Source organism: Leiobunum rupestre, chromosome 1 (genome assembly GCF_980474605.1).
Source record: "Leiobunum rupestre chromosome 1, qqLeiRupe1.1.hap1, whole genome shotgun sequence".
Lineage (NCBI taxonomy): Eukaryota > Metazoa > Arthropoda > Arachnida > Opiliones > Sclerosomatidae > Leiobunum > Leiobunum rupestre.
The window spans coordinates 6,233,003-6,305,091 of NC_143384.1; the positions used below are offsets into that span (position 1 = coordinate 6,233,003).

A 72,089-nucleotide genomic window follows, 5' to 3' on the forward strand; every position below is an offset into this window, starting at 1 on the left:
GATATAATAAGCAAATACAAAAGGTATTACCGTTTAATCAGATTGGCGTGATTGACACTCAAACCGATGTTCCAATTTATATTGGAGAACACGTGAAAGGAAATATTTATACGTCATCCAGTCGTATTAACCCCTTAGAATCGGCCATAATGGTTAAATATTTCGCTATGAATCACGTCGTTTTTATTACAAAATATCTGTATACACTCATTGAGCCCTTTTTTAAAGACACGCGTAGCTGGTTCAATATGAAACATATAGGGGTTTTACAAACTACCGATAATGAATTAAAACTTGGAAAGGAGATATTGAACATTCCGAATCTATCAATATTCAGCGACGAGGTTTTGATAGTTTGACAATATAATAATAAAAATATATATGGTATATAAGGTACATTGTATTAAATACAACATTTTAAACTATATATTTTTTTTTTTTGGTTTCTACCGAATATGGATAATCTATCGGTTTAAAATAATCTATATTTCCCGAGTGTAATTCTTTCGTTCTTGATGTAAACCAAAACAGAGACGGTACAGCCGCTTGGTAGCGCACATTAGGCGCGGCTACCGCGTCGTTCCTCGTCACGAAACTTTGCACCGATGAATTCACCTCTGGCAAAATATTAGGGTGTAGCGTCGATATAATTTTTGGATTTTGCGGTTGCTGGATCGGCGGCTCTGGCGACGTAGTGGATTGGTTCGGTAAAGAACTATCATTCGGCTGTTGACTAGTATTAGTAGTAGAATATAGAAATGGATTAATATTCGAACTACTGTTGAGTGGTATAAACGATATAGGCGGGAGTTGCGTTTGTGGTAATTGTTGTTGAATTCTAACTGTAAATTCGGGATGTAACTCGTAATAAATTAACATACTATCACATTCGCAATTTTTAACGTATTTAGTTATCCCGTTTAAAACCACCCCCTTATCAAAAAACCACCACTCGCCCGAACAGACCAATTCAAAACCGACAAAATTTGGCGTCACTCGAGAATAAGAAATTCGATCAAAGGACGCTACCCACGAACCAACGCAAGATCTATAGCGCTCGGCTGCTTCTGGCGTTGGAGTTATTACGTCAAACAATAAAATAGCGTCATTATCTCTATGTAATAACGTAGTTTCTGCGCGCGCGACAATTACCGTCTTATGGTTACGATATAGAGTAAAATGATTTCTATATTTTTCCGTTCGGTTTGGTAGCTCGTTAGGTTGTTGCGATACTAAAAACATGCAAGATTTATAACTGGAACTAATAAGAACCCTAGGTCTTTTTTCAAAATTTCTATTGCTAAAGCCGTACTCTGCAAATATGTTCATTTCCGTAGCGGATATCGGTAATAATGCGCTCATTTCTTTTACTTTTTTTTTAAACCACCCCGTAACAGCTAAAAAAAACAATTGAAAATGACTAAACTAAATATTTAATCTTCTTTAATTAGTTTTTTTCTCCTTCAAACACGAACCCACACTATTTACTCTAAATTGAAAACCAAAATCAATAAATACAATGTTAGAGGAATAAAGGTTTTATTTTAGAATTATATAAGGTGGGTAAAACTTTTACGAATTTTTAAGACCATTTAGGGTATTGCCACAGAGAACGTATTCTGCTCTTTAAATTCAGTACTTCTGTGTAATATTTATTTTTTTACACTTTTTATCCATTTTACTTCATAAACAGTAAGAATTGAAGACCTTTTAAATTCTAGGCGCTTATTTATTTCTATGTTTACTAGTCTCGAATGTTTTTTTTTTAGTTAATGGGTGGGTGGGGGTGAATTGGTATCCAAAAGGACTAAATGTTAGAATTTAACTTTATTTTTATACTGTTACTGGAAAAAGTCTTAGGGTTATTTCTCTTTCAATACCTCCCCCTCTACGCAAAAAACTGTATCGTATGAAACATTAAAGAGTATAAGAATTTGGTCTGTAATATTATTATTATATTATTTTTATTTACCCCTAATTGGTTCGAAATAAATAAAAAGTTCAATTTTAGTCGTTTTGTAAACCTTTATTTTTCAACATCGTACACTATATTCGATTATTCAATTTTAGCCTGTTTTGCTTTTGGCATTTCATCATCGTGATTTTCAGCTGGACATTTCTCATTTTCCGACGATTTTACGGTTGTTAGTTTTAATTCGTTAAGCTGATCATCGGTGAATAAATCCTTACAGTACACGTACAACAAATATTTAAACGCGGTATACATGTTTGCGCTATAAGCGTTGGTGTAAACTGGTTTGCAATAAAACATGCCTCTATCATCGTGCTGAAGTTTTTCAATTAGATCTTTATCCGTTTCTGAAACGCTACCATGGTAATCGCACAACTTTAGAAGCGTATGAATGTTTAAGCCTGTATTTTTAGATATAGCTATACAAGTTTTAGCACCAACGCTAAGACCATGCAAACCACCAATAATTTGACGAATGCTTTTAGCAACTTCCTTGTAGTTTTCGCAATTAATGAACGCGCCATTAACAATTTTAACGTTGGTGGATTTAGCATCTCCTTGGTCACTAAACAAGGTTAGTTTGGACTCTACAAACACCAAGCAATGGGTGTTCTTGTGGTATTCCGATCCTTTGGCGATTTTGGGAGCTACCGTATTTTTCGGATCCGAAGTATAAACCCCACTAAGAGTCAACAAATTCTGATCGAACCATTCTCGTTTGCGACTCGTAAATATCGTTGTGAGTTTGTTGATCTTAACTTTCTGCTTTTCAAAGGTCGTTATCGGCTTGGTTGTCGAATTAAATGTGGAAAGTAACAAGTTTCCGTCCGTATCCACGCTGAAGGCATCGAAATGGATCTTAATTTTGGTGTTTTTAACAAATCTACCGCTCCGCGAATCCTTGGGCTTAAACACGTCGGCCGTTCCTTGTTCGGAATTGATCAGCGACACGGCATTAAGCGGTCGCTTCACTTTATACGCCTTAAACACGACACGTATTTTGCCAACTTTTCCGGAAACGGTGGTGAAATTTACAGTAAATAGTCCGGTATCTTCTGGATCTCTTGTGTAAATTGCGGGAACAAAATCTTTTCCATCGGCCATCACTCGCGATATAATCACGAAATCGGGTTGCTTCGATGGTGCAGTTGTTTCAACGACGTTATTCTTCACATTTCGACCTTTAGTTACCGTGGGAATTTTTATTATGTACCCAGTGTTAATACGGACACCAGAATTTGGCGACACATCACCGACGTCGATGATCATTCTTGGTGGAAACAGCTTCGCTGAACCTCCGGTGTTTTTCATTTCGGCGGGATAGTAAATTACTTTGGGATTATCTACGACTTTGATTACTTCCATAATCGCTAGCTCTCGACCCTTTGGTACGTTGTCTAAGGCCTTGTCAAACGCGGCTACGTGTTCGCTGGAGATTGAAACTAAATCTACGGTACCGTATTTTGGTTTAGTTTCGATAAACGGCTGGTTCTTCATGGCATTTTGCAAATCCTCAAACGTAACGCTTTTTCCGTACAACGAAATTTCAGCTTTTTGATTAACCACGTTCTCTACTGACTTGTAGAGTTCGCCTAAACGAGAACGCGTAAATTCGGAAAACTCTTTCTTACTCGCCATTGCAATTTCCGATCGTTATACTTCTCGTTTAATACGATACTGACGGTACGATATTGCGAATCGGTATGCCATAGTATGGCGACTCATCACCCCCCTTTATATATACGCCTCTTGAAACGATCGCGCAAACCAAAATAACGATGTATTTAAAAATAAAAAAAAAATTGAAAAAAATTAATCAAGTTTTAATATAAAGGTAACTACGCGGTTAACGGTATCTTGAGCTGCCGGCAAATTCAGTAATAAAGGAAACGTATGCTTTAACTCGTTATGTATTTTATATTCGCACGGCTCCAACGTTATGTATTTGGAAGTTTGAGCGTGAAAAAACTCGGCTGACGAACCAATAACTAATTTGGGTAAGTTCAGACCGTAACAGCTATATTTGATTGGATTTTTCGTGCCACGCATTATGTAAAAGTTAAAGAGAGCCGACAACAGTTTATTATCAAATTTGGGCTCGTACAACCCGCAAATCCCAGTAAACGATTTAAAATTTAAACCGATTTGCGGGACTTTTATAAGATCAGACGTCGTTTTCGATGATTCTTTCTGAATAAAAGTCCCCGCTAGTAACGTTCCAGCTGAAATCCCGATGGCGTGATACGTTTGATACGTCAAGAATTTGGACAAAGTCTTATTTGCCGAAAATACCGCATCTTGAACGGTATATTTAAATCGAACTGGATAGTCAAATACTAGTATATCGTAGTGTGGTAATTTTTCATTCAACGCGTTCAAAAGGCCGTACGTGCTGGAGCGAGAGCTATGAAGAAAAACACTTCCGTGAAACAAAACAATTAATTTGGTATTTGTACCGTTAGAATATAAAGTATAGTTTTCGTTTTCGATTCCGTTTTTATTTAAGTCGTAGCCAGTCGTAGTCATAATCTTCGCGACTGGGATTTTTAACGGCGCGGGCGCGATAAGAAATAGCGCCAATAGAATAATAACGATAAGCGACAAAAGCGCCTTCAACAACGACCACATATCCATTTGAACACCCCCCCCCCTACAGTGCTATATATTTGAAAGAATTACCCAAAAAATATTATATTCTAAAAGAAATAAATTACTCGTAATAATAAGAAAATCAGGAAAAAACAATTTTTTTTACGGAATGTTTTTAATGAAATTAAATGATTTTTATTTATTACAATAATAATAGGAACTACGAATAAAGTAATTAAACGTTTATTTTTTTGGAGTTGTTGAGGAAGGCCCATTAAGAGAAAGAAAGGCCATATTAATAAATAAAATAATCGACCCCTAAAAGTACGGAATAGTGGCGTGGAATAGTCCTATAATATTAAGTTACACCGCAATTCAATTCTCTAGGTTTTTTTTTCTGCTTAATTTTACAATAACCAGATATTATATATTTTATTTCAATTTTCTAGTAAATGAATCGATTGCGTAAATAATTCGTATTCCTTTAATGAACTGGCAGCAATTCTATCGTTTCTTTCTCGTAGTATATCGAAGTTTGGCGAAATCTCGTATATACAATCCGTGACTCCCGGATCTGGCAACTTTAAAATTTTATCCGCGACCTTGTAAGTGTAAGGAGCGACACACTTAACGTCGATAGTAGGCATTTTCCATTTAATAATCATATCATTTTGCGCAATAATAAACCCATCGTATAGTGATTTATCATAAGTGTCGGGCAATGGCGCTTTGTTGAATGTTTGTACTATTAGTAACTTCCCGCCAATTGTGGTATTTTTTAGCATCTTACGAAGATGTTTTAGAAATGAAATGTTAGTTATTGGTTCCGTAGTATACGTTTTATTATAAAATGAAGCGGCGATAACTTCAATAATAATTACGCGATCTTCCATGATTTCAACTAACAAGCATAAGTTGGCGATACACGACAAGTCTCCAACGTAACGTTCGGTTTTTAGACCGCCGGCATCGGGCCATATATACACCAAGTTGTCAGTATTGAGAGCCATTAATTTAGCTTTAATTCCGTTCCATTTGAACGCCCATTTATATTCGACTCTCGGATCGAAGCAATGCCACATTTGAACTTTCGACATAACGCACGAAAATATATCTTCCAACGCCATAGTATCGGTAGTGATGACGTGATTGTCCCTAATAGCGATTCGCATCAACTTCTTTTCCCATTTTAATATCTCACCGTACGCCGTATCTTTAGGATATTCAATTTCGTATTGAACACTGTACTTGACGCCGTTTTCGCATTCCTCTTTATTATAAGAGACGCGAACACCGTCCTCGCTTTGGTAAGTGATTAATCGATGAATAGCTTTTTCAATTTCTACGTGATCAATTGTGTCCACTGCAGTTTCGTTCGCCGTAGTTCTTGAAATTGGAAAGCGCATTCCATCGCAAAAGCTCAAGATACTTCTTTTTGTCAATGTAGTTTTTTTCTGCATGGTGCGCTGACTCAGTCGTTGTCCGTTTTTAAACAAAAATATTACATCGTCTAATCCCGTGACGCTTTTATACTGGTGTTTGCTTATACATACGCGTATTGTGCTTTCACACTCGTTAGAATCTAAATTGTCGGGGATAGACATGTTTTCGCTGTTTTGGAAGCGATTGTAAATTCCCACACCGAACCTAATACGGCTAGGGAGCCGATCACGACCGCACTAATTGTAAATCCGCCGATCACTTTCTTTTTCTGATACTCCAACGCCTTTGTTTCATCCACAGTGGCTCCGTCTGTCTTTTTCAAATAGTTATAGACTATTGCAGATAATAATAAAACCACCGCGATTGTAATCAAAACCATCGTAATCAACGAAGACCTTTTGATCGATCGTGATAATTGATCACATTCCGGTGTTATCGCGGATCGCGCACGTCCAAGTGCGGAAGACATTTTTTAATAATGAAGTATAATCGAAGGGTAGGTTTACGAAGTATACTATATTATACTCTAATATTGAAATAACTACGCGATCTATTTCGTTTTGCGACGATGCTATATTTGAAAATCGAGTACAATCTACGAGACGTTCTGGCGTTATTGGCACAATCCAGGTAGTAAACTGGTTGGCGTTACTATATTTACGAATATTTTTAATACGCGTGTTCTGGTTACTCGGCGTTGTGAATTTTATTTCTTCCGTACTATGCATAAACATAAGCGGATAAGTAGGCTCGTTAAATAGAAACGCCGACGATTTAAATTTTTCTAGTATAACGCAAACATGAATACCGAATCCCACGAAGTCCCTAGCTGGTCCTGCCACGTCCATTCCTCGTCTAGTTGTCGTATGTCTTATCGTAACAACGTACAATATCATATAGTCCCGGTTAAGGAAACGACAATCTTCGCGCAAATGAAATATAATGCTCGGACGGAAAGTGGCGAATTTTGGGAAGAACTTAAAGGGGGTTGTTATATGAGTCCAATAACCTACTGTAGTTTGCGTAATGATCGCAAAGTATTCGAGTTAATATTAAATGTTTTTCGAGACCTGGATAACGAATCTTTAGTTTTCCACCAACAGCGAACCGCTGTCGATATGGTTAAGAGACATATATTGACAGATTGCAAAGAAAACATAGTGCTTTGCAATAAGCATCTATTAAAGCGAGTCAACCGAAAACAATCGAACCAAATCAAGTATACGTCTCTCGGGTGGATCAAACAAATTATAAAAGCTCTATTTCCTAACGCTACATCCCGTAAAAATACACCTACTAGTACTCCAGCTTGGGCCTTAAAAATATTAAATTATCCAGCCACGCGCCATAAAAATGAACAACACGGCGTATTATAGATGCGCGCAACTGGCAAATCTTTATCCCCAAGTAAATTAAATTTTACATTCTCAAATAAAATATTTATTACTTTTATTTTCGTTTTTTTTTTATGTTTTAGCTTTGGTCTTATATACGTCAAAATGATCCGGCCGTTATATATTTTTCTTTAAACAAAAATGACGCGCTTAGAGCACCACCAGATGTACCGCAGATTTACAATATGGATGCTTTGAGTTACATTTCGGGTCCAGCTTTGTTGTATAATAGACGCGTTATAATAGCGACTCATAATTATATAAATATACCAAATAGTGATTTTCTTATTGTCCGAAGATTGAAATAAGAAATAAATTAATATGAAATTTTATACATTATCCTCGTAGTCTACTTATTATCTATTTATTTATTTAAATAAATGGAACTCGGAGTTCTATTATCCGAATTAGACGGTCACGCTACAATTATGGATAAACGTAATTATAACGTGAACATCTTTGTTGGCGATAATATTCAAAGCTTTAGGAATAGGTTTTCCGAACGCCGAAGCGCTCCAATCTCCAATCGGCGATTGGATCCGGTATATGGCTTAATGATCGAGCCAATTTTAGCTAAACCCGAAGATTATATTTATTTATCATCACCGCCAAAACGCACCAAATTAGAAGAGTCCGGGGTCATAGAATCGCCAATACAAGATACAGTCATAGATTCGTTGCAAAGACCGCGCCATATTTTATTGAACGACCGATACGGGTTCTTAACAACTGGCGACACTAGAAAAGCCGATATCGAAAATGACGTCCTAATTAAAACACCAACGGTCAGTTTGCAAGACTCGTACGCTGCCCGTCGAAAAAATAACATATTCGATCCTTATAACCCGAAACCGGTAAACGGCAGTTTCAATAACGATAACAACGATAATAATATCAATCAAGCGATTTTTAAATCTCCGATCACAACTGCAACGTGTGATCCACCGAAATTTAATTCCTTACCATTATCGACTCGAATGGACAATATTAATACTCCCTTAAGTGTCAAAACAAACACATCGCCTGTGGTTAATTTTAACGGCCAATTGTTACCACTATCGTCTCAATCGACGTCGCCAGCACTGCCCATATTGACCAGTATAGACGATAATAATAATAATAATAATAATAATAATAGTCCTAGATTATCCCCGCCGCCGTCGTTGATATTATCACCACCACAATCAACAAATATCAATAAGAAAACCAATAACGCCTCTATTCCAGTATTTTCACCGATTCCATCTGTAATCCAAGAACCAGCCACTAATGATTCAACTCCTAAGCCCCCTCCTCCACCACCACCACCACCTCCCCCTCCTCCTCTTTCGCCACTAATTCTACCAAATCTATCATCTACAACGCCAGATCCAAAAGATGAAATTGTTACAGATAATAATAATTTTAAAGCTTCAAACTTAAAAAAAACAGTATTACGAGAAACGCCGCAGAGTCGTGAAAGCTTGATGAATGAAATATCGAACTCACTTAAGAATTTTAACCGTTCGAAATTAAGAAAAGTACGACCGTCGGAAATTGACTCTGATTCGGCTAAAAATCTGAACGGTCCGAGCGACTTGAATAATGAATTGGCCCAAAAATTAGCCGTTAGGAATAAAGCTATACATGGGACGTCAAAAAGAAAAGGTGGAGTTGTTCAAGCCGTTTTCGATCGTATAAATAGTAAAAACGAAAATATAGAGGCCGACAACGGCGATTCATCCTCGGATAACTTTGACGACGGTGACTGGAGCAGCTAGCGGTTTTTTTTTAAAGAAAATAGTGGTAAACAAAATGGACAATAAAAACCGAAGCAATATCGACAATCAAACGCGGCGAGCGGCGCAAAACGGGTCAGAGCCCCAAGAGCAACCACAATCACCACCGGTCATGTCGTCCCTAGAAACCGAGCAATTAAATCAAAATGCGCCTACGAATTTGAACACGCTCGTAAATTCGTTTATTCTGACCAAGTTCGAATTCCGGTTCGCGGATGCGCTAAAATATGCTACTATGGTTGTGGGAGCGTTAATAATGGCGTTATATTTATTTCATAGATATATAACGTTGATATTGCTTTTGATCTTGTTTATTATTTGTGTTATAGTATATATAGCTATACAACGGTCATCTGGCTTACATAAAAGCGACAAACCTATTAACCAAGAAAAATTGAATCGCCTGCGCCAAAATGTCAATCGAATTAGGAGAACTTATTGAAATGGCGCTGAACATTCCGCAGACTAGACAATTACTCGCGCTTTATAATATTAATATTAATAAAAATAAACTTATCCATTTAATACACCAAGTACCGGAATCAAAACGACGAATAATTAATTTTCAAGATTTTATTGATAATTACGATTTAATTCTACTAGAAATATCACCCAATCTAACAAACCGAGAGCGAACAGCGTTAAATAAATATAAATCAATCGCTCAATCTTTAGTTTGGAATATATTTCAAGTCATTATATGATTTTTTTTAAATTCATATAACGCAAAAGATTTATAAATAACTGCATTTTGCAGGAAAAATACACCTTTAGAAACCGGTGTTCAGTTTCATTCTTATATTAAAAGTTTGTGATGGCAAAAATATACGTGTGAAACGAATTAATAAAAAGAATTTGAAATGTTCTGGCAGCGCATCAGCAGGATACCCAAAACTTTCCGTAAAATTTTTATAGGTAAGACTACTCGGTAGTTTCATTTGAAACGTACCGTAAAATAAATAGTTACACTACTGCCTAGAACGGTGTTCATGGTCAAAGACTATATCATAAGCTATCGCTACATAGCCTGGAGACTTCAGTGCTTTAGAAAGGTTGACTTTTTTACACTTAGCGCCACATAGTATCGGTGGGTGGAACTAAAATAACTGCACGGCTCTGCCAGGCGCGGTTCTAAAAAATTATTCATAGGTAGACCCATACTTCAGGCAATAGTGGGGGGGGGGAGGGGGGGAGGAATCCGAGGAAATCGAATGGAAGTTTACATAAATCATAAAATTTTGGGTGCACACGGGCTCGCTGGGCCACCCCCTAAAACCGCGCCTGGGCTCTGCCATCTACGATTTTTCTTAGCACCAAAAAAAATGGCGGTAAATTTTAATTTATTTTTGTTGGAAACGCGGTATATCATTTTTTGATATTCGACCGAGTTGTACAAAAAAAAGGCGTTCAACCGATTAATTGGTAGGCTCAAAACTATATTATTTTGCAGTATTATTATGATTATTTATAGGCTTCTTTTAAAGATGTTTACCTAAATGGCCAAAATTTATAACTATAAGCTATTAAATTTTAGCTTTCTTAACAATTCCGCTTTATTGTAAAATTGATAATACGACTATTTCTTTTATCACTTAACTCGAATACGGAAGAAGCCTATTAAGACAAATGCATTTATTTCAGAGTTCCAGTCATAACAAAATTGATAATACAGTTATTTATCTTATCACTGGTACCAGGATATGAAAAATTGATTTTTATGGCCTGAATGTTATGCATCAAGCAAAACTGCAAAAAACATATTTAATAATAAAATATTTTCAACGACAGATACTTCATGGTATTATTTTAAAAATAACACCATGAAGTATCTGTCGTTGAAAATATTTTATTATTAAATTAGTTATTAAAACCATGGTAAAAAAATTAAACATATTCGACAGCGTCCCTTAACTTTTACTCCAGGTTAGTTGGGCGATTTATTCATTTAAGTATGTATTTAAAAAATGAAGAACTTGGTTGCAAAAAAAATAAAGAAAATCTATTATAATAGATACTGTCAAATTCGATAATAATAAGTTCGCTCGGGCTTTTTTTTTTAAACTTTATTATTGGAAATCGTAATATCGTTACGTACGGGTTCATTATATAGGTTGTGTGATAATACATTTTGCCGTGCGGTTTTCGCTTTCAGTGTCTCCTCCGCTGCTCTACAGCACCTATTTATTACTGCAGCGCATTTTTGCCATTCTTTTTTATTCGAATCGCTCGCCACTCCGAACGCTGTTGGAAAATGAAGGAACGCTAGTTTTTTAACGGTATTTAATTTCTCAACGTTTAACTTTTTTTTAGGATTGTCAATGCTTTTTGAAATTCCCGAACAATTTCTTCCAACCATTTCCTCTGGTTTAAAAAAATGTTTAAAAACTTCTCGGCTAAAGTTTACACGATTTTTTTGGTGTAAATGCGCCATACTTTTTGCATTTTTATGAGCTCCGGAGAATGAATCCAAATAATCCTTTAATTCTGAATTTATGTTGGGATAACTTTCATTCTCCGAAATAAAATTATTTAATAAATTTCCAACAACGTTCGTAGCGTTTTCAAAGCGCGGCTCGATTCTTCTTACGGGGGTGCTACTACACGTTTCTAGGTTTCTCCGAGGCATTGTATTTGGAGAACGATGTGGTGTAGCGCCTACGTCAGAACGGTAAGCGCACGGGCAGGTGGTATGTGGGATTTCTTGCCTTGGCTGCTGTAGTACTTCGTTTATTTTTCTCAATTCGTGGATTATAATTTCCGAATCATTATTTTTCTGGTTAAGTTCCGCTAAAATGTCTTTAAAAATTGATATTTTTTCATTATCACGGCCGTCGTTTCGGTTTGTTTGTCTATCCACTTGGTTTAACACCTCAAAAGAAGGTTCTTTCATCGCGTCGCTCATACACGGAACCATGTCTTTAGCTTTAGTGCTGTGTAACGGGGTTTCCAGATTTAAATCTAAGTTAATAGACTTGTTATAGTTTAAGGGTTTATGTATTATGCCTTCTGGTTGGGTATCTTTGGCTAACGGTCTCATTTTTCTGGGTTTTTTAATTAAGCTGGGTGCGTGCACATAATCTTTGCTTTCAGATGGTAATTTGCGGCGAACCGCCACTCTTTTTCCTCTGTTTTGGATGTAGTTTTTAATTTTGAAGTTTTCCGGGGATTTGTTTTTGGGGTTAAGATTGGCCTTAGGTTTTGATTTTGCTACTGTGGTCGAGCCCTCTTTAGTATTAGCTAATTCTTTTTTCTTCACATCTTCATAGGCAACCTCGAAGTCTGGTTTCCCTTCAAGTTTCAGCACCCCTTTCGCGTAATCATTAAAGACAACCGTGCCTTCTAGGTTTACTTCGTCACATCCGTAACAAATTTTATCTCCTCTTTTTAAAGGTTTTAAGTCGCTCCTCTTTAAGGAAGAATTTCTCGGAATTACTCGCTCTTTTTCTATAAAACGACAGTCATCTGTAAATAACAATGAATTTGTTAAAAAAAAAATTAATATAAAAAAAATTATAGAGTTGGAGTTAAGATCTCTTAACCTAACAAGGAATATCACATTCCCGCGTCCAGGTTTAACGGAAGCTAAAGGGACCAATCATATATGTTACCATGAAAAATTTGAAGGGTGTGTCTGTTTATGTGCTTTAGGCATAATTTGACATTGAAACGACAGTTGGTTTTTCTGATAAAGCCAAATCTTTATACTCCGGCAATTTGCGGCTCGCGTGGAATCACCCTCCTACGCTATTTCACCCAATCACCTGAGTTAAAGGCAGTTAAAGTCGCTAAATGACTTGGGGCCTGAGGTGATGCCTATTTGGGTATACATGTAGTTTATAAAAAAACGAATTAAACAGTGTCGAACAAAAACAAGCAATTTATCTAAATAAATATACTAAATAACTATTAAATTTTATAGGCAAACTGATAAGAAAGTGAAACGTACCTTTATGGTAATTTCCATCCCTAGTCTCTGAGAGATTAATGAAACGCAATTTCAACTGCTCATCAAAAATTTCCAAAATTTGGGCTATGAAAAAGGTTCCCTCTTTCCGATCCAAATACTCGATGTAATCGTTAACTTGGAACATTTTAGTTAAAAACTTTAGAACAATCCTTTCGCTCGTGACCGTTTAAGAAATTCGAAAATGATCAAATGAAAAAGAACAGCGTCCCAGGTTAAATAATTAAGTAGGTTCTTGAATGACCACTATTCAGCGAATCTTTAATTCCTGCAGGCTTATCCGAACAATGCGAGTACATTCAAGTAAGAATCGATTAAGAGTATCAGGCAACTATAGAATGGTGCTGGGGTGAGCCCTAGTATACGAGTAGAAAGGTACGGAACTCCGTAAAAATTATAGTATAAAGAAACGTACGCTTGTTGGAGGAGATAAACGCATCTACTACCCTTACAATAAAGTTTTATCCCTTCGCTGAATGATTATCTACCGGCACACTCACAAATCAAAATTTTAAATGTCAGCTTAATTTCGAAGAGACGAAATGACCAAACTGATTATGATTATGACTGTAATATAAATCCATGGTATCCTGGATGTAAATTAGTTTCCTGGTTTTCGCGATTTTTCGTAAAACGCCACTGACAGGAATAGATCGACGACGTCATAAAGAGATGTGGGTATGTATAGTCTAAGAAATTCCTGGCTCCAGTTTGTGTGAGACAAAAATTTTAGTCACATTTGATACCAATCCGTTGGTTTACGTGGTCAGAGATCCCAGTAAGAACGAATACCACGCTGTTAAACCCTATACTAAGACGAAAAAAAGCTTTGTAGTTGCAATTTCGGAAACCGCCGCTGCTTTCACGTGTTGGCGGTAGAAATGAATCAAAATAAGAGCGCCATTTCCGCAAAGATTCCGGACGTACCGTCTCTCATGCCGACGATTACGAGAAAGAACGATTCCAGACCAAATAACTTGATGAATATCAGACTGGACCGAAAACCAATTAGGTTCGAGGAAATCGGTTCTTATATACCGTCACCCGATTCCATCGTTATCGCGCGAAGTCATCAGTCGACGCCTTTGAAAGATGACTTAGAATCTAACGACGGTAATGATGGTTTATTAGCGCCAATGTCCATTCCCGATACTCCTGACAAGAGAACGGTAGCTTTTAACACGCCAATTAAAAGAGAGTCGTCTAGTACGCGAATTAAAAAAGCAAAAATAGCTACCGGCCTAAGAACTGGCGGAACCGAAAAACGTAGAGTTCAGAAAAACAAGATCCCAGATGAGGAAAAATGTTTCCGCGAGGACGAAAGACCAGCAAGGAGAACGATCAGTAACGAGACTACTAACTCTAGCCTCGACATGGACGAGGCGGGAGAGTTAAACGTTTACGATAATTGGGTTTGTTCTCCGGAATGTCACCAAGATCTTGAAACTAAAGAATTTTCTACTCATAAACCCAGAGAGTACATTCACGATGTCATCCCGACTGAAAATATTCCATTTGTATCTGGACGAAGCGAGAAAACGGTCGAGCCCATTTATCAAAATAAACCAATCATTTTGGCTATTGAGAACGAGGAAAGGAAAAAAGTGGTTTTAAATATGATTATCGCTGTCGGACTAAATTTAGAACGCATAACGGAGATACGAAGTGCTAAATTTGACTTTTCGGACGCCGAAACAGTTATACATTTGGAATCGGATATTCGTGACATATTTTTGTCCAAGGGAAAGCATTATTTGCCTCAAGATTTATTGGATATCTTGGAAAACCGTAATCACAAAGATTTCTTGTGGGCCCAGGAACAATATAACCATTGGTATAAGACCGGAAGTCGATGGCCCTTGGTGTCTAGTCCAACGGGCAAAGAATTAATACAATTAAGCCCAGTCCAAACTGAGGATGAGAGATCGTTAAAAAATAATAAGCACGAGTTAGCGGGTACTTTCCATCTTCGTAAACATCAAATCGTGTTAAAAAACCGAATTAATGCCCACATTGAAAATGAGCAGAGAAAACATCCTCAAATTTCACGTACCGAAGCTTTTGCGTTATTAGATTTAACGCCAAACGAAATGCAGGAGCTTACTTTCTTCGATGTGAATGTCCAAGATTTGATTGAGAGCGGAAATGAGAAACTTGACCTATGAAATGTTAGACTCCCCAAAAAAATTATGTTATTCTTCAAATTAAATTTTATTCCAATTCTGTATTTTTTTTTACCCATTAAATTCATCAATAATCCATCTATAATTTCATTGTTTTTTTTCCTTTTATTAAATCGGACTCGAGATTAGATAAACTAGCAAGTATAATGCAGTTAATATATTATCAATATTATTTGCGAGTTTATTAAGGTTTCAGAATTCTACGTACAAAGTTTTTTAAGTTGGCGCTAAAGGTATATATGTAGAGAAATGTTTAACTTCACATTGAGTTCCGTCTTTATACAAGAATAGATTATCTTACCGAGTTCTACTCTACTTCGCTAAAACTTAAACTACCTAGAATTAATTCAAAAAAATTGGACCCACGACGATACCGTTACTTAGAAATCTCATAGGTAACTAGAATGCTGCCGTGTAACTGGAAAATGGACCAAACGCCGTGGCAGACGATAGCCAGATCTCAGCCAATCAGAGCTCAAAGAGTGGTTCTGCCAAGAATTTAATGTCACCAGAGAGAATGAAGTAACCTAGCTCCCGCTATAGTTACGTGGAACCAAGGAGGATTATTATCCTCCTTGGCGGAACCACTCTACGGCCTCTCATTGGCTGAAGGATCAAGGCGAACTGGCGTCAAGCTCGGCCGTAGGCGGCAGCATTCTAGTTACCCATGAGATTTCTATGTACTGTTACGTAGGTCCAATTTTAGTCAAAATAACATTTCAATGCGACAGGCGTTGTCGCATATTTAATCTGAGCATATTTTTTAACTTCGAGAATTTTTTTTATAAAAAAACTATTCTCCGGACACAGCCTATTTGTATGGTGACTATGACTGTGTATAGTGCGAAGTCGACGTCCATCGAACATAAAGGATTTCTGTGCTCGGTGGTTAATTTGATGGGAAATGCATTAATTTGGTCTTGCTATTTACGTGATAAACCAGGATACGCGAAGAAAGAAATCCTGATTGGACTATATAAATGATATGGTAAAAGCAATATGTGGTGATTTTAGTGGATGAAATGTAAGACGGATGGGATCTCTAAAGTTAAATCACTAACGAAACTACGAAAGAGCTTTTAAAATCACGAGGGCAATTTAGAGATGAATACGTAGTGTTTGATCTCGGGGGATACTGCAGGTTCCTTCTTGGTAGAATGTTTAAGCTTTTGTGTAACGACTTAGGCCATGGCGAGACAGTGGCCCGGCCTCGTATTTAGGAAATATGTTAAACAGTAATTTTGAAAAGCTTATGTCTAAGCATGTTTGTCGAACATCATTCTTCTGTCGACTGCTCGGTAATGATTTAATAACTATAATGTAACTCACTGGCATTTTATGTACTGGCGGGAAAGGATTATGTTTAACTTTTTAAATTTCAAATAAACAATAATAATGACTCGTGGTTTTAACTTTAATAATACGAAAATTATTAAACGGCGCAAAAAACTGAATCCATGCTGATCGCAATAACGACTTGTATGTTTCAGACTCCAAGGCGAAAATGATAATCCTGTAAATTGAACAAAAGCAGGATAATGAGCAAGTAGTTATAATTGCAAAGCCAAAGCCAGTCAAGCTTGAAATCCGGTTTAGAGCTTGGTAATTTCATAGACCATAAAACCATTTGGAGTTACATTTAACTAATTTTTTTTTTCCAGAATTTTGGAATGTTAATTGTTCAAACATCAATACATTATTCGCTCAAGAAAGTAATCACACTATCAAAATCAGCAATTTTTTTCTAGAACCTTAAATTTATAACTCTTAGATAACGAAAATAAGTTTCCAGATAATTCATTGAAGCTAGCATGACACGGAATATAAGGTTTCAAAAAAAAAGCAAAGCTTGTGCAATTCAATTTCATTAAATCCAAGTAAAATTAAGCCTCATAAAAAATTAAATAGATCATATTATTAAAAAAGCTAATGGTACCATGATTACAGTTTACTTTAATTTTTTTTAACCATTGTTTACCTAAAGTTTATCATATGGTTTTAAAATTTAATTCAAAACTATAATCTGACACAGGCTATTGTACCCAATTAAACGTCCCATTTGCACAGTTACTTTTGGTAAAGGTTTCACTTAAATTTTTATAATAATTATTATTAATTTGAGGAAAAATAGCCTACAAAAATTAAAGTCAGGCTCGAGCAGCTTCAGACTACGTGGTTTGATAAATTAATCAATTAAAAAACTAATAGCTCATGCACTGTTGCGATTCCACTCGTGAGCTTTCAAAATAGCTATTATTCGCTGATTTTACCCAGCTGACATGGTTTTATCCAAGATATTAACCGTTACATCCTGCATAAGTGAAAGTTAGGCCATTTTGAGTATTTTAGTCAAATAAAAGTTTAACAGTCAACACAGTGAAATTTATTGTTCACTTGTCAATTTTAACCAAAGAAATTGAATAAATAGTCGATTGATTTTAAGGTATGAGATCCTAATCAGGGTTAAACTTAATTATCATTGACATAACCTCAATAATCTCTTAAAGGTTTAGGAATGACTAATATAACTTTACAGATATGATTTACAGAATCATATTTGGAAAATATAGCATTTTCCGCTGTTAGCGATTGTCTTCAATTTCAAATTTTTACAGCTAAACTCAAGAGGTGAAAATTTCTATAAAATGAAATCAGTAAACTACAAACCTTGGGTTGCCCTTATGTTTTGTTTTAGCCACCAAAATAATCTAGCCAACTTTCCTCACATCATTTGCCTTCATAAATGCCAATTCAAATATAATCATCTATATTTGGATATAACCAAGATATTTCTAATAAAATTGCCGCAGATATTAGTTCTGTCCCTTGATGCTATTAGGACGAGAGAAAAAATGTCAATTACACGATCACCAACTAAACATGCTCAGATGTTTAGTCTAAATCACATTTGGTGGTGGTGAGGAATTCCTGTAGAGTTTTTTTTTTTTGGTCACTCCGCATGTTGTTGTTTTAGTAGTTAAATAGCCCAACTTCGAAAACGAAAATTCATCAGCCACTAACAATTGCAAGAGCTGATTGAGAAAATCAGAGTTTTCTGACACCCATGATGTTTAGAAAAGATGAGAAAGGTGGCGGCGGAGAATTTTCCAGACATGATCCCAAATTATCACGCCCTAGAAGAATTTTAAAGTTGTTAGTTTCATTCAAACTTACGCCTCTAGGAAAAAAAAACAAGACAATGGGAGGGGGTTTCATTTTTTTATGATTTTGCAGATAATGTATCCACCACCTTAGGTTTAAATTTAGAGAAAATATTTAGTTTTCAATAAGTGATGATTTAAAATCCCTCCTAATAAGCGACTCAACCTAAAATGATAAAATATAAACTCATACCATTTGATCCTTACTTCTGACTTTTGGAATTCTGAGAATAACAAAAAAAACACTAAATTAGCTGGTCTATTCTAGTACAATAAATTATCTTAAATTACTCTTTCGCTTAGGGAAAATTGAGTGAGCGAATGTTAATCATCTGTCCTGCCTTTTTTTTTTTTTCAAATTAAGGAACTGATCATGGGAACATATCTATTGAAAAATAAAGTAAAGATTGGAATAAATATTTTAAAACTCAAAATTAAAAACAATTCAAACTTACAACTGAAGTTTTTTTTTATGGAAAATGGAAATGCCTAATCTACATTTTATCGACTTCTAGATTATCTTTGCTTGTTGTAGCATGGAGAAAAGGCCTGTAGTCTGTCTGATCATTAGCCCTAGGTTAATGGAAATTACGGGTCATTCATATTCCTAGATTAGCCTAGTAACATTTGTTTTTTTTTTTTTCAACTTTGATGGGAGCTTATGACTCTTCGCACATAATCTGACTGAACCACCATGATTGTACATTTAGAACCACTCATATTTTTGGTATTTTAAATTTCAATACTAAATAATCAAACAATAACCAAGGCTTACGGGGCCGTGACCTAGCAGACGTGATTATAAATTTTGAGCCTCGGAAATAAGCAAAAAAACCGCACCATCTACGGTACTTGTATCATTTTGGTATGGGATTTTAAAATCCCATGTCAAAACGAACCAAAAATTGTAGATAGATTGTTGTGCTATGGGAATTTTACCCAAAATTCGAAATGGCAAAACATTTGTTTTTTTTTGGTTTTTAAACTTTTACTGGACATAGCTGTTTTACGAGCAATGGTTATGGGAAAACCAGTAATGGTTTATCGCGAATATCTACGTTAGTATTGTATGTACGGCTATAAACCCATGTATGAACATTAGGGTCCGGCTATTTCTTACAATAAATGTTCTATGAACATTTTTCATACGAGCAATCGTTGTGTCGTAATCGCGGTTTTAACGTTGTACCTGAAATGCGTCTTACAATTTTGCGCCTTCGTTGACTTAAAGGGGCTCCAAAGTTCGGTGGCAAAATGTGTGTAAAGTCAGTAAAGTGCGAAATTTACGGTGTCCGTGGTTGACTCTGCCATGGCCCAAGGTTCATAAATACGGCCGCTAATCAAAGATAATTTAAACTCGCACCCTAGATTCGAAATCACTCTCTCGCGCGTTGCCGATAGCGTTTACCCACTTCCCGCCGGAACTCAGAAAAACTTCGCTCCATGGTTTGCGCCTTACCGCAACCACAGCCAACTTCGATCACGCACTGCCGCGTTATATAGCTCGGCAGCGCGTGATCGAAGTTGGCCGTGCCACAACCGATGGAGCCCGATTTTTCTGAGGTCACGTGCCGGAAAAGGGTAAACGCTTCGTAACAAAACCGTCAATGGGAAAGCTCTCAGTATTCGAATCTAGGGTACGAGTTTAAATCATCTTTGCGCTAATAAAGGTTGCCTACATAGCGGGGTTTTCATTTTCCCGTCGTCTGCTCTTCGGTCTTCTACGCCAGCTATGACGTCAGTGGGAAGCCTAAAGACCTGATGCAACCTTTACTGTGTGTCGACATTGCTTTCTTAAATGTTTTTTAAAGCATCGTTTTCAATTAAAATTACCTTTACATATGCTAATAAATAAACTGAATAGTCTGTTATATGATTTGCACTATCTAAAGTACAAATGCTCTGAAGTTTTCATTATTTAAAGGTGGCTAAAAGAGGAAGGTCTATTTTGTTTTTGGGAAAAACTAGAGTATTAATAATTCAATTCAATGTAAAACGAGCAATATCTCATTTATCAAAGTATTTAATTATAATTGTTTATTAAACTTAAATAAAATATTTCAGTTTTAAGAATATAAAAGGAAAATTTATTCACAAAGTTATTAGAAATCACTGAATTATATAAATATTACAAATAACTATTGATCAAACTTCAATTTCAGTAGAGTTGTAACTACTGATTATATGTAGTTAAATATAAAGATTGAGATCAAAACAATAACTAAATACTTTTTTCTCAAGAGTCCAGGTGGGGGCTAGGGTCAGAAGACCGAAGAGCCCGATTGTTAAGATATAAATAGGAAACCACATGGGTGGTTAAATTAAATTACAAAAAGTGACATTTGACAATTTTTTCTTGAAGACATCCAGAGTGCCCGCGCACACAATGTCATCTGGGAAGTAGTTCCAGGGAATAATAACCCGATGAAAAAAGGATAATTTTAACGAGTCACATTTAGAGTACCGGAGTCATAGCTTACGACTGTTGCCTCTCGTTCTGAAGGTAGAGACCAAATATGAAAAATAAGATTGATTCGGATCATGGAGGAGCTTGTAGAGGGTAACCAGATCAAGAACTAATTAAGGGAAGTTCGTCTACCTGAACGAGAAAATTTTACCATTATTATCTTTATTATATCTGAAATAGAGATTCACAGTAATATTTTAACATGCTTTTGTTTTAAAAATCTTGATTAAATTTTCTAATCCGTTTACTGGCTTAATTTACTTTATTCAATTGAGTCAATGATTAACTATTCCTAATTTCTTCAGCTCCTCGAATCGTGAAATCTTCTATTATTAATCCAAGGTGAAATCGACACTGTTTTGGCCTAGGCTTACTACCGGCTAAGATCTTTAAACCAAATAAAAATATATATTGAATTTATTTAAATGAAATTTTTGGGTTACTTACTTTAGTTTACATAATTTAGTGATCATAAAATGGTCTTAATGGATACTAATTTCATTTAATTACTAAAATATGTCAAAGACTGGCATTTTATGTACTGGCGGGAAAGGATTATGTTTAACTTTTTAAATTTCAAATAAACAATAATAATGACTCGTGGTTTTAACTTTAATAATACGAAAATTATTAAACGGCGCAAAAAACTGAATCCATGCTGATCGCAATAACGACTTGTATGTTTCAGACTCCAAGGCGAAAATGATAATCCTGTAAATTGAACAAAAGCAGGATAATGAGCAAGTAGTTATAATTGCAAAGCCAAAGCCAGTCAAGCTTGAAATCCGGTTTAGAGCTTGGTAATTTCATAGACCATAAAACCATTTGGAGTTACATTTAACTAATTTTTTTTTTCCAGAATTTTGGAATGTTAATTGTTCAAACATCAATACATTATTCGCTCAAGAAAGTAATCACACTATCAAAATCAGCAATTTTTTTCTAGAACCTTAAATTTATAACTCTTAGATAACGAAAATAAGTTTCCAGATAATTCATTGAAGCTAGCATGACACGGAATATAAGGTTTCAAAAAAAAAGCAAAGCTTGTGCAATTCAATTTCATTAAATCCAAGTAAAATTAAGCCTCATAAAAAATTAAATAGATCATATTATTAAAAAAGCTAATGGTACCATGATTACAGTTTACTTTAATTTTTTTTAACCATTGTTTACCTAAAGTTTATCATATGGTTTTAAAATTTAATTCAAAACTATAATCTGACACAGGCTATTGTACCCAATTAAACGTCCCATTTGCACAGTTACTTTTGGTAAAGGTTTCACTTAAATTTTTATAATAATTATTATTAATTTGAGGAAAAATAGCCTACAAAAATTAAAGTCAGGCTCGAGCAGCTTCAGACTACGTGGTTTGATAAATTAATCAATTAAAAAACTAATAGCTCATGCACTGTTGCGATTCCACTCGTGAGCTTTCAAAATAGCTATTATTCGCTGATTTTACCCAGCTGACATGGTTTTATCCAAGATATTAACCGTTACATCCTGCATAAGTGAAAGTTAGGCCATTTTGAGTATTTTAGTCAAATAAAAGTTTAACAGTCAACACAGTGAAATTTATTGTTCACTTGTCAATTTTAACCAAAGAAATTGAATAAATAGTCGATTGATTTTAAGGTATGAGATCCTAATCAGGGTTAAACTTAATTATCATTGACATAACCTCAATAATCTCTTAAAGGTTTAGGAATGACTAATATAACTTTACAGATATGATTTACAGAATCATATTTGGAAAATATAGCATTTTCCGCTGTTAGCGATTGTCTTCAATTTCAAATTTTTACAGCTAAACTCAAGAGGTGAAAATTTCTATAAAATGAAATCAGTAAACTACAAACCTTGGGTTGCCCTTATGTTTTGTTTTAGCCACCAAAATAATCTAGCCAACTTTCCTCACATCATTTGCCTTCATAAATGCCAATTCAAATATAATCATCTATATTTGGATATAACCAAGATATTTCTAATAAAATTGCCGCAGATATTAGTTCTGTCCCTTGATGCTATTAGGACGAGAGAAAAAATGTCAATTACACGATCACCAACTAAACATGCTCAGATGTTTAGTCTAAATCACATTTGGTGGTGGTGAGGAATTCCTGTAGAGTTTTTTTTTTTTTGGTCACTCCGCATGTTGTTGTTTTAGTAGTTAAATAGCCCAACTTCGAAAACGAAAATTCATCAGCCACTAACAATTGCAAGAGCTGATTGAGAAAATCAGAGTTTTCTGACACCCATGATGTTTAGAAAAGATGAGAAAGGTGGCGGCGGAGAATTTTCCAGACATGATCCCAAATTATCACGCCCTAGAAGAATTTTAAAGTTGTTAGTTTCATTCAAACTTACGCCTCTAGGAAAAAAAAACAAGACAATGGGAGGGGGTTTCATTTTTTTATGATTTTGCAGATAATGTATCCACCACCTTAGGTTTAAATTTAGAGAAAATATTTAGTTTTCAATAAGTGATGATTTAAAATCCCTCCTAATAAGCGACTCAACCTAAAATGATAAAATATAAACTCATACCATTTGATCCTTACTTCTGACTTTTGGAATTCTGAGAATAACAAAAAAAACACTAAATTAGCTGGTCTATTCTAGTACAATAAATTATCTTAAATTACTCTTTCGCTTAGGGAAAATTGAGTGAGCGAATGTTAATCATCTGTCCTGCCTTTTTTTTTTTTCAAATTAAGGAACTGATCATGGGAACATATCTATTGAAAAATAAAGTAAAGATTGGAATAAATATTTTAAAACTCAAAATTAAAAACAATTCAAACTTACAACTGAAGTTTTTTTTTATGGAAAATGGAAATGCCTAATCTACATTTTATCGACTTCTAGATTATCTTTGCTTGTTGTAGCATGGAGAAAAGGCCTGTAGTCTGTCTGATCATTAGCCCTAGGTTAATGGAAATTACGGGTCATTCATATTCCTAGATTAGCCTAGTAACATTTGTTTTTTTTTTTTTCAACTTTGATGGGAGCTTATGACTCTTCGCACATAATCTGACTGAACCACCATGATTGTACATTTAGAACCACTCATATTTTTGGTATTTTAAATTTCAATACTAAATAATCAAACAATAACCAAGGCTTACGGGGCCGTGACCTAGCAGACGTGATTATAAATTTTGAGCCTCGGAAATAAGCAAAAAAACCGCACCATCTACGGTACTTGTATCATTTTGGTATGGGATTTTAAAATCCCATGTCAAAACGAACCAAAAATTGTAGATAGATTGTTGTGCTATGGGAATTTTACCCAAAATTCGAAATGGCAAAACATTTGTTTTTTTTTGGTTTTTAAACTTTTACTGGACATAGCTGTTTTACGAGCAATGGTTATGGGAAAACCAGTAATGGTTTATCGCGAATATCTACGTTAGTATTGTATGTACGGCTATAAACCCATGTATGAACATTAGGGTCCGGCTATTTCTTACAATAAATGTTCTATGAACATTTTTCATACGAGCAATCGTTGTGTCGTAATCGCGGTTTTAACGTTGTACCTGAAATGCGTCTTACAATTTTGCGCCTTCGTTGACTTAAAGGGGCTCCAAAGTTCGGTGGCAAAATGTGTGTAAAGTCAGTAAAGTGCGAAATTTACGGTGTCCGTGGTTGACTCTGCCATGGCCCAAGGTTCATAAATACGGCCGCTAATCAAAGATAATTTAAACTCGCACCCTAGATTCGAAATCACTCTCTCGCGCGTTGCCGATAGCGTTTACCCACTTCCCGCCGGAACTCAGAAAAACTTCGCTCCATGGTTTGCGCCTTACCGCAACCACAGCCAACTTCGATCACGCACTGCCGCGTTATATAGCTCGGCAGCGCGTGATCGAAGTTGGCCGTGCCACAACCGATGGAGCCCGATTTTTCTGAGGTCACGTGCCGGAAAAGGGTAAACGCTTCGTAACAAAACCGTCAATGGGAAAGCTCTCAGTATTCGAATCTAGGGTACGAGTTTAAATCATCTTTGCGCTAATAAAGGTTGCCTACATAGCGGGGTTTTCATTTTCCCGTCGTCTGCTCTTCGGTCTTCTACGCCAGCTATGACGTCAGTGGGAAGCCTAAAGACCTGATGCAACCTTTACTGTGTGTCGACATTGCTTTCTTAAATGTTTTTTAAAGCATCGTTTTCAATTAAAATTACCTTTACATATGCTAATAAATAAACTGAATAGTCTGTTATATGATTTGCACTATCTAAAGTACAAATGCTCTGAAGTTTTCATTATTTAAAGGTGGCTAAAAGAGGAAGGTCTATTTTGTTTTTGGGAAAAACTAGAGTATTAATAATTCAATTCAATGTAAAACGAGCAATATCTCATTTATCAAAGTATTTAATTATAATTGTTTATTAAACTTAAATAAAATATTTCAGTTTTAAGAATATAAAAGGAAAATTTATTCACAAAGTTATTAGAAATCACTGAATTATATAAATATTACAAATAACTATTGATCAAACTTCAATTTCAGTAGAGTTGTAACTACTGATTATATGTAGTTAAATATAAAGATTGAGATCAAAACAATAACTAAATACTTTTTTCTCAAGAGTCCAGGTGGGGGCTAGGGTCAGAAGACCGAAGAGCCCGATTGTTAAGATATAAATAGGAAACCACATGGGTGGTTAAATTAAATTACAAAAAGTGACATTTGACAATTTTTTCTTGAAGACATCCAGAGTGCCCGCGCACACAATGTCATCTGGGAAGTAGTTCCAGGGAATAATAACCCGATGAAAAAAGGATAATTTTAACGAGTCACATTTAGAGTACCGGAGTCATAGCTTACGACTGTTGCCTCTCGTTCTGAAGGTAGAGACCAAATATGAAAAATAAGATTGATTCGGATCATGGAGGAGCTTGTAGAGGGTAACCAGATCAAGAACTAATTAAGGGAAGTTCGTCTACCTGAACGAGAAAATTTTACCATTATTATCTTTATTATATCTGAAATAGAGATTCACAGTAATATTTTAACATGCTTTTGTTTTAAAAATCTTGATTAAATTTTCTAATCCGTTTACTGGCTTAATTTACTTTATTCAATTGAGTCAATGATTAACTATTCCTAATTTCTTCAGCTCCTCGAATCGTGAAATCTTCTATTATTAATCCAAGGTGAAATCGACACTGTTTTGGCCTAGGCTTACTACCGGCTAAGATCTTTAAACCAAATAAAAATATATATTGAATTTATTTAAATGAAATTTTTGGGTTACTTACTTTAGTTTACATAATTTAGTGATCATAAAATGGTCTTAATGGATACTAATTTCATTTAATTACTAAAATATGTCAAAGATACGGCGATAAGACAATACTACAGCATTGATTTCAATGCGGAAATCTGAGCTTCTGGCTTCCCACTGACGTCACCATCCCGGCATCGGCTGCTTATGCAGCTAGCCAATGACAATAACTGGATCGTGCTCTTTTTTTTATATATTATTGAAGCTTTGGGCACTGCCAAGGTATTTTTAAATGGAATTTACAATTTTTAACTTACGTACAACCCTTTAGCAAATTCCAAAATTTCACAGCCCATATTTCTGACTTTTTCATCTGTTTCCTTTGATCCATCTGGCTTTTTTTTTTCTTACATACTCAAAATGTAGTTCCATTTCATCAAAGTCATTTTCATTGCTACATATTTCTGGATATTGTGCTTTTCCTTGAGTATAATGGATGTCAGGGCCGTCACCAGGGGGGGGGGCGAGCGGTAGGGCCCGGCCCTGCCTAGAATTGTTTTGGCACTACCTAGAAATTCGCGATAAATAAAAATTAAAGCCCTTGGCCCTACCTAAAATTTTGGGCTGGTGACGGCCCTGATGGATGTGTTTGCAAATACGTGAATTAAAAATTAGAAAAAAAAAACTGCAGGAATAAGTGATAATGGAAATGTTGCAAAAACTACTAATTTGTGGGTAGACGCAAGATTCACATATTTTTTCAAGAGATATTCAGTGGTTTTTTGTTTTCTCAGATTTCAATTTTAAACAACCTTGTATTTTTTTAAATTCTTGCATTAAGATTCTGATTGTTGTGCATTATGTTCCTTTAAATTTTTTAACAAAATTACATAAAAAATAATTATCGTAAACTACATAAAAAACAAAACGATTACCGTAATCGTTTGGTTTTTTATGTAGTTTTAAGATAATTATTTTGTAACAAATCCATCGGTACGCCCATTAAGTTGGGAATATTAATCTAGAGATCCAATCAAACCTGCTCGCCGCGAAAAATGTTTTTTAAAATTACGAATGTACCGTCTCCTCTAAAATGACGAGAAAACGTTATCATATGACCCGTGGTACCATCCATCATTTTTGAAAAAAAAATATATTTTTGCCGTAAAACGCGTTTTATTTGAACGTACCATTTAGAGATAGACGGCGCCACGAGTAGAATGATAAAGTTTTCTTAAAAACTTGTTTCGCGAAATACTGAAATCCGATGTTTTGATTGAACCTCTAGATAAATATTCCCAACTCAATGGGTACGTCGAATAAAAAGGATTGGACATCATAAGCAGACGACATAACAGAAACACACGTGATTCCAGCTAGTTTTTGATCAGCGGGAAATTCGAATTTCATTGAGGTTTTATCTCTTTAATGATCTGGAAATTGGAATTTCTATTTATTTTTCGGCCTTTAAATAAGACGAAAATTAAAGTGGTGCAATTTCAACAGTTTAGTAACGGTAGATTTTGCATTAAGAGTCGAGGTTTCAAACGAATAAATATAATAATTGTGCAATAATAAATATACTTGAAAGAACTGCTCGTATCTTACCTCAATAAAGTTATCCTTTAAAACGCATCTTCCATATTATTTTTTGTTGTAATTGACATTGCTAAAATATTGAATTCTATACGAAACTTTTCAACTTCAATTCATCTCACTAGGATTGTTTTTTATTTGTTTAAATAAAATAACGGAGGTTAGAATGCACGATATAAGCAGTTCTAAACTGAAGTTTTTGAAAGCGGAACTTCCTGGAGCACCGTACGTTTGAGATGTCTCGAGCGTGTAAACCTTATGAGCGTGAAAAAGAAACCTCGATTTCTATCAAAAGCAAATTGAACTTTACTTATGCCACATACAATTAGTTTTTATTTGGTAATAAAAATATTTTTTTCATGCGTAAAAACAACAAGGAACCCTTTTTTTTGGTTATTAGTAGAGATGCAAAAATACAATAACAAATGTGGACCATAAAATATTTAGCGGCTTGCACCTTTCTTATTGTTCCCATCACCACTTCCTTAAGAACGTGCTGAAAGTGGATGCAGCGTGGCTTAAGCCAATAATTGTAACAGCAGTACCGAGCAACACCATTATCCCCAAACCAACCATTTTCATTAGGATGTTTGAAACTGGTTGTAAGGTCTGCGATTTAATAGACTTCTGTAAAGTAAAACAAAACATTAAACCCTTGCCCATAAAATGGCAAGGAGTAATGTGTAAAAGCACACTTACCCACCCTCCTTGTTGGTCAATCCACGCACCAGCGTAATCTTCAATGGCACCACCAATAATAACCCCAAAGTTGTCTAGAAACTCAGGGTGTGATGACTTCTTTGGAAGAATGGGTTTTGCCATCATCACTCCAAAGGCAAATAAAGTGCCTATCCTTATCCACGTTATGCCTTTGTTGTCACCATGTAGAACATCCATGGCAAGGGTGGAGAAAACATCACCAATAGACAATTCACTATATTCCATTTCCTGAATTAACTTTTCAAAGTGTGGACGATTTGCGTCCAAAAGCTTATTCAAGAGCTCTAAAAGAGCTTGCGAGGCTTCGATCTCCGTATCGTTGTAAAATTTTCGATAGTTGTCGCTGTCATTGTCTCGCCGAAGTTTAAAATTCAGCACGAATTTGGCTAGCCTAACATTAAACGTTTCCAACATATCACTTTCCACAAATGTGGTTTTATCGTTCCTGTTAGAATTCAGTACTCCAGCATTGAAATTGACGTTTTCATTACAAGTGGCACCGAGATCACGATTAATATCTGGACTCATTATCACCGGGTTCTTTGAGTGAATGAAAAGTGGACTTAGTTCCTCGACGATCGAGAAGCCAATGAACAGGACCAATGAATATCTGCCGTTGCTAAAAAGAAATAAGGATGTTTTATTTTGTTTAACCCAGTTTTGAAATTAGATACCGATGCTAATTTTAAAGATGAAGAGGGGGGAAAAAAAGAGAATGTTGGATTTCAATTACCAGAAATATAAAATTTATGGCGGTGACATTAAAATAGACGGAATTTTTTATTATCCTCTAATTATGGGTTTAACAAAAAATTAAAATGAATATTGAGTTTTAGTTTGAGAGATTACCATCATGATCAAAAACTTCCACGCTTGTTCGAAGCGTCATAATACTCGGAAACCAAATATGGGTTCATTATTCAAATCGGATATGGGGTTGTAAAGTTATTGAAGAAATAGTGATGACGAAAAACATGAAAATTAACCCTAATTTAAATTAGGGTTAATTAGGGTTAATTTTCATGTTTTTCGTCATCACTATTTCTTCAATAACTTTACAACCCCATATCCGATTTGAATAATGAACCCATATTTGGTTTCCGAGTATTATGACGCTTCGAACAAGCGTAGACACGACCACGGCCGTCTCGAGATCTGCTTCGCGCTCATAGCGGCCCAGGCGATCGTACGAAAATCGCGTATGGGAAATTAGTTCAAAAACTTCTCACATCGTTTTATGGCGCTAGTCTAGCCCCCCCCCCCCCCCCCCCCCCCTTGAGAAAATTCGCAGCCATGTTATCGAATGGGAGGAACGGCGCGGAACTTTGAATTTCAATTATTATCGCGTAATGTGTAATTTTTTGTAAAATATTTTTTTAGTAATATTTAAGTTAATTAATAATAAAAATTTAAACACCTCTTCAGATTTTTTAACGCAAAGTGGAGTTTTGAAAAACGTTATTAAAGTTTGGTCATTCTGGAGCCAGAAGTCGCTGTCGACGTTTCTGTATAAAAATGTAAACATAAACACGTGGTTCTCCTTACAACTGTATTTTTGTTATGTAGTAACTTCCAGAGGTCTGTGTTTTGTATTAATGTTTAAAAACTTAATTGAATTAAAATAGTAAAATAAATGAATTTTAAAAGAAAATAAATGTGACTTCTCTTGAAGATTATGTAAAAGTTTATTATTAAGGTATTAACTTGATTTTTTAAGAGCCAAAATAAGTTTAATAATACATAATAGTTAGAATATAGAATGATGTATTATAATGATAATTTATACAGGACTAGTTGGAATATTGTTTAACATAGTATGATTATTTATTCAAATATTGACTAGTTGAAATATGGGTTAACGTGTGATAATTTATATGTGTTGACTAGGTGGACTATGAGTTAACATATATTGATGATTTATACTGGCATGGATTAACTAACTGTCACTTGGAAGATCTCTATGAATGAAAATAGTGATGGAAACTTGGAAGGTATTTAAATCTGATAAATATAATAAACCAAGGTGGATTTCCCACTGAATGGTACACAACTAAACAATAGATAGGAAAAATTTAGAATTTACGACTTGAGTACTTTTTGAGAAAGAGGCTTATGCACAAGTTCTTTCACTTTCTAAAATTTTGCGGACAGAGTTTTGGTAATATTTGTGATAATTAGGGGTACAACCTTTCTACAAATTAAATTAGCAATTTCATTTGGGTGATTATTATTCAAATCACATTGGATGTAAGGGCATAGAGCAATTTTTGGCCACAAGTGGATTTCAATGTTTTTTAAAATTGCAGGTGAATCCCAAAGATAGGGAGAATGTTGTTACTATATCCAATATTAGCCATTAACATGATAAAGCTTTGCTGGGGATACCTAAGGTTTCCTCTGTCGGATAATTTAAATGGTGAGTCAGAATTAGGCACAATTAGCAAAAATGTTTTTCTTCTAGGATTTGTACTACATAATCAGCCAAGTATGCGATACTTGCTAGCCGTTCAAAGCATTTAGTATGTCAGTAACTTCAGATGGTAATGTAACTTCATTGCCGTTAAAAATAGTGGAAAATTCATCGAGTCTAGTATCAATCATGGCTGATAGATCTGTGAAGCTGTCTTGGGGAACGTTAGATGTTTTAGGTTTTTGACTAAATGAAAAACGTGGCGTTTTAAACAAAAGTTCTACTAATTCATGGTTCATTTATATCTGTAAATTTAATAATAATGAAGAATGCACAACACAATTATGTCACTAGAATAACAAAGTCATGTAAATATATATTATAACATAAAACAGTTCTGAGAGCTGAAAAAATAGTTTATAGGTTTGGCCTTAAAGGGACATATTTTTATTGTTGATTAACATGTCAGCTTCATTTTAATGGTATTAAAGTACATTTCTGCGAATAACAAAATGTCGTCATTCAGTCTTTCAAATCACAGTCCATTCTTGGTCCATTGCTAACTACAAATTTCTAACACAATTTTTTGGTCACATTTTTTGACCCACAAAAAAAGTATTCATATTTATATAAATTTTTCTACCTTACACATCTAACATTTAAAAGTTTCTATTATAAATTTATATTTGTTGCAGATTACCGCAACAAAAAAAAACTAAAAAATTTTAAATGTATGTTCCTAAAAAACCAAATACTACACCAGATGGCGATACGTTTTCTGTCACGAGTCGGAGACAAAACCAGACGGCGAGCTGCAGCGTCCCGCTCGTAATTTCGAGGTTTACAAAATCTCATTTCTTAGCGGTGTTAACTAATTAAATAATAAACGTCAAATACAAAAGCGTATGCTCCAGAATGCTAGGAATTGAAATATGTTTTCAGAATTAAAATCCGTTATAAAAAAATTCTTAAAACTAGAAAAATAAACCTAGAGTAGTTCTATCAGTTCACAAATTAAGAAATTAGACCCAAAAAAAAAAGATAATATATGGGAAATATATATTTTTATATATACAGATTTTACGTTAAAAAATAATTTAGATTAAACGAGTCTTATTTGTACGATTTCCGCGAATTAAATTCACCACTAGCAGGAGAGACAAAACTAAAACCGCCAAATTTAAAACGGTGGTATGCGTTATATTTACGGAAAACAACATAGGTACGGTTCTATTGTTGGCAAAGTACATTGCGGATTCTAGAATTGTCGGAAGCTTTAGTTCCAAATGATTAGTGATAATAACTGGCTGTGTTTGATCAAAATCGGCTATAAATGTAACTCCGGTTTGATCTTTATATTTAGGTGCAAAAACATTTCGCAGAAAATCAATCCAGAATAATTGAGTTTCCGTTTGATTCGTAATCGTATTATACATTCGACCTCCAAACTCACGCATGCACCATTGTAGAGGTCTAATTTTCGAAAATTCTTCGGTCGTTAATTTCATATTCTGGGTGATATATGATTGTAATTTGTTAATGTCACGTTCAAATAGTATACGGACGTCAACGTACAATGTCGCGTTCTATTTATACCGTAAAACCAATCACGCTTTTAGATTCCGAGGACGATTTTACCGTCATGTCGTCCGACGCGGAAATGACAAACTCCGACTCGGAATGCCATGGCCGTACGTTGATGACGCCATCGCCAAAATCTCCGATACGCGATTCGTCAAATAGTCGCGATTCCATCGTCCAGGTGATTGAGAAAATGGAACGCGATTCTAAAGCCGAGACGCCCGGTGTAAGTCCCGGAAAACGGCCATTCGCGTTTGAAGATGTACAGAGCGACATTGATGCATCGGGTGACATTGACTCACCACGACCCGCAAACGGGACTATCGCGGAACCTAATAACGTGTTGCTAAAGGTGGCCGTAACAAAAGTACCATTAACTGAAACGAAAAAACTAAACCGAATGAAGCGAAAGAAACTGTTTGACTTCACCACGAGAAATCCAGATGATGACAGGATCGAAGATTTGTCGAAAACCAATCCAATGTTATACCACGCTAAAATGTGCGGAAACGCGAATGATATGGTACGAATGGCGTGTCTAAATAGGCATAACTACGATAATATCCCGTTGCTAGAATGGAGCGAAGCGGTCTTGTTACAACTTAGTCGGCCATCAAAAAAAATTGATTTTAAAGCGCTAATATGGAACGACGCTCGCAATTTGATCTTGGAAGATCAATGGGGAAAAGAAATTTCGGCTGCGATCAATGAATTCGTACATAGTGCCGAGACGTTAAGTAACATCCTCATTAAAAACCATTATGTGAAGGTGAATAAACGATACGTCACATCCAACATGTTGTTTTTAAATCCTCCCAATATCGACTATATATTATTACGAGAATATAAACCGAACTTGTTCGTATCACCTACAAAATCCAATATATTGAAAATAAAAACCAAAAAAATAAATGTAACGACCAGTCTATCAATAAATAGTACTTAGTTTAAATACTCAAGCCACCAACTTATGGACTCTAGTGAGGTTTAACTACGATTAGGGCCAAAATTTTCAAATAACGACGTAACCATGGAATTTAACGATATTTTTTAAATTATCTCCGTCGCTTGCAGCGTCTTCAGCGAGTGATAAAAGCGTCCGAAGGTGCCCCCCTCCCCCCCCCCCCGGGGAAGGGACGGGGGAGAAAGAGGCACGTCATCCGCCGCGTTATACAGCGAAGATATTATCCTAACTTACCTTTACTCGTTCGTACTCAGCGGGCGAGTGGGCGTGCTAGAGCATCATGGTTAATGAGTAAGTGGGCGAAACGGACGATCGACGAACGAAAGGGTGTTTTATCCGGTTCCGAGATAGTGGCGCTCCGTAAGGTTTCGAAGGAGTTCCTATAGTCTGTTCATGGCCAGTGTCCAAACTTCGTACGATTTCAATTATACAAAAACTTTATGGACGCGACTGGCGCGTGTAGCGTCGCTTCGTCCAACTGCCGGTTGTGGTCCAGGATCGAGAGACCGCCTTACTCTTACGTCGACCTGATAGCCATGGCCATCCGCCACACTCCCGATCAGATGATCATCGTCCGAGATATTTACAAATTCATCACGGACCGATTTCCGTATTACCGCGACAATAAAAAAAAATCGTGGCGGAACAGTATTCGAATAACTTTGACTCTCAATGACTGGTTCGTCAAAGTGGCGGACCGAGCTCACTACTGGACGCTAGCGCCTAACTGGGAAGACAGGTTCCAAAACCAAAACTACCGAAGACGGAAAAACCAACAGCCACCGGGCGATGAAGGCGGCTCGAATTCTCCTCTAGATTTGACAATCAAGGGGAAAAGGCAGAATTTGGTTTGACCGTCCGATTCTCCTCGTCATGAAATTCGGATACGTTAATAGGCGCTTAAATTAATCATCCTCCCAGGAATTTGCCAACAAATAATATTTCCGAGAGCCATTATTAAAATAATGAAAGCTTTTCACCCGCAAACAAAACGTCGTGTTTTTGCCAATTAGCCTTAACCTGGTTAAGAGGGGAACCCTCCTAATTGTTGCCAAAAAAAGGTGCCAAATTCCCATTATATTTTAAAACGCACTGTATAAACAGCGACTCGCGGGTCCTGGCTCTTGAAAAAATATTACTTGTGGGCGATATCCTTGGAGGGTGATTTACTGAAGCGTCTATTTATATATCGTCAATCTGTTAAATGAATTTTGAATTTTAATATTATTGCAAAAAAATTTGATTGCAAATGTGTTATAACCATTATTGTAACTCTAACTTCGGCGCGGCTTAAATAAAGCCCGTTTATACTGTCTCAAGATCTGACTTTTATTTTAATTTCTTAGCCCATTTCGAGGCTTAGCGGGTCCTGGCTCTCGGAGATATTACTTCTTGGCGATTTATTAAATAAAAATATTACACAACATTTTAATTAATAATAATAATAATTGGCTAGGCATATACCTATAAGTCATCACCTTATAAGGCCCAAGTCATCTATCGACTTTTAATGCCTTTGAACAGACTGGTAGCCGGGTTACAATCATAGATATAGGAAACGTATATAAAGGTCTAGATAAAATATTTCAAAGGGAGTGAATACGGAGGTAACAGCTAGCAGAAACGCGTAATTTCTGCAGGCTATCCTTATAAAGCGCTATCTATTGGTTAGAAAGCTCGTGCTATCGTCGCGAGAGCCATTGTCTCCTGCTTAAAAATTATACTAATTACTAAAACTCACCAACAGATGGTGTCTAAAGAATACGCCTGCGGAAAGGTCAAGCACTTAGTACTAAAATGCTAAGAGAGCTCACGCTCTTGGTCACGTGCCTTCCTCGGTGTCTGCTAGCGGTCAATTCCGTATTTTATGTTAGGCTTAGACGACCCGAAATTTATCTAGACCTTTATATACATTTCTTATATCTATGGTTACAATGCCTGGTATAGGCAGTGGCGGATTAACTACCACTCGGGCCCTTAGGCTTAGCTTTGTTTGGGGCCCCCTTGACTTTGGGAAACTTGCCGCAGCTTAAAAGCTTAAATATTTTTCTATTTTGCGTTAACTGTGGATTATTTATTCTCAAGGGCCCCTCTAAAGAATTCCTACCGGGCCCATTTATCCTCCGGGCCCGTAGACTTAAGCCTACTCAGCCTATTGGATAATCCGCCACTAGGTATAGGAGGGTTTGTTTATCGTGGTTACCCGTTTCAGTGCTATTCCAAATCGTATTCATGTTAATGATCCTCAATGTAAATCTGACGTTTTTTTTTTTCAAACATGTTGTTTAACGTTTTACGGGAGTTGCCGCTCTCGCCTAGCCGACGATGTGGTCGTTCCACGCCGCGCACCGTCAGCGAACACCCGTTCGATCTCCTCGCCGCCGTTGTTTCGCTTGGCCACGAGATGGCTGCAGGGTCCGTTTGCGCGACTGCGGCGTTTCCGGCTCTCCGCCTGTTTACGCCTGGAGCGTAACATATGTTTCCTAGGTATCAGCGAAAGACAGGCGGCGAGGCGTGTTAAGCGGGTGGGCGGCGCAGCGTCTTCCTTCCGAGAGATTTACCCGCAATAAGAATACCGCCATCGGAAAAAGAAAGGGCGAGTCTAGATTGTAACATTGAGCGAGAATTTTATATTTTTAGTTCTAAAATAAAACGTGAACGTATAGAGGCACTGATTTTTGTCATGGTTTTACAGTAATAAGGTTAATTAAATTACGGAGGACTCATGAGGCCAATGAATTTTAATTGAAATTTATTAAAACAATTAAAAACATATATACAACTTAGATATTATACAAAGCCGGACACAACGTTTCGGGTCTTAACGAGCCCCTGTGTCAAGTGTGTGAACCTATATATTTTATTATTGGGATTTTACTTATTTTTGTATATTTCATATTCTTTTTTTATATAAGATATTATATATACATATATTATTTGAATATAGCTTTAAAATTTCTAAATCAACATATGTAATATCAATATAATGAATGGTATATATATATATATATATATATATATATATACTATATTGATATTATATATGCTGATTTAGAAATTTTAAAGCTATATTCAAATAAAAAAAAAACCATATGACGAAGATTATATCGCAATACCTATTTATTTTTTATTTATATACAACAAAGAAACAACTAGTTTTAAAGATTAAACGACAGGTCAAACATGTTAATGCATTCATTTGTAATAACTGCATTAACATGTTTTATTATTTCCTTGTCGAGGTCGCTCAAAAGAGGCGATACGTGGTTGGGGAGAAGTTCCGCGTGTTCTTCCCGGAAATTTCGACGATATAAATAAGACTCGAAAATCGCAGTTTGAATGCTAAATATAAAATGAAAACTTAATTAGTGTTGTTTATTAATAATAATAATAATGATGATGATGCGAATAAAAAAACTCTTACGCAAAACCATCGGCATTTGGTGCTACGCAATCTTCGTGGGCTGGGGAGTATATTCCTTCGGCATTCCTAGTTGGGCTAAATCGCGATATAGAAAAAGTGGGAGGGGAGATGAGAGAAATCATATAGAAACGTATTCAACGCGATCAATCTTAAGGAAACATACTTGGGATAGGTGTTGGCTGCGACGATATCTTCGAGTCTTTCCATTAAAAAATGGACATCATCGTCCTCTGCTTGAACCTTTGGCAGCAAGAAGGTCCGAATGGCTAAAATAATAACGAATCCGTTTACGTTGAAGATCTTCGGTGGCACAACCTCGGATCTAGTTGTCTGGGTAGCCTCATCTCTAAATAAAATTTCAAAAAAAAATCGCAATTATATATATATATACAGGTTTTTTTCAAAAGGTTATGCAAAAACTTTAAGGAGTTGTAGGGGGTGAGTTGAGAAGTATGCCTGTTTTATTCCCATTTTCCTACGATGAGTTGAAAGAGCGCCAGAGAGCTTCAAAGTGGGGCCTACTAGCCCCTGGAAGTAGGCTGCAACAAGCGCAAAACTAAGGAGCAGGGACTTTAAATACTGTTTAATTTTACTCTTTTACGCTGGTTACCTCGATTTATTTACAAAGTCCCTTTTTTACCTATCACACGAACCCAAACCTTTATGTACGCATTTCCCCGCTGCTTGGGTTGACGCTGGCTGCAGCCTACTTCCTTGGTCTAGTAGGCCACACTTTGAAGCTCTCTGGCGCTCTTTAAACTCATCGTAGGAAAATGGGGAAAGAACAGGCATACTTCTCAACTCACCCCCCCCCCTACAACTCCTTAAAGTTTTTGCATAACCTTTTGAAACACCAAAATACTCACAAGTCATCTTCCTCACTGTCTGAATGGGGCAGGTCATCGTTATTGTTTTCCAATTCTTCTTCTTCGTCAGAAGAATGTTGATCCGATAAATATTCATCCTCTTCCGGGTGTACGGGGATGCGTCCGACGACCATTTTAAATATAAAGAAATAAATAAATATACAGTACAACCAAATATGAATTATAGAAACGAACAAGGAGGCAGAGACGATTTTGCCCGGACGTTGTGAAAGACAAAATATACGAGAAAGAGTCCCTGATTTCTGGACTTTAATGTCGGCGCGAGGTTGCCACCCACGCTGAATAATATGTAAATAAAACTATCATTCGCCATCGCCACGGAATAAAGGGGGGGGGGGCGGGGGCTGAGCTAGTGTATTATGACAAATATATATATATATATATATATATAATAATCTACTTTTTATAACCTGCATCGCAACAGACCTGAGGCCCTTTTAACAGCGATACAGGGTAATTTTAACTATGTGGGAGGATGGTGGCTAGCCCTGCCACAGCTAACTACTAGCGTCCCTACACTAACTATTGCATTAAAACCTCTGCAAGTTTTTGTGCGAAGGGGAAACCGAAGATCTCGGGGAAATTCCCCTTAAACCAGTGGGGAGAAAACTTGCAAACTCTACTCAGAAGGAGTGGTTCCAGATTTTTCACCCAGTGCCACGGAGACGGTATACGGTACATTCATAATTTATATAAAAAAAAGAAGTATATTGCATTGAAAGCTTGTTTATACTTATTTGAAATTTAATTTACTAATTACGCGAATAAGATCAGCTCTTAATCAAGTATACTCGATAACCCCTACTCTTTAAAAATGTACTCGATTTTTTTTTCTGATTTACTTGACTCGAATAAGAGAAAATTTCCCCCGAATCAAGTACTCGATACCCGACTCGATTGCCTAAAACCACGACAAGCGCAGCCCCAGTGAATTCGAATTGGAGGGTACAAACATGCCACAGCCGCTGTTACACGGACCTTCTAATCCAAAGACTTATAATATAACATTTGGACCACTAACCCTCCCCCCCCCCTCTGATTTAATTAATAAACTGGTCCGGGCAATTTTTAAACTGGTCATTTGCCCACTGCCTTATTTCCCACGCTGGTCTCTCAGTTAAATTTTGCGTGTGAAGAATTGGAAGTGTCACGCTTCTATAACAATATTATACACTTCTGGTAATATATATTCTAAAAAAAAAACCAGATATATGACTTATACTAACATTTGGATACCCTACTATAGTGGTACCCTATTTCGTGATAGCAATTCATACCCGGTGATATCTGTTTAGAATCTTTCTTGGATTGGGATGACGCTCGGGAAAACTAATAAAGCTCCGTCTTACGACGGATAAGAGAAAGTATACATTTATATTTCTTTCGTTCAATTTGTTTAATAGAAACATCTATACGCTATATACAATTATACAATTTTTAATTAGACGTGAAATGTACATTTTAAATCTTTTTTACAACGAGAACGATACAAATTACCTCAGTCGATGACGAGGTAGTTGTTTAGAAAAGGCCGCTCATCAATTTTAAAACAAAAGCGGCTGCAATTTTCCGCTTTGACTAGGTGAATGGTTTTATTTATTATCAATCTACAATGCGGGCAATTATTAGTTGGTAAATTATTTTTACAGTCCAAACACACACTGTGACTGCAACAGTCAAAAAATACAAAATCCGACTGCGTTTTCGTTGAGCGGCAAATTTCGCATTCGCGACTAACGGTCGCGAACGTATCTAGCGATATAGATGTAACAATCGGACTATTTATCGAATCTAGTTTACTCGCCAATTGTTTGACCTTAAGTTCGTATTGCGATTTGCACTCGTTTAATCGGGTATTAAGGTTTTGTATTTTATATTCGTAATGTTGGATCTGTCTCTCGAGTTTCTCTTTTTCTTCAACTATTTTCTGGCAGTCCAAAATCGCGTCTTCTTTATTTTTAACCTGGAATGACACGTAAAATTTATTTAATACCATTTGAAGTAAATGAATAAATGCGAAAGCGAGCCCCCCTTTTACGTACCTGGTTATCAATTTCTGATAAAATATTTAGCTTTTGATTTTCCACAAATTTTCTTAATTTAGAAGCTAAATCGTCGGAAGAATTCGTGTTGATGGATTTCCTCTTGAAACCTCGCGACGTAGTCGGCAACGACAGCGATTGAATCGAAGCATCTGATTCTTCACTCGAAGACATTTCGGTAATGGTAACGCCGTTTAGTCACCCTCGCCGACCAGTCGACCTAAACCAGTCCGGGCCTATACTTCTAATTATTGATATTCCTCACTTCCAACTTAGCTTTCATGACTCATAACCCGCTAGAAAAAAATTCCACCCTTATAGAATGTTGATTTAGCCTTATTAAGAATGGATCTATTTATACTTAGAGAGGATGTTTAGAATAAAATTTATTGAACAGGAAAAGAAAGCTTATACCTTTGGAGCCCTGCTTTTGTATCGCGAGGGGATTTAATAGCAAGGACACGAATGACGATGTTATGGCACGCGTTGAAGCCTCTCGGTAAGAAAATTAGCTATCCAGTGAATAATCATAGGGGGGGGGGGCTATATAATATTATTAAAAAAAATCAGTCTATAGAAACAACTGTTATAACTACGGTAATCGGACGCTTATTATATTGGCTTCGATGCTAAAACTATACACATTCTAAAAATAATATACAGATATCTTTTGCTCGTAGGTAAACGTAGAAACTTTAACGAAGAATGGGTTGGCCACTACAGCGCGAGATCAAAGTTGGGCGTGAATAAACGCGCTAGAGTGACGACTGGGTTTTTACGAAGGCTGGTAGTAAAGTAGGAAACGTAAAGATTGATTAGTAAAAGCTTATGTAACATAAATACTCGTAAGTTTGCGTCCTTATAACATTTCCATATAAAAAAATCCAATGAGTCTTTGTTTCACACGAAACATGAAATAAAGAGACCCAAAAATGCAAAAATTCTTAAAATCCTTGTGCTATTGAAACTATCAAACGTTATTGCGTGAAACGAATTCCTTGGTCAGAGTGATATATCATGATGGGCCACGAATATGGTGTAGAATCTATAAAACCGCCTAGAGATTGCTCGGTGCGTGCTCAGTGTTCCGATCGTTCTAAAGGCGTTGTATGTTGGAGAAAACATAAAAAATGCCATCACCGTCAAGTAGTTTTGTTTTGCCAATCACGCTGTTTTCTCAGATTCTATAAATAAAAAGGTGTACACGTTTGAGGCTACGATAATAGTTTAAGCTAAGAGCAACAAACGCAACGCCCCACACAAGGAGAACGCAACCCTTCAAAAGTCGTGGATTTTATGGCGTACATTTTTCATTGGTTAGACGCTGTAGCGCCTGCTGCCGTCGGAAGGGGGAATTCGGAAATTGCCCCCCCCCCCCCGCCCGTAAAACGTTCAGCGTAAAGGCTCGTGCAATGAAATTCGTACACAACCCTTCGTTAGGGTGTTTTAAGGCTAGCTGCGTTCTCCTTGTGATTGTTGCTCCTAGGTTTAAGGTTCCGCGATTTATACGACCGTATAAATCTGGGTGTACGGAAACTAAAATCAAACGCGCACCGGGAAAGGATTTACTGTATGCCCGCGGCGCCTACATTAGCTCTTTCCCTTCCGGCACCGAAGAACAATTACACTCTTGACTATTTTATCTTTTGTCTCCTACAAATCGACTCGAAATTCCCTATTTTCCATATTTTTTTTGCCGTTGTCATCCTGTATAAATACTACAGCTATATATATATAGTTTCAACGCGACTTACGTCGTTACTATCGATTGAGATTTGAAAGATAACGCTACCCATATAGGAGCGTTGATAGAACGGTATATATGGCGTGCGCGGCCGACATTGTCAGACGTTATATTTACGTCCTAACAACCGTAATAACTTTGTTCGTAATTGGATATTTAATATTCTATATAATTGACTCGCTTCACGGAAAAAGTGTGAAGATTTCGTCGGGATAAATAAAAACGTTCGATAAACCAGTCACCAAATTACTTCGAAGGGAAGAATACGAAAAACCACCGCAGTTTACACGAGTCACGTCCGAAGACGATTTATCGAAACCATCACGGAAAATCCATCATTGACTTTTAACACTAGTTAGCTAGTGATGTATGTCGAATATTAATCGGAAAAATATTATACTGGATAACCAACAAAAATATATAATTTTTTAAAATTGCCCTATGGCAAAGAAATTAATAATTGAGAATTAAAATTACATTTAATAGATTTTATTGTAACTTTTATTAATGTATTTAATTAAAATGTAAAGACGAGGTATATTGTTTGTTTTTTTTTGAAACGCATATTAACGTCTATAATTTCCCCATTGTAATTGTTTGGGTTTATTCTCACTCCTTCGCCCTTCCTCGATTGACGCGGAAAATGGCGAGGGCGGGTGTGGGGGATGGGGGGGGGGGGTGTGAGGCTCTGCTGCAGCTGACTAGAATAGCTCTTTTTACAAGATAATATATACAAATACATGTATAAAGGTGTTGATTGTCGGAGGAGCGTATTTTATAGAAACACCTATTATCCCTTGTTATCCCTGACTTACAGGCTTCAAAAAAAATTGGACCATTTTCGTATACTACTTACGATGTATTTTCATAAACTAAAATCAAAGATAGGCAAACCGGAGAATCATTGGCGTAGCTGGGAAAATTGGGCACCAGTGTAAGATCAGAAAATGTCCCCCCCCCCCCCCCTGTGACATGACAATTAACTTCCCTCATTTCCACCCCTCATCTCTGTGATGGAACCCTTCAACGTATGCTTACAAAATATACAGGATGTTTCAAAAGTTATGCAAAAATTGTAAGGCGTTGTGGGCAGGCGGCTTGGAAATAAGGTATATTTCTAAACGGGTCTATTTGGCCAGTGACTCCCAAACTCTTGAATTATTTAAGTAGTGGTCACGCGTAGACCAGTTGGTTAATAATACGGTAGATAATTGTCAATTAATAGGCTGGACACTGGACCAGTGAACCCCAAGCTTTTGAATAAAAAAAACTGGTCCGAGCAATTAATAAACTGGTCTTTGACCCAGTGACCACCGCTTATTTCCAAGCCTGGTGTGGTTCTTGTTCCTTGTTGGGTTGTTCTAGAAAGTTTTCCATAACAATCAGCGTTGCCAGGCGTACCATAATTATGGTACACTTCAATAATTTTACTTCGAAATCTTGGTCGTACCATAATTTTAGCCGTGTACCATATGGTACGCTTTTATGCAATAATTAAAAAAAAACGTCCGAGCAATTAATAAACTGGTCTTTGACCCAGCGACCACCGCTTATTTCCAAGCCTGGTTTTAGGCGGTGAGCTCAGAAGTATGCCTGGTTTTTCCCATTTCCTACGATGAGTTAAAGAGCGCCAGAGAGCTTTAAAAATGTGGCCTACTAGCCCATTGAAGTAGGCTGCAACGAGCGCAAAATCAAGCCATGTTCCGGTCAGGTATTTTCGCGTAATAGGGGCCTATCAAAGGTAGTACCGTCTTTAGGTATGGGGTTATAATAGAATCTATATAGACAATAGCTCCGCTTACGCACTACACTATTTACAAAATAAAAGAACAAAAGGGAGATGATAGCGGAGACGGGTTTGGAGATTGTTTGCGTATACGGGAAATAATAAGTCGGGGTTTTCGAAAGTGAGACGCAGTTTATTACGTAGAAAAATGAAAATACACGCAATGAGATAAAAAAAAACGCGTGCAAACTTCTGAAACGTCCATTTATAGTTCTTCATCGTCAGTGCTGGAATATATGGCCGACATTTCGTAATCGAAAACCCAGCTCGCGAACTTTAGCGCCTTTTCCTGGGCGCAGGCGATTCTTTCGCTGTAGAACCCCTTGTGTATTTCGCATCGCGGGAAATTGGGGTATTCGCCGATAATTTCGTTTGCTTTTGGGCATCCAATGCCAGCCAGTTCCGTTACCGAGTGGCCTAGGATCTCGGAGATAAATATTGTCTCGCCCTCGCCTTTGCAGTAGACGCGTTTGGCGTCGACAGTGAAACGGTGCAAGCTCTCGTTCACTTCGTCGTACGGTTGTTCGCCACTGTCCCAAAGCATTCCGAGCATATTTTTCCCGATCCGAAGGTTACGTCGAAGAATTTCCGGCGGTAAAAGCATTTTTTCGTACGGAGGACGGAACGTCGCGTGCTGGAAAACTGAGTTTGCTTCAACGGTAGCGACGCATAACTCCTTGATCACAAAGTCTCGTTGATCCAGGGACGTATTGCGACCGAGTAAAGACTCAAAGTGTATTACGACGGATGCTGTCATTTTCCCTGCCAGAAGCTTTAGCGTTACAACCTTTTTTTCCAAAAACTCGGTGAAAAATATAAAGCGAGTGGTATATATCCTCGCCGTTTAGGTAGTCGGGAGTTGTATATGGACGTTATTGCTTTGCTGGCGACTTTAACATAAGATGAATTTCCCGGGGGGGGGGGGGGGCGGTGCTATTTCAACGAGCGCCACCTCTCCTCAGTCACCCATTTAACTGGATCGGCTTAAAGGGGCTTTTTTAAAATATGTCTTTCATTCGCCGTTCGTTTCGAGAGTCACCGGAAACAAAACGTTTATTTTCTGCAACATGTTGTTTAACGCTTTGCGGGAGTTCCCTCTATAGCCTAGCCGACGATGTGGTCGCTCTACGTGGCGCGCCGTCAGCGAGCACCCGTTCAATCTCCCCGCCGCCGTTGTTTCTCTTTGCGCGACTGCGGCGTTTCCGGCTCTCCGCCTGTTTACGCCTGGAGCGTAACATATGTTTCCTAGGTATCAGCGAAAGACAGGCGGCGAGGCGTGTTTATCGGGTGGGCGGCGCAGCGTCTTCCTTCCGAGAGATTTACCCGCAATAAGAATACCGCCATGTTTGGAGGTCTCGCTTGACCAACGGACTCGCGCAGGATGGGGAATAAGAATTTTTTTGAAAGTGGATAGGTGGCCAATGAGTCCCCAGGCCTAGAATAAATAAACTGGACCATGACCAGTGCACTTCGTCTGCTACATTAGAATAACGTGTTTTAACTGCTGACCGATTTAAATAGGGTGATTTCTGTAGACTAGAAATGAGACTAGAACCACTGCGCTATCCGGATATCTCAAGAGAAAGCTAGAAGGCATCCATGAGAGTGCACCATCTATATAAATAATAATACATAAACAAATATAATTAAATAATTTTTTCATAATAGATGGCGTGCTCAAACAAAGAATACTGGCGATTCCACTCTCATGGCAGCCTTCTTACTCGAACATCTCACCACAGTTCAATCTTGCTTCTAGTCTCATTTCTATTAATATATGGTGCGAGTACTCGAATATTATCGATTACTCGGCATTTTGTTAAATCAAGTACTCAAACTGGACCTCGAATAATTAATTGTAAAACACTCGTCGATTACCGAGTACCAAAAAAAAATTGAATAGTCGGGTATCCGATTACTCGAATAAGCTGCTGTTATAGTTCAAAGACGTGTTTTTGCAACTTTTAGGGTGGAAATAATAAACGGTACCTATAAGACGTACAATCAGCAAATGCTTTGAATGACCTTGGGGATGGATCACGGCTTCTAATAATTTGCGCGCCGGCGTGGTTTTTTTTTTCAAACAATATTATAAAGTTTTAGTTTTGGTTTAGAGTGTCACTTCACGAATTCGGATGTCGGTCGGCTTTAGAATTTACCTGAGTCTTATAACTTCGGAAGCCATATACGGAGATGGTACATTCACAATTAAAAAAAAAGTATATTGCATTGAAAGCTTGTTTATACTTATTTCAAATTTAATTTACTAATTACTCGAATAAGATCAGCTCCTAATCAAGTATACTCGATTACCCCTACTCTTTAAAAATTTACTCGATTTTTTTTCTGATTTACTTGACTCGAATAAGAGAAAATTTCCCCCGAATCAAGTACTCGATACCCGACTCGATTGCCCAAAAGCACGACAAGCGCAGCCCTAGTGAATTCGAATTGGAGGGTACAAACATGCCACAGCCGCCGTTACATAGAACTTCTAATCCAAAGACTAATAATATAACATTTGGACCTATATCTATTGCAAAATATTCTAGCAGAATCACTGAAAAAAACTAAAACACTGGGAATTAATTAAGTGGTCCAGGCAAACCGGAGAATCATTGGCGTAGCTAGGAAAATTGGGCACCAGTGTAAGATCAGAAATCCCCCCCCCCCCCCTGTGACATGGCAATGTTTAAGGGTTTCAATGTACACGATTGGGTGCGTTGGCCTATTTACGTCGTTGGCTGAAACTATCGTGATAATGACATCACGGTTATACCCTCTATAATACAGGGTGGAAACCTACGCCGTGATCCAGCCTCGATACTTCTCCTAGTACAGCGGTGCGCTGCGGGTTGAACACTTCTACAGGCGCTGGTAGGTTAAAAATCTAAAACTACAGTTTCCGACTTTCCAAAATTTTGTTAGTCAAATTGGTGTCAAGAGATTCAGAAATGGATCCAATAACTTCATTTTTGTTTGCTGCTTTTTTTAAAAAAAAAACTTTGGAATCGTTTCAAGCTTTTCAGTTTTCGTTTCAGAGATACACTTTTATATTTTTGGTCCCTGTCCATTGCCACCCACGGGCAAAAATAAGACTTTTTAATAAAATAGTAGCGATTTTAACGACAAGCTGGTAGGTCTCCCTTTAAATTTTTTTTTCTACTCATGCTTTCAAATATCAATAAAAATGCAATGAACCGTATGGGCAGACAATGTCGTTAATCAGATATATTTGCTTAACTATTTATATTTTTATTTTTCAGTCAACTATTTTAACTTGGAGTAAAGTTGGATACATGAAATAAATGAGTGATTGAAAGTGTAATAATAATAATACTAAGTTGTTATAATACGACATTGTTAATTTTTGAGTCTACGGTGTGCTCCCATCAGAGTTTTGTTTTTGTTTTTTTTTACTTACAAAAATATATAGGTCGAAGAAATTAAATTTAATTAAGTTTTTTTTAATATGGCATTTCGTAAAAGTAAGGTTTTGAAATACAGGCGTCAGCATAATTTCTAGAAGCGCTATTATCCTTTGAAAACCGGCACGTCGTTAAACCATACAGTTTTTGCAAGCTTGTTTGGCACTTTTGACATATTAGACTACCGCGCAATAGCGTCCGTCTTTAACCTTCGTTTGGATGTCTTTTTCGGAATTGTTTATCGTCGGCTTAACGACCGATTCTTCGTCCACCGGAGTCTCGTGGGAGCCTGGGTTGCGACGCGTGATTGATTTCGACGGAGGCGGTATAACCTCGTATTTAGCTTCGTTCGGAACGTTCCCTGATTTATCTCCCAAAATAAATTTGCACTTGGGGAAATGTTTCGCGTGCTCCTCTAGCGGCACGTCGTCTTCTCGCCACGCATTAAGCTGTCCCCCACAAGAGAAGCAAAGAACCCAATCTTCAAACTTTGAGTAATAAAAGCCGGCTTTGGCGAGTTCGCGGATATTGGTGTAATTCGAGGGAAATCCAAAGAGAAAGGTCCGCAAACGGACGACTTCGTAGCGCATGCGATCAGGGATTTTGCGAGGCCTCTTGAACGAAGGTTCGTGAGGCACATTTCCAACGTCGCGGTCGTTAAGGAATTCGCATTTTGGAAAATATTTTAAATGTTCGATTAAGGGTAATTCGCCTTCCTTCCACGAGTGAAGTAATCCTTGGCAGGAGAAACAAGTTACGTAATCCTTATAGTGCGTCGAGTACAGCCCGGCTTTCGCGAGATCCTTTTTGTCCAAAAATTTCGCCGGAAAGTCATCGGTGAAACTTCGGAGTCGGTTGACTTCATAATTCATAGTGCAGCAGGATATATCGGAGGGAGGGTGGTGAGATAGTATATAGACGAGGTCGTAGTAAAGGAGGTCGTGGAACGTCCGATCTCGATCGCGGCTAAGCGACTTATGTTGGCTTGCTTGAAGATTCGTGTCGTTTTATTCGTAAGGCGAACTATATAGGCAAAGGTTCCAGGATTTTCCAATCACGCACCTTGGATACAAGTACGCACTACACATATATTATACTATAGCCATGTTCCGGTCAGGTATTTTCGCGTAATAGGGGCCTATCAAAGGTAGTACCGTCTTTAGGTATGGGGTTATAATCGAATCTATATAGCCAATAGCTCCGCTTACGCACTACACTATTTACAAAAAAAAAAGAATAAAAGGAATATGATAGCGGAACAGCTAGGAGACGGGTATGCATGGAGATGTGTGTTTGCGTATACGGGAAATAATAAGTCGGGGTTTTCGAAAGTAAGACGCAGTTTATTACGTAGAAAAATAAAAATACACGCAATGAGATAAAAAAAACGCGCAAACACATACACGCATTTTTAAAATGATCAAATGAGTTTACAAAGTTATAAAATATATTAAATAGTAGACGGGCGAAAAAAAAAGGGTCCTCATAGGATACGTTTGACGTTAATTATATCAAAAAAAAAACACCGTTTAAGCTTGTTTTCCACCAACCCGCGTAACAGCGCGTCATAATGTTAATTTTTTGTCACGCCTAAAAATGTTTGCACGTTTCAGAGTTGAGTGTCGCTTTTTAACGCGTGCTGGTGGAAACCAAGCTTAAGAATCAATCGTTAGATTTTTAGCGGAATCTGGATAAATTATTATTATTATTATTATTTTTTTTTTCAATTTTTGCGACCACGTTTATTCTTTTTGTATATTTTTACAATTTGACGCTTTTCGAATTGGGCCACGTACTCCATAGCTTCGTTCAGGATCGATATATCTTCCAACTCGTTCGAGTATAGCTTTCCGGTATCACTTCTCTCGCGCGGGGGGGGGGTCTCTTCCAACTCGTTCGTTAATGGGTCGATTTCAAAGATTTTGGCGACATTGCAAACCACGGTTGTCCAATTAGGATCGAAGTCTTTCACTAATTTCGCTTTGTAATCTCCATCCATGCCATCCTCAATTTCCGTATGCGTTGGGCCGTCATTTAATTCGGTACGATAATTCGTGATCGACTCCGTAAAAGAACTATGCCCCTCGAGCGAGGTGCTTGGTAGCCAGATATCATCGTGGGCGTTTGACTGACCATAATTCGCGGGTATCTGGCTAAGCCGACTACGCATCGACTGAAGTCGGCCACCCAGACTGGACACGTATTCTGAGGGCGCGTTATGTTCCAACGCGTCCAACTCTTCTAAATTTTGACAACATTCGGGGGTTGTTGGAAAATTTTGAAAGAACTGACGTATCTCCAGAAAAACCATAATGTTTTTCAACGAAAGCCGACTAACGCAGTCGGGTATTACAGACGGCCCTTCTGTTAAATTAAAGTTGCATTGCTGGGCTAAGCGATAATAAAAATTAAAAATTTCAGATATACGCCACGGCCTCCTAACTGAGAAATTTTCTAATGACGCGTCGACGAATTCCATAATTTATCCGAAAACCTATTTTCGAAACTTCAGAGTCGCATGCAGTCGCTGAGATCGAGTGGCGCGGAATCCCCTGACCCGACGACCTCTTTACTTTTAAGGATCCACGAACTTACTTACTATACCCGCCTACCGAAACAATGAATGGGTGGGGCGAAATAGCCTATTTCACGCTAATTATGTCCCGCTAATTCTAATTGTTTTAGAAAAAAATTCCATATGTGGATTTAGCCCCATTACGAATGAGATCTATTTATACTTAGAGAGGATGTTTATAATAAATTTTATTGAGCAGGAAGAGAAAGCTTACACCTTTGGAGCCCTGCTTTTGTATTGCGAGGAAATTTAATAGCAAGGACACGAATGACGATGTTATGGCACGCGTTAAAGCCTCTCGGTAAGAAAATTAGCTATCCAGTGAATAATCATAGGGGGGGGGGGTGTAACACGACATCAGGCGCTATATAATATTATTAAAAAAAAATGGAAATTTAAAATAAATCACACCGAGTTGACTGGAATCAGTCTATAGAAACAACTGTTATAACTACGGTAATCGGACGCTTATTATATTGGCTTCAATGCTAAAACTATACACATTTTAAAAATAATATACAGACAGGGCCGGATTAAGACCTTGTGGGGCCTATAGGCCCAAGCTAATTTCGGCGCCCCCTTTCCGTGGCGATCGAGTGAGGCGTTTCCGCAATTTGTAATTGGCAAAGGATGGAAAATACAATTTCAATGTAGACTTTAATAAATGATGTTGCTTTACATGGTATTGAAAAATGTGGACACATATACTAAAATCACTCAGGAATAATTTTTTTTTCTGCTTAAATTTAAATTTACTTTTCATGAAATGTAAATTTAAATTTAATTTTTTTTCGAAACTTCTTAGTGCCCCTTGTAGGCTCGGTGGCCCGTGCAGGCCTAGTCGGCCTATTGGGTAATCCGGCCCTGTATACCGATATCTTTCGCTCTTAGGTGAACATAGAAATTCCACGGCACTGAATAAACCTTTAAACTATAGAGTGACGACGGGGGTTTTACGAAGGTTTATGATGGTAGTAAATATAGGAACAGTGACGATTAAAAGGATAAAAGGTACTAAAAAAATTGTTAATTGACAAATGATATACGTCACGTAAGAGACGGGGAGGAAGGTTGTTAGGGCCAGAACACTCGATAATGATGTCGTCTTCACATTCCGACGACGAAATCGCAAACTATCCTTTAAACGATTGCTTTTATAAGAAAAGTTCACCGATAGAATTGATATTGCCGTCGGTTGATGGAGATAGACTGCTCGAAAACAGGATCGCGCGTAGTCGGATGTGCTTTTACAACAAATGGAATAGACAGCCCAACGACGACATCGAATTCATCATGTACGAGACGGATTTACGAAATGTCGTAAACTACGAATTATACGAAGACGAATACTGGAGTTACGTGAAAGTCGAAATACTCTATATGTTGGCCATATTCAATCACCACGCTGAAAATCCGCGCAAACGAGTGATCAATGATGACTTCAATAGAGGATGGCGACCAAAAAGAAGAAAAATAATGGAACGATCCAATCAATGTCATTTTTTATCCCAATATTAATTTCGTGATTTATACGTATATTAGAAACTCAAAACTAGTTACTTCGCGTCTAAGATATTAATCGACAAAAAACGTATTAAGATAACTATTATGTGCCACAGAAAAAAAAAATTAAAAGTCCAATGAAATATGAACAAAATGGAATAAAGAGAAAATTAATAAAATGATGGTTCGATAAAGATTTGAGAAAAGCCGCGGAAAGGGACGTTTCAACGGGAACTCTTCGGCAAGAAGCTGCCAGTTCGAGGCCATTCTTGGAAACGGGGTGTTTCGGATAAAAGGGTTTATGACTGTCTCCGCGCCCAGAATCACAGACGCGAGCCGCTGGATGCGAAAAGGATCCCCCCCCCCCTTCATGGAGCATCGCGAAGAGCATTGAAGTTGTTTTGCCAAACCTCTCTTTCTACACTTTACCGAGACTTCAAGGTTTATACCTTTTTTATTTTTTTAGTCTAGCGCAAATCCTAATATAAAATGTTGTATATTTTACGGCCCTTATATTTGAAAAAAAAATAAAATTTTTGATAATAAAATCGTATTGATTATTTCTAGTACTTTGGGAATATAATACGAGATAGCCGACATTTCAATTATAATTTTAGTGTATAGTTCGATATATTCGAAAATTTACTTTTGTTTAATAGAAAAAATATTACACAACCCTTTAATTAATAATAATAATAATAATAATAATAATAATAATAAAATCGTATTCATGTTAATTATCCTCAATGTAATTCGATATTTTAAAATTCTCTCTCAGTATCTCTCTCTCTCTCTCTCTCTCTCTCTCTCTCTCTCTCTCTCTCTCTCTCTCTCTCTCTCTCTCTCTCTCTCTCTCTCTCTCTCTCTCTCTCTCTCTCTCTTTCTCGTTTAAGAGGAGAGCCCGATGCCGTTTCGAGAGTCACCGGAAACAAAACGTTTATTTTCTGCAACATGTTGTTTAACGCTTTGCGGGAGTTCCCTCTATAGCCTAGCCGACGATGTGGTCGCTCTACGTGGCGCGCCGTCAGCGAGCACCCGTTCAATCTCCCCCCCCCCCCCCCCCGCCGTTGTTTCTCTTTGCGCGACTGCGGCGTTTCCGGCTCTCCGCCTGTTTACGCCTGGAGCGTAACATATGTTTCCTAGGTATCAGCGAAAGACAGGCGAGGCGTGTTTATCGGGTGGGCGGCGCAGCGTCTTCCTTCCGAGAGATTTACTCGCAATAAGATATCTTTCGAGGAACGAAAGAATAATCACCGAATTTGTCAAATAGTATTAGTGTATTTTAATTACCATAATAAAAAGTGTCAATTGTCCGATTGAATTCCCTGATATTTCCCCCGATTTTTTTTACGCATTCTTAAAATTTCCCAACCGGTCCCTGATATAAATAAATGATACTCAATTATAAGCCGTTAAAAAATATAGAGAGTGACTAAATAGGAAAAAAAAACTTTTTTTTTGACAGTGTAAAATAATTTCGTTTTATTACACATGTTAAAAATATAATTTATGATATTCACAGTAAACTTTGATTTGACCCGAACATTCGTTACGTATAAAAATAATGACTAGATAAAACCACATAGAAAATCATATCACTTTAAAAAAAACACACAAATTAGATTACTTTACATCAATTCTATACAGTTCACTTGAAATACTAGGAAACAAAAACCATACAAAAAAAACTTCAAAGAAAAATTAATTATAAATATAGTAACAAAATTTGACCCGAACATTCGTTACGTATAAAAATAATGACTAGATAAAACCACATAGAAAATCATATCACTTTAAAAAAAAACACACAAATTAGATTACTTTACATCAATTCTATACAGTTCACTTGAAATACTAGGAAACAAAAACCATACAAAAAAAACTTCAAAGAAAAATTAATTATAAATATAGTAACAAAATTTGACCCGAACATTCGTTACGTATAAAAATTATGACTAGATAAAACCACATAGAAAATCATATCACTTTAAAAAAAAACACACAAATTAGATTACTTTACATCAATTCTATACAGTTCACTTGAAATACTAGGAAACAAAAACCATACAAAAAAAACTTCACAAAGAAAAATTAATTATAAATATAGTAACAAAATTTTGAACTAAATTTGAAAAATAAAAGCGCATGATTTTAAGCGCGTGCGTACGTCTTGCAGCGTGCCCGCTGCCGGCGGTGAAAGATAGAGTAAACCAAACCGAATAACAATAAACTACTTAATTAGATGTTAAGTCTTTCGAAATTTTGGGAATTTTGTACCGCGCCCAACGTGATCCTACGGTTTTACGTTTAACCGCGGTTTTATCTTTCTTGGTAGCCGCGAGTTCTTCTTTCTTTTTTAAGCGCTCAATGCGGTTATAGGTCATTCGCGTCTTGCTACTAGTAGGGTTTAACCGTTCGTTGGTAATAAAAGTTCTATTATCGCCGCATCCGTTAAAACAAATGGGCGCCTTAATTTTTTTCGCGATCCTTTCAGCCAGCAGCTCGCCATCAACGTTCAACGAGTTTAAATGAAAAACACATCGCACGCAAGACGCGACTAAAATTGTATTTTCTTTCACAAATACGGCCTTAGTGGTCGTTGTGTTGAAGCATAATACGCATTTCGTGCGGCTGATGCTATTCGAGTCTAGTTTATATCTGTCGGTCTCTGAGAACGTCGTAGTAATTTTGTTTTTTGAACGAGAATGTTTGATGGGAACCTCGCTCGCCGACGTAAGCAGCTCCGTCATTTCGGGATAGGGTCGCGCCAACTCGGAAATGTTCTCGTCTTCCGAATCGGTCACGCACACGTTGTCGCGTTCCAAGTCGAGAAAGTCAAAGGCCACGTTACCGTATTCGTCGTATTGGTCCACGTCCTGGTCATCGTATAACGGCCAGGCGTCCGGATTATCGGCGTCGGCGCAATGCTCGTCCATGAAGCGGTTTATGTCGTCCGTCAACATTTCGTTCCACGGTTTCGGCGGCGGGTGCTGATGGTCGTTCACCTCGAAACTGTTTATGCACGATGACGTTGCTCGCGAAATGATGGTTCGGATTAAAGACAGCAACACGTTCAAACCGGCCTCGGTCATTTTGATCTTCTTCGTGACCACGCTTATATTGTCGTATATCGCGTGTAAAATGACGCGACCCATATTGCGTATTACCGCGGTATCGGAGATGAGCGGAATGTTTGGATTCACTTGGTGAAATTTTATTTTTTCCAACACCACCGTCGCGAAACCGGCCACGTGCTCTTGTTCGATAACGTTCGAGCCGACGTGGATTCCCATTTTCACAATATGGAGTCCGAACAAACGACAATAGCCGTAGACTAAGTTATTGACGCACTGTTGGAGGTCCCGCGTAACGGCGCTTTCGGAGGTCAGCCAACCCTTCACTCGAAACATTCGGAAAACCGCGTTAGCCGATAACAAGCTCGCGGTATATTCTTTATGTTGAGCTTCGATTTCCGCCACCTTAATCTTAAGTTGGTTATTTAAATCGACCAACCGTCTTTGCAAATCAATCACGGTGTGATTGCACAGAATATGATGGACGTTACAAACGTTCATAAACATCATCCAGGCGCGTTTCCCGTCGGCAGCCGTGTCGTTACTTTTTTTCGACGATTTCCCGCTTTCAATGTCCAATATGATGTTATGGAAATTGTCCTTGATCCATAACAAACATTGACCCGTTACTCTCGATTTATGGTCAAACTCCGCGTATTTGGCGAGAGTCGTTTTCAATTTAGGATCTTTGAGAAAATTCCAAGCGTAAGCCAAACATTGTTTGGCACGTAGCCTGGGATGATCGTCTTTGTGATTGAGCAGATCCTGAGTGCTCAATTTCCAATATAAAAAAGTCATGAGTTCGATTTCTCCGACTCCCAAGGGCACCGGGTCGTAAGGAATCTTACTTTTTTTACCTTGGCATTTTAAGTCTTCGCGTTTCTTCGCTTCTTTTTTAATGCAGTCTTCAACCGACTCGTTATAGGCTCGCTTGCAGCATTCAATTAAATGCGTGGCGGCGTCTTTATAACGCGAAGGAACCGCCCCAAACACCAAGGGATATTGGACTAAATCAGTCTTCCCGTTGTTCGTCAGCGTGTGTACGTGATGCACGTTTTGGATGTACGTTTCCGAGTACCGGAACAAGTTTGCACCCATGACCGTGGTGGCCAATTTCACGCGGGGATCAATTTCGCGTAGGGGCGTTAAGTTTAAATTGTCCGGATACGCGATACCGTCCGGGATATCGGTATCTTCGGCGGTAGAGTACAGCGCGACTTCGCTGAAATTCACAGCGGAGCCTTTAGCGTTGTGCGGTTTCCTTTTCAAAATGTCCAACTGTTTGGGCATTTTTGGCGGCGGGGCAACGCAATTTGGCTTGTGCGGTTTCCCGGTCGGTTCAGTCCGACGGACGGCCGATTTGATTTGGTAAGGTGACACTTTGCGCACGCTTTTCGGCCTACTGACCCGTTTAAAATCGTCATCGTCGCAGTTAGAGTCTTGGTCACTGAAGCCCGCTTCAGTAGCACTCGATCGTTTTTTGTTCAAACGCTTATGTTTTCGGACACAGTAGCTGCTCGAGCTGCTGCTACTGCTTTCGGAACCCCTTCCATTGTTCCGGGCGCTTTCACCTTTGGCGCCGCTACTTGTTTTTCGGCGTTCGTCGCCATCATGAGACTCGTTTTCACTGCTTTCGCTATTAGAACTACAGCTCGAACACGAACTCGAGCTTGAATTTGAACTTGAACTTGAACCCGAACTGTCTTTGTTATAAGTCCGAATCATCGCGATACTTTTACCCGCAATTGGCGCGCGCGTAATTGGCGTGGGTATATAACTGACCGTCGGACAGTTGGAGTGGAGTTCATCGACGGGTTGGGGGGAATACGCTTCCGGAAGTGGCAGGTCCGTTGGCGGGGTTTGACGATGGTCTTCGCGACTGGCCTCGTCTGCCGGAACATTTGGAAATAAAGTGTTGCCCGGCGTCGCTGGCCTAGATGAGTCCGAAGAGCCATCGGTTGTAATGTCCTCGAACTCCGGCCTGACCACTCCTACCAGCGTGTCAATAACGTTGGTCACTCTGTCCTGGACGGCCGCCGCTTCCGTCGGCTGCAGTTGATTCTGTACCTGATTCGAAGGTGGTTGAATGGCATTCAACGCGTCTAGGGTCGATAGTTGCCACTGTTCTTTAACCGCCGAAGTGTCATTTTCGAAACGGGCGATACTGGCGGATGGTGTTCGAAATATTAAAAGATTACTTATGTCGGTCAAAAAATTGTTCTCAGGGTTACGGATTTCATTATCAGAAAAGCAGGTAGTAAAATCCATCTTTGTCTCTCGCGAACTAAAAAAAAAAAATTTATACAATTAGAATTCCACCAAGTATCGCCTCTTATACCAGAGAGCTCCGTCGTTCGAAAAATGAGAACTGCCACTAACGATAATTCCGGGTTTGGAGCTCCTTTTAACTGTGATTTCCGAGAGGCGGGGAATGACGGAACACGCATCCGGTAAATCACGTGTAAAAAGGGGGTAAAAAGGGGGTAAATAATCGGTAAAAACTACCGATATGCGGCGATAAAACGTTTAGTAAAACAATCCGGTAAAAATTTCAGATAATGACTCTAATTTTTACAATTCTATATTGTTGGAAATGAAGCTACCATGTTATACAATGGAATTTTTTTATCGCGAATATTGTATATCTTTTAAAGCCCCCAGTTAATACAGGATATAAGATTGCAATGCGTAGGCGGGTGGTGGCCAGCCCTTCGTGCTACGCGACCCAACAGCTCCCTTATACTCGAAATTACCGAACAATGTTACGCGGCAAGATTATATGAAAAGCGGGAAAAAGAAGAGCCCTAGGGAAAAACCCCTTTAATGGGTGGAAGTAGAATATAGTAGAAATAGTGAAATACCAGGGTCGCCACTTTTTGATTTTTTTTAACAAAAACCAAATCAATCGAATTTTATTTTAAATTTAAATTTGATTTTAGTTTTACATTTTATTGAATTTATTGATTTTCAATACAATTGATGGCTCTTTTCCAGCATAATTAAAGGATATTTTACTTTTATCAGTTAACCTATTTTAAATAAAATAAAATTTTAAGAAAACTGACTACTATTTAATATTCTAGTTTACTCAATAAGGACCAAGCCTGAGGCGAAGAGTGTGATTGGATTTGATTTATAAATGCACGCCAGCCCTTAACGAAAAATGAATTCTGTATTGAGGAGTGAACGACGATAATTAAGGATGAAGTCCGAAATAAACCGATATTTTCGAAACATCAAAATATAAACTATCTAAAACTAATCTAAACCTAAATATAAATTCTGCAGAACCAGGCTATATGTAAAAATGAATGGTTTACCACCCCACGAATAAATCGAAGCTGTTTTTGCGTGTTATGAAATTTTAATCGAGAAAGAACTTCCATGTTTCAAACTATAATTGATAGAGCGTATAAAATGCAAAAAAAAAATTAAGTGATTAAAGCGTCTGCTGCTGGGAGCGGTCTGCTAGCTGCACTTTCCCTAATTGGCTGCGATGGTATCACGTGTGAATTTACGGAGGCCAATCTCGTTGGCTGGCGGTCGCTGCTCTCGTATAGGATGTTTTTGGGGGGAAGAGTATCTAAGCTAACCCCTCCGGCGCCGCGAGATCGAATTGAAAGAGGAGAGGCGTTCGTCGGAATTGTGTCCCCCCCCCCCCCCCCCCTAGGTTTTCTAGTAACCGTGTACTGAGGCGTAGGCCTACCGCGGCAGAAGTAAAATTTCATTGTTTCTAGCAGTTTAAGTTGGTACAGTTTTAAGAGAGAGAGAGAGAGAGAGAGAGAGAGAGAGAGCGCGCGCGCCCGCGCATGCTATTACCGTCTACATCGGCCAATTTTTATGGAAAATGAAACCGAAGAACTTAGGGGGAAACATTTTAACGGTGGTAAAAACATATAGTGGCCTAAGAGCTCCATCAAAACAAGAAGGGAATGTTACTTGATAGAACGTATTATTTGTAAATAAGCATTCTCTATAAGGTCGAAATTATAAGCGTACGGGACTGTGGCAGCTTAATTAAAACTTCGATTTTCGTAAAGGGTAATAAAACGAAATATTTCTTTAAATTTTTCATATGAAAACTTGCAATTTCTATATTCGCGTTCTCGTGTATGTAAGCAGTACAGTTTGATATTATAAAGCGAGGTGGATCGTTTCCGCTTAAAATAGATAATACGGGGATTGGATTGAAAACGCATTCATGGCGGATTTGAAAGTTAAACCGTTATTTCTCACTTATAAAATAAAAATAAACGACTTGGCAAATGATTTTAACGTGTGGGATTTTCAACTAAGAGATCATTTCCTAAACGCGCGGAATATATATATTGCAAAGTGCGCTTGTCCACCGCATAAGCATTCAAAATTAAAGTGTCATTTAATAGACGATCCAATATGTGCGAAGTGTAAAAAGCCGAGTGAGCTTTATTTGGATTTTCGTTCGTTATTATTTCACGATGATATTGCTACGAAAGAATTGTCTACGTGCTGCGTTCATATTCACGTACCACCGTGTAAACGATGCCTACACTGCAAAACTAACGGAGAATGCGTCGTGCAATACCCATTCGAATGCATCTATACCACAGGTGATTGTCACTAACTAACCCCCCCCCCCCCCCTGGCCTACGACGGGATTTTGTTAGTTCGTCCAAAACGCCCTTTTTTTATAAATTAATTTAAACTTCTAACATTTATTCGTTAATTTTAGATGTAATTTGCCGAAATCATAAAAATGGATTTACCAAACAAGTACATTCTACAAATGTGGCTCTACAAGAGCATGTCTATAACACTCGTCTGCCAATTTTCTTCTTTTGCAAAGCGCATCGACACCGCCATAATCAGCATCTTGACGTAGAGTGTTATATAAACACTTTTAAATGTTGCGACACCGCCGTTTCGGTCAAAGATTTCGATTCAAGCTTCACCGTAACAACGACTCGTAAAGACGGTCAATCTCTCAAACAAGAATACGTCATTTTTGACCCTCGGATATGGCGAGAGCAATCTTTCAATCATTTCATGTCGTTTGTTCGAGGGGTAATTCATACGCCCGATACCGCGTTGGAAAGATATAAACGATTTGAATCTTCCAATTTTTCTATATCAAATATCAAAAAATATAGAAGCGGTAAAGAATCCATCATTAGATCAGCCGTGACTGGATTTGAAACGAAAGGATTGTATCAAACCGCCACGATTTCGAACGTTTTACCGTATTACCAGATATTGGTACCCCAAAGATTATATACCATTTTATCGGACTCGCATTATGACTTATCGCTAGTTTCTGTAAAACGCGACCCAGCGTTAAAACAAACGTGCATGTACGTATGTATTCCTAAGAAAAATCCCGATCCAACCGTGCACACGTTAATAATTCCTGCCAGTATTGCCAAACCGTTAAACCAAGACCAAGATGGGGATAAGAACGGAGTCTATGTTCTGCCTTTAATATCGAATGGTTACGATAGAAGCGGATCTTTCTTACATAAATTAGCTAAAATGGAAATGGCCGAAGCGTTTAGAAAAAAACTGACTCTAATAGCTACTCCGAGATATTCGATCTCGGAAACCAACTTGTTACTTATCAAAAGAAACGAGGACGAACTTATGTCGAATGATTTTTTTAGACGGACTTATAAAAAGGGACCTAGGTAAAAAGCACGAGAACCGAGCATTTTTTACACGGCTGTTTCCGATATAAGCGTGTCGTTAAGTCGAGGGTGCGCTCTTTGGGTCCAGATGAGTCGCAAATTACCAGATATTTTTGAATTTCCCGACTGCTTAACACATTTTTAATATTCCTTGATTTTTTTGGGTCTATTTTTAAATTCCATAAGAAGATTTAAAAGATCCTTCCCGACCCCTTAAGAAATTACCTCTAAGCGAATTAAAAAGAGAATAAAAAAAAACAGACTTAATATTCAAAACCTTAACATTGTAATATATTTACTATAGGGCTCCAATTTTACATAGTTGATCAAATTCTATTTTGGACCTGTTTTAGTACTAATTGTCGTTCCGATATAGATTGGGGCACCCCCGCCCCCCCCCCCTTCCCATTCAAAGAACCGTACATAGCCTCGGGACCAGTTTTCAGCCAAAAAAACATCCACACACACATACGGTGATTGTAAGACCTCTCGTAGGGAACATAATACCCTCGGGGAGGTGAAAAAACAAATGCGCATTTAATGCAAACAATTTGGTTCGAGGCAAAATATCTTTCGCACATTCGAGCGATTTTAGTTGTTTTCGGCGGTACTTTTGGGGAGCCCCCTATCTCTGAAACGAAGCGCTGTAGAACACAGTCATAGTCATTAGACATTTTTTCAACTCATCTGAACCCCAAATAATACGCCCTCGATTTTACGACGCGCTTATCCGAAATATCCTGTTATACTCGCGACATTTTTTTCTTTCATATTTATAAATTTTCGTAACACATAACGTATGTTTTTTTTTAAATGGTTCTCAAGGTATATGATCGAAGCTGGTTGCGGATATCTTAGCAAGGAGCACGACCAATTTTGCGACTTATTAATCGAAATAAATAAGCGGAATACGCATCGGTACGTAACCGCGGAAGATTTAACGTTGAACACTGACAGATTACAAACCATTATAACTTCTAAAGCGAAGGGGCACGAAAAATTACTAGAAATGCTATTGGCCAATATATCGAAAAATGAAACCTTGTTCGAGCGCTTACCAGAAATGGTTGATCAAATGAACCGGTACATTTCATCGAGCCAAGAACTTAGTCGTAATGGAAGAAAACAGTTCATCTCGTTATATTCCGCTCACGATTTGGTGGTTTTATTCGGAAATATATTTATAAATAAAGTGTTTTACGCGGACTACAAACCATTTGCTAGCGCTGGAATGTTTATGTTTAATGAAGCGTCTTTGGATTTATTTGTTAACGATTTAGAATCTTTGTAATTTACCGTATATAAAATAAATTAGTAAAAACAAATTGAAATAAAATTATTGGTTTATTTGTCTACTGATAGACGAATGGAATTTGAATCTCAACATGGATCGATAACCCAATACACAGTGAACGAACCAATGGATGATGAAACTAACTGTGTACTATCGTATATGTTTAATTTTTTTTTACCATGGTTAATAACTAATTTAATAATAAAAAATTTCCAACGACAGATACTTCATGGTACTACTTTTATTTTTAAAATTTACGCGAGCTTTCGGGCCTTAGCCCCTTTTCAAGCGTCTTGTCAATGCAAAATTATTTGTATAAACATATGTAACATAATTACTCATAAGTATGCCTCTGTATAACATTTCAATTGAAAAAAAATCAATGAGACCTAGTTTCACGCGGAACATACATTAAGCGAACCCAAAAATGTAAAAATGCTTATAATCCTTGCGCTATTGAAAAGGTTACCAAGGAAACAAAATCTCGTCATCGCGAGACACGAGCTAAACTTGACATGGGCAAAGCCAGAAACGCGCGAGAAATTCTCACTAAATTCCGTTTCCAATCAGTAAAGTTGATGACGCGTATTTCGTCACGGAATTGTAAGTGACGTAATTTACGTCATATCCCGCGAACAAGGTTTCATTAACGAAAATACTTTTATGGCCTACTTAATACTTATGAGTGATTATGTTACATATGGTATAAATGATATATTATTTTGTCTTGACAAGACGCTTGAAAAGGGGCTAAGGCCCGAAAGCTTGCGTAAATTTTTAAATGTTTTAAAAATAAAAGTAGTACCATGAAGTATCTGTCGTTGGAAACACGCGGTCTAGTTTTCTGTCGTATACAGTATAAGTTGGCTGCAGGGGCGGCTTAACCCTTTCGGCGCCTTTAGGCACAAAATAATTTTCCGCCCCTGGGCATTGTCTAATACCCTTTACAGAGGAGGCTTATAAAACTGAGTTTGGTAAACCGAAGTTTACTTTTTATAACTCATTTCCGTACAGAAAAATAAACCTTGGTTTAATAAACGGAGTCTAAACCCGGGTTAACAAGCCTCGTCTGAAGAAGGTATAACGGATTGGTCAGCTAAGTAGGAGCAACCCACGTACTTCGACCGTGGTTTATTTTCTATTCGTAAAATATTTTTCAACAACTTTCACTTATTTACTTCTGATATTTGTGAAGTTCTAAACATGTAGATTTATTAGTCGGGATTGTTTTCTATGTATGTGTAATATTATTCAACCGCCTACAGCTATTCTTTGGGAAAAAGAGAAGAGCGCGAGCACGAGCTCAGCCGCTAATAATATAAGAAAAGAGCGTGAGCGCGAGCTCAGCCGCTAAGATTAAAAGAGAAGAGCGTGAGCGCGAAATCAGCCGCCCTTAGAGAGGAGAGCGAAATTTAAAACAATAGACGCTAAAAGAAATTATTCGCTCCAAAATAAAAACCGTCAAAAGGAAGGGTTTTTAAATTAAAAACGCGTGAATCTCGATGATATCGCCCATTTTTTCGTCGCACGTGCAATTATTTATTCTGATAATAAAATAGAATCACGTGGGCTTAGCAATATTTATCTGCATTTGTCTTAACCAATAAGATTATCCCTTCCGAGCAAGCACGCGCCAATTTACACAATGAACCGATGAAGATTTTCAAATCAATTTCTTTTAAGATCTATTGATTCCCGCCTTTCATCACGAATCACATAACGTGGTGCTTTTTCTGAATGTGAATTTCCCAGAAATTATCGGTCTCTGAGAGAGGGCGCTTCTCATTACGAGCAGACTGCGAGCTCTAGCTCTTCCTCTTAAAAGAGCACGAGCGGGGGCTCCCTCTCTTGTATTAAAAGAGAAGAGCGCGAGCGCGGGCTCCCCCTCTTGTACTAAAAGAGAAGAGCGCGAGCGCGGGCTCGAACTACTCATTGTGAAAGAGAAGAGCGCGAGCTCGGAAATTTAGTTTTTGCCCATCTCTGCGCCTACGTGATTCGTCCCCCGCGTGTTAGAATTCTCTGGCTTCATTTTAAAATGCCGGCTCGGGGAAGGAGAGGAAATTCCGTCCTGCAGGAAGTGTAAGTCGAATTTGGTCTATTTTGTTTTTTACAGTTCTTAAAAATTATGAAAATCTTTAGCCCCGAGGAAGGTCCGCCGCGACGGGTAGCGGGGGTAGGGCGAGGGAGGCCTATCCCCGACCCGAACGAGATTGTAAGGTCGATACCTGCTCCGTAAGCCCTTTTTTCCCTAAAAAAATAAAACGCGGTTATTTTTTAAAAAATATCTTTTATCGTTAGCCAATTCAACAATCGGGGTGTCTTTCGCCGTCGAGGTGTAAGTAGAAATTTATCTAATTGGAGAAATAAAAAGTAATAATAATAATATTTCTTTAGACTACCTTCTCGTTACCAAGTAGAGCGGGGATCGGCGTCCGATATATGCGAGCCACGTCCGAGGGCCCGCTAATAATAATTATGTTTATATACCTTATTATTATAAGGTCCTAAGTATGTCTTACTGTTAATCCTGCCTCTCAAGTAATTTTTTAAAAATCTATTTTTTTTTTTTCAGATAAAACATTTTAAAATTCGACTAGTCATTCATTTTTTCATATATATTTTTTGATACAAAGAGGGTTGGAAAGGGTAAAAAAAGTAGCTCCTTAATTTCGGTTCTATATTTCAGAACTATTAGCCTTAAATTTATGTATCCACGCCGTCGATAAACATTTGACTGAAATTGAAAAGGAAAGGCCCTGTATCGAAGTACTAAAGCTTCACGTTCAGCGAGTCGCCGGATACCCTGACAGCGAAAATTTTGAAGAAATCCATTTCGGTCATAGAGATTCTGAAATATTCGAAGACGTTATGCGTAAATTCGGTTGTTATCCAAATACATTTAATATAATAACCAATTACACTAATCTGAATGAAAGACGAAACCTGCCATCTTCTCTTCAATCGTATAACCTGTTCTTCCTTGGCTTTACGCATTTACCTAGTCTGGTGTATTATCAAAATTAAAAAATTAAAAAAAAAATATAAGTCTTGTTATTCCGCTTATCTAATATTAGGCAATTGAACACGCGCCGTGAAACGCCTCTTATTAATACAAATAAAAGTGCGAGGGGTAAAAAAGGGGGCGGCCCCGTGGAGCTTCAACAGTCGGCTGGTTGAATGGCCATTGTAAGTATCCATAAACGAGGGGTGGTAAGCGGGGCTACGTAAAACGCCAAAGGGGAAAAAAAGCTAGGTTACGTATCTATAAAAACGACGGGTCTATAAAAATGGCTCTATAATGTTTTGGATCTATAAATTCGACCAATTATGGATAAGTTCGGCCAATATGGATAAGGATATTATGGAGACTTATCCATAATTTCAATTATCTATAAAATAGATCTATAATCGTCTTATCCTTGCCCAGGTCCCATTCTCTTGTCACAACTTTCCTAGGAAAGTCTGCGGAACATGCCGGATCGTGTCTGATTTCTACCTCCATCACCTCCCCCACCACACAATTCCAACCCACTTCCATCCCTGGATCATCACCGTGGGAAAAGCTGGCGGATGTTTAACTCTATTAATTAATAATAGGACTGTTTATAGAACTGGCGGATGTTGGGCTTGGTTTATGAAACTTTTCCATTTCAGACCCAACACCTCGGAAAATAAATTCATATTTCTTAAATAAGAGCGCGTCTGATATTTCGATATAAATGCCATATAAAAACATTTAAGGACCTAAATAATAATCACATAATTTGTTATAACAGTTTTCCAGTATATTATTGAATTAAACATTTATTATTTAATTAGCAGGGCCTGTTAATCAATTAAAAAAAAACTAAGTTACTTTTTTTTTAATATCACCCATTTTGAGTCTTAGCCGTGCCAAGGTTTACGAAAAAACCCAATACGTCATAGTATATGAAACATAATTACTCATAAGTACAGGGCCGTGCTTAGAGGTCTCGCGGCCCCGGGCGAAATGGGCGAAACTGACCAGTTGTGAGTGTAGCGGCCCTCCGGTATATAGATCCCTATGGTATCTACGAATCAGTTAAAAGGTGGACTACGTTAGATTTTAACCTTTTTATTCATCCTGGTAATTTTGGGAGTCGCACTATTGGCTAGTAACATATTTATTTACGCCATTGGAAAACCTCTAAATTGAAAAGGCATTTTTCGTGTCGGAATTTTAGTCGGCCCAATGTAGCTTTATAGAAATTTATAAACTCGCTCGATTTGTGTGGATGAAGTTAGATAATAAGTAGTTTAGAAAAATAAAAGGTTGAGGAAAAATGACAAGTAAGTGATCGCTTTCCGAAAATGGAACAAGTCGTCGAAGTGGGATATTCCACCAGCTTTATTAAAACCCATATCAAGCCTAGAAGAGTTAGGCCTAGGCTCAAAAGAATCTGCAAAGACTCCAACCTAGTAGATGCGTCAGAAAAGCTCAATCTGAATTTCAACTATTTTTTCCTATAAACCTGCTTCTTTTATTTGACAATGCAAATTTATTTTAGAACGTGAGTCTCCGAGAACTTCATTATTTTGCAAATTAATTACATTAACTTTTAACTCTATACATGGTGTTTCAAAAGGTTATGCAAAAATTTGAAGGAGTTGTTGGGGGGGGGGGTGAGTTGAGAAATATGCCTGTTCTTTTGGGGACTGATATAACAAGATATTGATTTGATTTAATTTTAATTTAGAAAATAAATAAAAAGGTTTAACCATCCATTTTTTGTCTTTATTACAAATATTAGGTATATCGTTTACATTGAGCATATCTACAAGTTAAGACATTTTACACTTTCTATGGGATTTTAACATACACTTCTTAAGTATGGGGTGTATAACCAGAAGTAATAAATAAGTGTGAGCCTAGTGGGTCATGGAGATTATCGAAGCCGTGTTGCTCGTTTCCCACCTAAGTTACGCTCCAATATAGCTGTTTCGAGTAAAATTAAACATTTATTATTTAATTAGTAGGGTCTGTTAATCAATAAAAAAAACGAAGTTACTTTTATTTAAATATTACCCATTACGTCATAGTAATTACAGAATTTGTGATACTAGAGTAAATTTTGCTTTAAAAAGGTGTCGACGTAAAATTACATTTTTGTAATTTTTTTTAAAGGTCCTAACCTTTCCTTGACCTAAAAAAATCGGCGCATGACAAGTCGGCGCGGTAGAACGATACATTTATTAATTAAGCGGAAACTATACAATCATGGAAATAATAGACCTCGCTTTATTACTTATTGTTGGGCTTATAATATTAATTTTGATTGTTTTGAAAAAGGTCCCAAATATAAAGACTCCCGTACCAGATATTCAATTTCTAGGCTCACAAAGCGAAATAATTAAACAAGATTGCAATCTGGCGATGGTATACAGCGTAGAAGACACGCAATGCGACATGATTTGTAAAAATACGAGTCCTTTTATACCTCACAATGGCGCGTGTGTAAATCTATTGGCTTTCAACCGAGAAACGGAAGAGCAACATTTAAACAAGAATTACTTTATACAAAAAACTATTGAAGGATGAATAAAAATAAATTATCGAATTAGTCCGAGATTTTTTCATTGCAATTTTTATAATTTTGTTCAAATTTTAACAATTATTTTTAAATTATAGTCTCAAAGCTGTAGAAAAATTTTGCACGGTTGCTCTTCCTATTTCTGAAGTAACAAATTCGATTATGAAAATGTCCAGCCTTCTTAATGCTTCCCTTCTCTCCTCGTCCATCAGTTCTTGAAAATCCCTCCGCCGGATGAAAAACGCCGTTAACGAAGTTTGAATACTAGTTAACGAAGATAAATAAAATAAAAATGTAATTATAGATATATAATAATAATAATCATACTTTATTCAAAGCCAATGTTAATCAAACAGTGTTAGGTTTTTTTTATATAGAACACAAAAACATTATTAGAAATAATACATACGCAAAACCATCGGCATTTAGTTCGTTATATCCATCCGGAGGAGGGATGTACAGCCCCTCCGCGTTTTGGGATGGACTAAAATACGAAAGTAAAATTTATAGGAAAGTACATTATATATATATATATATATATATATATATATATATATATATATATATATATATATATATATATATATATATATATATATATATATATATATGTACATAATGTACATACACAGGAAACATATGAGTGGCAATTATATCTTCCACAGTTCCCAGTACTACCCCTGTGTCGTACCAGGGAGTAATAACTGGGGGGGAGAGAAGGGACCTCAATGACATCATAATTCTAAACAAATATATATTGATAAATTAAAAATCTTATTATAAATCATATCCGAAATAATAAAGGTGGTATATTTACGCAAAACCATCGACATTTAAAAAATTTGAGGGCATTTCCTCTATCAGAGCGCTAATTGTTGGCCACTCCGGTTCGTCGACGGTATCCCTAATCATTGAATTGAAGAATTAGAAATTTACGGAAAATATCCATTATAATTTATCCATTATTTATAAAACATAAATAAACTTACGACTCGGTGGAGGATACCTCGTCTAGGTCGTCGCTAGCGACGCTAGAAACCGACGGGGCACTTAGATATTCGCTTGTTAGGGGCACCTTTCCTAAGACCATTTTCAATTAATTTAAAATCAAGAGTCATCCGTAAAACCCTTTTATTCGCGTTGAGCGGTCATGGAGAGTTCTGGCCATAGTTAAGACACCCATTGGCCCTTTGATTTCGGGGACTTTATTTTACCCAATCAGAATCAGGTTGGAGATGCCAGTCAAAATTGTCCTCCCCCACGAGCATCTCCACTTTTCCCCCTCCCTCCTATTTAATGTGCACGCGTGCACTTACAAGGAGACGACCCGAGGTGATAATCACCAATTTTGTTTAAAGTTGGGGTATAGTTAGACCTAGATGTAAGATGAAAACAGCTAAAGGGAAAAGTTACGATGGCCTTCCGTTTTGCCATGGCAATCAAAAATGTTTTTGACAACTTAAAATGAAAATAGTTCAATGGAAAATAACATGGTTAAATGACCATTCTACGGGTCCCCCTCTCCCCCATCCCCTAATGCAGTTTTCAAAACCTCTCGCTCTCTCTATGCGCTTTATGAAGGGTTCTGTAAACGGAGCGCTGCTGCCAGCTATTTGGAAACCGACGTATCTTTTCTCAACTATTATCCTCCCACTCCCAGCATAAGTGCGCCACAAGCTCTATTTCTTCACTAACGGTTTGTTTCAGACGTAGAGCTATTTGCGCGACGGCCACCATAAGCCAGAAACCATTAGTTAAAAAATAATAATAATAATATTAATAATAATAATAATAATAACTTGCAAGGTGACTGGGGAAATGAAACGAAAATTTATAGAGAAAATAGAAAATTTTAACTTGAATTATAAGAAAATATTTAGGATACAGAATGCGTAAAAAAAGGAAGAAAATATAAAAAAAAGGCCAAATAAAGAACCAGTAAAAAAAAAAAGGTGGAAAAACGTTAGATTTTAACCTTTTTATTAATCCTAGTAATTTTGGGAGTCACACTATTGGGCTACTAAACGTATGTATTTAAACTATAAGAAACATTTCTTTTACTCCTGAAGTAGAAAAACATATGTATATTCCGTTTATAGAGACGTCGTAAAGCCCATATTCCGAGGGGCTAACCACTCTTAGAACGTCTGTACACCGGATTACACTTACGAGTTAGATTACCACTGCCAAAGATTACGCGTAATCCCATTAGTACAGTCAAAGGTTACCACTGCCAAAGATTACGCGTAATCCTATTAGTACAGTCAAAGGTACGGCTCTGTACACCGATTACGCGGAGTGATCAGCCCCTCGCCATATTCTTGCCCATTTTATAGCCAAATAATAAATAAAACAAAAATAGAATAGAAAATCTCGGAATGAGAAAACCAAAAACCCAAAAGTTAAAATTGCGATTATAAAAAGAGTCCCCCCCCCCCCTCCCTCCCTCCCTCCTTCTCTTAAGTCCTTACAGACGCAACTTTTAAAGAAAAGAAATACATTTTTTTATGACCACTTCAAGAAAATTAAAAATAATTAGGAAATTATTTTGAATTGAATATGATATGTTTATTTCACTTTTAATACAATTATATTTACAAATATATTTAGGTTTTCATTAAAATACAATTTTTAAGAAAACGAACTAAAGTAATTACGTAATAACATTAACCCAATTATAATAATAACCCGCTCACTACGCCTTGGCGGTCAGGAAAGAACTGAACCAGCGATTTCCACGCGGATGGATAAGGAGAGGAGGTTCAGCCTAACGGCCTCCGAGATCACCCGACCTAACTCCGCTGGACCTTTTAGATTCTGACATTGATTTGGTGGCAAGGATCTAAGCCGCTACCGAACAGATTCGGAAGACACCGGGAGTATTTCAACACGCGATTCACTCCTTCGACGCGGTCGTCTTGGTATTAGAGTTGAAGGAAGATAATTCAAACATTTATTGTAAAACTTGTACAAAATACACATTTTCATACTTTGTTCTTACGAGTTTAATTAAAAACATTGCACATTTATCATTTAAATATTTCAAATAACTCTAATGATGAGAAGGATAATGAGGTCAACAAGTGTTTTAATTAATAATCATCTAAGCTAATACCCAAGTTACCACTACAGGCGTAAGTCATCTAGCGACTTATAGGGCCTTTTAACCAGTGGCTGAGTTAAATTGCGTAGGAGGTTGGCGGCCAGCCCTTCATGCCACGCGAGCCAACAGTTAGCCAACCATACACTTACTATTACCGCTAACCTCAACAAGTTTTTATGGGAAGGGGAAACCGAAGATCTCTGGGGAAAACCCCTTTTAACCAGTGGGGGAGAGAACTTGCAAACTCTACGTAGATGGAGTGGTTCCGGATTTTTCACCCAATGCCACTAGCTGGGATTAAACCCGGCTCCACCCCATTCAGGCAAATGGAAAATTTTAAAACAATGAAACCTTCAACTTCTTAAACTTAAGAGTTTCCATGACAATAGGAACGAATTGAGTGATTTTTTTTAATCGGGACAATGAGTTTGGCAATAAAGAAGTCATTAATATTGCTTTGCTCCTTCAACATTAAGTTTCATATTAAAATACTTCTATAAAATGAACGGGTTTTAAATATTAGATAATTAAAAAGAGACAATTTCAATATAACCCTACAACATGGGATCTTTGAGTGGGTACTCGGACTCTGACAGTACCCGAGTCCTTCACCAAGGCCTAAATATTACTCGAAATGGACTCGAAACATAAATAAATCCCGACGAGTCCATTATTTATCTCGCTCACAAATTGGCAAAATTAACTGGAAATTCCATTCACTCTGCTCTGACCGACAGATTATTTTTTTTAATTTAATCACGTACGTAATTATATAATTCTATAAAATGGAACGGGGTTCGTACAAAATTTCCGGGATTAAATTACCTGACATATCCAGGTCTTCCCCCTGACCAAATTGGCAAATTTTTGTAGAATAAATTAACGGTTTGAGGTGTGAAGATCTTGAAAACTATTTTCTTTCAAAAAAAATTATTTGCCTGATTTTCTTTGGGGGGTCATTTTAAATTTCCGTACTTTTTTTGGGGGGGGGGGGGGGGGGGGGACCATCTTCAAATGCCTTGGACTTTTCCCTGTCATTTTGGAATGATTTCCAAATTCCCCGACCTTTCGGAAACCTTTTAAAATTCCCTGACCTTTTGGAAACATTTTCGAATTTCCTGACTTTGGCAGGTTTTCCAGGTCGTGTGCGAACCCTGTGCCTGTATTGAGTTTGGCAATAACGAACTCATTAATAGCGTTTTCCATTTGATTGCTCGAGATGTACGGTAAAGTTTGCTTTGGTCTTTCAACATTAAGTTTCATATTAAAATAAAATGGTTAAAAATAATATATAATTAAAAAAAAAGAGACACTTTCAAAATAACCCCATATAAACCGTACATGGAATCTCCGAATGGGTTCAAGAATCATTTGTAACAATTTTTTATAATTAAAATAAATTTTGAGTGTTCAAAAGTTCAAACCAAAGTAAAATTGGTATTAATTAAATAAATAAATAATAGCTTTATTAGGATCACCACCTCAGTTTCTCACTGATTTACAGTTGGGTCCTCTACTTTAAAGTGAATATAACCTGCAAAGAAATCTTTATGGAAGACCCCTTAAATTTTTCAAATTACCCTGTACAGTGGCGCCAAACATTTAAAAAGGCCAAGTTAAGAGCGGCCGGAGCTGCAAAAGTTGCTGTTCCACACCAAATACCCGAGGTTAAATTCCCCTTTAAGTTAATAATAAAATAAGTAACTGTCTTTTGGCATTTCGGCTGAGAATCCTAGGCCTAGGCTTAGCGGGAGCAAATGTCCATACTTTCCCTTTTTTTTTTAAATTTCAAATTGGGTGTCACTTGCTATTAACTGTAGTTATGCCTACACTTTTTTTTCATAGGTGTGCGTTTAGTTCCCAGGGAGTTACTGAACACTTCAAAATCATTCAATCTATCGAATATGAGATAGGAAATCCCATAAGTTATAAAAAAAAAATAGATTCAATTTGGCCTAATATTACAAATGGTACTATTTTTTTGAGAGCGTACTATAGTTTAATTGTAAACATATTTCTAAGAATCAACTTCGATACTAAACCTAAGCGTACATTACAAAAACTCATTCCTACTGAATTTTTTTTGTGAAATACTGATAACTTTTTTAAATTATATTATACCGATAATTATATTTGAAACTGTGGTTAAAATATTTATCGAAAATGGTTTGGAGACACAAGAGGCTGAAGATGCAAAATATCGACTTATTCGAAGTTCAATTCACCACACAAATCACCACACGCCGACATATTTTTTAATTTTCATTCTTCTTGCTCCAAAATCCTTCGAGATATTATTATTTGGGAAATAATGCATGATAAGACTTTGATATCGGAAGAACTTATCTATTTTATGGCGGCAGCGTTGGCATTTCCAGGTACGAATGTGTCGAATGAATCGTTGCGCGCGAAAAAGAGTTTGATCGAGGAGTTCTTTCGAGTCTTCCGCCGAAGGAGACGTCGAACGCTTGGGAAAATTGCTGCAAAAAGCCGGTGATGACGAAACCCGATTTTGGCTCCTTAACAATGTGGACCGTAATAGGGACCATTATTCAG

At 37.3% G+C, this 72,089-nt stretch overlaps 2 protein-coding genes and 4 long non-coding RNA genes across 16 annotated transcripts; 3 read left to right on the forward strand and 3 right to left on the reverse strand.

Moving 5' to 3' along the window:
• Positions 1-16,196: 16,196 nt before the first annotated feature.
• On the reverse strand, positions 16,197-26,389 carry LOC149960492 (uncharacterized). Of its 9 annotated transcripts, none has more exons than XR_016480792.1 (16): positions 26,225-26,389; positions 25,984-26,164; positions 25,791-25,909; positions 23,766-23,883; positions 23,603-23,695; positions 23,505-23,535; positions 23,056-23,284; positions 22,817-22,981; positions 21,399-21,662; positions 20,965-21,338; positions 18,940-19,057; positions 18,776-18,869; positions 18,678-18,708; positions 18,230-18,457; positions 17,991-18,155; positions 16,197-16,836 (listed from the first exon to the last, which is right to left on the reverse strand). It is a non-coding gene; the product is annotated as an uncharacterized LOC149960492 (long non-coding RNA). The 9 variants fall into 9 exon arrangements; XR_016480791.1 differs by having other exon boundaries at positions 20,965-21,083; positions 21,158-21,338; positions 25,791-26,164; XR_016480786.1 differs by having other exon boundaries at positions 26,039-26,164; positions 26,225-26,388.
• LOC149960493 (uncharacterized) lies at positions 19,444-22,603 on the forward strand. Its single transcript, XR_016480797.1, has 3 exons — positions 19,444-20,408; positions 21,640-21,751; positions 21,811-22,603. It is a non-coding gene; the product is annotated as an uncharacterized LOC149960493 (long non-coding RNA).
• Positions 26,390-28,068: 1,679 nt separating the features above from the next.
• On the reverse strand, positions 28,069-29,453 carry LOC149960494 (uncharacterized). 3 transcript variants are annotated; one of them, XM_090166260.1, is made up of 3 exons: positions 29,356-29,453; positions 28,486-29,125; positions 28,069-28,413 (listed from the first exon to the last, which is right to left on the reverse strand). In XM_090166260.1, the coding sequence occupies exons 2-3, from the start codon at positions 29,032-29,034 to the stop codon at positions 28,261-28,263; spliced, it is 702 nt and encodes a 233-aa protein (XP_090022386.1). In that variant the 5' UTR covers positions 29,035-29,125; positions 29,356-29,453; the 3' UTR covers positions 28,069-28,260. The 3 variants fall into 3 exon arrangements, with proteins under 3 accessions (XP_090022386.1, XP_090022471.1, XP_090022303.1); XM_090166345.1 differs by having other exon boundaries at positions 28,490-29,125; positions 29,240-29,448; XM_090166177.1 differs by having other exon boundaries at positions 29,240-29,440.
• Positions 29,454-30,085: 632 nt separating this feature from the next.
• On the forward strand, positions 30,086-31,373 carry LOC149960495 (uncharacterized). The gene is made up of 3 exons (XR_016478592.1): positions 30,086-30,202; positions 30,394-30,497; positions 30,813-31,373. It is a non-coding gene; the product is annotated as an uncharacterized LOC149960495 (long non-coding RNA).
• Positions 31,374-46,948: 15,575 nt separating this feature from the next.
• LOC149960496 (E3 ubiquitin-protein ligase XIAP-like) lies at positions 46,949-47,644 on the reverse strand. The gene has a single exon (XM_090180214.1). It carries the CDS (start codon positions 47,642-47,644, stop codon positions 46,949-46,951), a length of 696 nt encoding a protein of 231 aa, XP_090036340.1.
• Positions 47,645-63,023: 15,379 nt separating this feature from the next.
• On the forward strand, positions 63,024-63,525 carry LOC149960497 (uncharacterized). The gene is made up of 4 exons (XR_016478601.1): positions 63,024-63,110; positions 63,177-63,213; positions 63,273-63,386; positions 63,451-63,525. It is a non-coding gene; the product is annotated as an uncharacterized LOC149960497 (long non-coding RNA).
• Positions 63,526-72,089: the final 8,564 nt, after the last annotated feature.

Coding starts and splice junctions, on each gene's coding strand:
- LOC149960494 (XM_090166260.1), bottom strand. CDS start 29,034: ATGAGTCCAGATATTAATCGTGATCTCGGTGCCACTTGTAATGAAAAC. Junction 28,414..28,485: donor TTGACCAACAAGGAGGGTGG/GTAAGTGTGCTT, acceptor TTTACTTTACAG/AAGTCTATTAAATCGCAGAC.
- LOC149960496 (XM_090180214.1), bottom strand. CDS start 47,644: ATGAATTATGAAGTCAACCGACTCCGAAGTTTCACCGATGACTTTCCG.